This window comes from Hydra vulgaris, chromosome 09, assembly GCF_038396675.1.
Source record: "Hydra vulgaris chromosome 09, alternate assembly HydraT2T_AEP".
Taxonomy (NCBI): domain Eukaryota; kingdom Metazoa; phylum Cnidaria; class Hydrozoa; order Anthoathecata; family Hydridae; genus Hydra; species Hydra vulgaris.
Window position 1 is genome coordinate 55,564,830 of NC_088928.1, and position 72,089 is coordinate 55,636,918.

Consider the following 72,089-nt stretch of genomic DNA (forward strand, 5'->3'; position numbering starts at 1 on the left):
TTCCTTAAGTCTGGTCCGTGTCAACGTCACGGAAGTTTTTTAATAATTAAAGGAAGTATCCAGAAGTTTCCAGAAGTTTCCAGAAGAAGCATTTGGAAGCATCCAGTAGCATCCAGAAGTATCCCGAAACATTCAGAAGCATCCAGACGCATCCAGAAGCTTTCAGAAGCATCGAAAAGAAGCATCTAGAATCTTCTGAAACAGGTTCACACAGGTTCATTTTACTATATAAGAGACATGTAAATCGACATGTAATTCAGTCAGTATATGGAATTCAATCAGTCAGTATTATCAAGACAGTTTATCGAAGTGAGTTTTATCAAAGTGTTTTATCGAAGAACATCAATACAAGAAGTGAAATACAACAAGTGTTTCATTACATCAATACAGTCTACATCCAACCAAGACATTGTGTTCCACAGAGCATTATTGTATCATCACAAGGTAAATGTAACACGGTACGCCTTGAGAAGAGTAATTATTTATTTTTATTATTTTTATAACTTCAAGTGCAAAAATGGCTCCCGACAGTTTTGGATTGGAACTAAGAAAATTATTGGCGATTACGTAAGTGGAATGTCACAAAAAAGTATTTGTGATAAATATCGCGTGAAAAAATGGACCGTATCAAGACTATGTTCTAAATATCGTTCTACAGGGAAGTTGGCAGCAGATAACAAAGGTGGAAGACCGCGTTCCACCACTTCTAGAGAGGATTCTATGATCGTCAGATCCGTCAAGAAGGATCCCTGAATATCATCAATCGAGATACAAAAGCAATTAGAGCTGCCTGTATCGGACCGAACAATCAGACGACGTGCTGTTGAAGCCGGATTATTTTCTCGACGCCCTGCAAAGAAACCGCTGATTTCACTAAAAAACCAGAAGAAAAGACTCCTGTTTGCTACATCTTATATTGACTGGAATGTGCAGAAAGGGCGAACTGTCCTGTTCAGTGATGAATCGAAGTTCAACATTATTGGGAGCGATGGCATTTGCCGTGTACGTCGACCAGCCGGAAAACGCCTCGATTTACGTTACTGCCACAAGACCGTGAAGCATGGTGGAGGTAATGTAATGGTCTGGGGGTGTTTTTCTTCTAACGGTCTAGGTCCAATGCATCGAAACGATGGAATAATGGACCGTTTCATGTATAAAAATATCCTGAAAGATGTTATGTTACCTCATGCTGAATGGAATATTCCAATAAAATGGGTTTTTCAGCAAGACAACGATCCGAAACACACTGCAAAAGTAGTCAAGCAGTGGTTTCAAGACAACCACCTATCGGTGATGAATTGGCCGCTTCAACCGCAGAATTAATCGCAGAATCGCAGAATTCGTGAAGGTGTTCGTAATAAGGATCAACTGTTTGAACAAATCAAAAAGGCCTGGGCAGCGATTCCACAAAGTTTCATTGATCACCTGATCGAATCTATACCTCGAAGAGGCAAGGCTGTGATCGACAACAAAGGATTCGCCAAGAAATAGAGATATTAAAATACAGCTTGGTCAACATTTTGTCGAGTTGCACTTGTTTTGTCCAAAAGGAAATCAACTTTTTTTAATACTTTTGATTAATTTATTAATTTTCGTGTACAAATAATAAATTTTGTGATGAATAAAACTTGAAGAACTTTGTCTCTAAACAGTTACATAACTATTTCTCTAAATTGAAAATATGCAGCACTTTTATATAAAGAAACTAAATTAGCATTATTTGGTTGAACTCGTTTTGTCCGATACTGTATATATATATATATATATATATATATATATATATATATATATATATATATATATATATATATATATATATGTGCAATTTTTTATTCTTTTTTTTTGGATATATAGTATATACATTAGATTTTAATAATTTTAACGAATTTTTCTGTGAAGAAAAAATTTGTAAATATCTTGTTTATTGTTTACGAATATTACGAGAAATTATCACATTTATGTTAGCGGTTCTCGACGACAAGACCTAACGGTCTTCTACGAGTCCCCGCGTTCTTTTATTTTTTATCGATCTAATTTTGTAAATTTTTTTTATTGTCATTTACTTATTATTCTTATCTTGTAATCTTGTAAACTTTATATTTTATAACGACATTTTGTTTAAAATGTAATAAAGAACAAAAAAAAAAAAAAAAAAATAGGAAGATTGTTAATGTAAATATAAATAATTTACATTAACGATCTTCCAGATATTCTCACATCTAAGGTGGCATTGTTTGCTGATGATACTACCATTATTTTTGTCGTGATAAGAAACCAACACCCTCTGATTGCTTGGAGGGGGCATTTGAGCTTGAAAAGGATCTCACTTCTGCTACAGCATGGGGCTCACAGAGGCTTGTGAACTTCAATACAGATGAAACTCAATTTTTTTCAACCAATCGTTATTGTAATAAGTTAGATCTTCCTATGTACTTGATGAATCATCTACTCTTCATCTTCTAGGATTAACTCTTACTTCCGATCTTTCTTGGATATCAAATCAGTTTCAAAATTAGCATCTGCTAAAGTTGCATCTTTTTATCGAGCTCTACACTTTCTTACTTCGGATTCTATTTTCTATCTCTATATATCTCAAATCCGGTCTTATATGGAATACTTTTTCCATATCTGGGGCGGATATTCTAATGATGCCCTTTCTCTTTTAGACAAAGTGCAAAAACGCATTGTAAACATAGTTGGACCTGCTCTTGCAGCCAACCTCTAACCATTATCACATCGTCGTAATGTTGCTTCTCTTTCTCTTTTCTACAAATACTATAATGGGCACTTTTCTAAAGAGCTAGTGTCTCATCCTTTTTCTGTGACTGTTCCTAAGTGCTCCAAAAACGCTTATTTGTCTAGTTTTTTTCCTCGAATACCAGCATTTTGGAATTTGCTTCCTTCATCTTGTTTTTCTGATTCATATAATTTGCAATCCTTTAAGTTGTCCGTCAATCGTTATCTTGCTCTACAATCTTGATCTTTTCTCTTCCAGTAACTTCCAACTTTAATTAGTGGTTGCTTGCAGCCTTGTTAGAAGCAAAGATGTTTAAAAAAATTTAAATCTTTAGGACCGAATATTAATGATATCGGAGGGCAAGACTATGACAATGGTTCTAATACAAATTTTTGAAGTATCAGAAACCTTTGAAAACCCAAAAATTAAAAGTGAAGCTGAATCACTTGGAAACATTATAAGAGATTATATGTTTTTAGTGACTTTTTTTGTTATAACTTCCTCCTCCAAGTAAACTTTGCAAGTAAAGAACTTCAAAGTAAATCAGTAGACGTATCAACATCCCTTTGCTTATTTGAAAAACTTTTGAGTTGGTTGATCAAATACAGAAATACACTGGATTCGAGCAAGTTTCACTGGATTGCACATTTTAGTTTAAGCAAAAACACTCGCAGAAGGCTTAAAAATATATCCAGAGTTTCAAAATAACCGGTTCCGGAAACAAACAAAAAAACATTTCAATTATGAAGACAATAATGAGTCTAATATAAAAGCTTTAAATACATTCAAAGTATCTTTTTTTATGTTAACTTTAGATAAAACTAAACAATTGCTAGAAAGTCGTTTTGAACAATTAAAAAATCATGATAAATTAATTGGGTTTTCGGGAACATTTCAAAATATCGAAAAAGAAGTATTAAAAAAACATGCAGCAGAAATAAAAATTGACAGGTTCAAAGATTATAAAAACATGTCTAATAATAATGTAAAGCCGGACTTAGACGGTACTCCTGAAAACCATTGTTTTTCGTGTTTCAGCTTTTATTTGAGAATGACAGAGCTACAGTATTTCCAAACCTATTTATTGCTCTTCGCGCATATTCAACGATTTCTGTGAGCGTTGCTTCTGGAGAGAGATCATTTTCTAGATTAAAACTTATAAAAAATTATCTAAGGTTAACAATAACTCAGAATAGATTAAGCAGTTTAGCGATCATGTCGATTAAAAGTCAAAAAGCAAAACAACATTGAAGAACTTGCAAACTACTTTACAAGATATTTCCGAGAAAAAACTTATATATGTAGAACATCACTATTGTCTATGCAGATTTATATTTAATAAAATTCAGTTAAATTTATTCGTTAATATATATACGATTATCGTGATAAAAATATTTAAACATTTTTTTTTTATTTAATTGAAGAATGACATTATTGAGTATATATACTTAACAATGAACACGGTTTTACCCACGTAGATTAGTATTCTTCACCCATTCCCTTTTTATTTAGGTTTTCATTTGAGGCCCCACATACTAAATTTGTTTGGGTTATTTAAATAGTCTGTGAAAACACATTTAGGAAAAACAATCTTGCTTAAAAATATTTTTTACGTATTTATAAAGTAATTATTAAATATGTTTGATTCAACTTTCCTGTCAAAAATTGGCATTGAATTTAAGATTGGTAGTGAGATTTTATGTCAATAGTTTCTTTTCTTCCTTTTCATATATTTTATGTGTATGTGTTAAGGTATCGTTAAAAAAGCGTATGTGTAGGGGAGACCGTGGCTAGTTGCAACAGGGGTAAGTTGCAACAATGCGGTTTAAATAATGGTTTTTGTATATTTTTCCTAAATTTTTCTTAAATAATATAAATATAACTTTAAAACGTCAGCTGTAAAAAATCTACAGTTATTAAATAAAAATATCAAAAGTTATTGATATTTTTTTTTTGATATAAAATTCTAAATTTCGTTTTTGAAGTTTTTTTGGGTTTTACTTTAAACTCAGAGGTATATGACCGTAATAAAGTAATGGTAAGTTAAAAAAATCTTTTTCAAACACGATAAGTCAAAAAGAAAATTTTTTTTCAATAAAAATAGTTATATACAATGATTAGAGTGATTATGATGCTTATGGGGTAAGTTGTATCAAGTTGCTTGGGGTAAGTTGAATCATAAATTAGCTGCGGGCTTTGTTGATTTTACGCACTTTACTAGTTTTTTCTAAATGGACGCTTTTTTATGTAACAGCGTAACAATAAACGAAAACAAAAAATTTATGATGAAGATAAGTTTATATAAGTTGTATATGTATATAATATATATGAAGCATATGTATATATATGTATATATGTCTTATATATTATGTATATATACATGTATTGTATATTATGTATAATATACATATTACATACATGTATATATATATATATAGTACATAAATATATATATATATATATATATATATATATATATATATATATATATATAAATTTATACATAATATACATATAACATATATGTATATATACATAATATTTAATACATAATTATATATAAATACGCTTCATATATATTAAATACATTTACAACTTAAATAAACTTTTAATCTTTTTTTTTTCTTTTTTTAATTTTATTTTTTTAATCATCATTTTTTAAACTTATCTTTATCATAAACTTTTGTTTTAATTTATATATATATATATATATATATATATATATATATATATATATATATATATATATATATATATATATATATATATATATATATATATATATACATATATGTTGTATGTATAAATTTATATATATATATATATATATATATATATATATATATATATATATATATATATATATATATATATATATATATATATATATATATAGCCATTCCAGACGATTTTTATATAAGTCAATTAAGCATATACAATTTTTGTCATTGTATAGAGCTTGACTTGACTTAAAAAATGAGGGGTCATTTAGCCTTTGAAGTTAAGCGGATCCAAAGTTATTGAATTTTTTGTAGTGCAAAAATTGATGATTTTTTGATGAAAGGTATAGGGTTTAAGTTAAATTTGCAGTGATATGGCACCGAAAAAGAGAGTATTTTTGGATCGTATTGACTTTTGAATAACTTTTGAACCGTTATTACATTTGACTTGAAATTTTCAATATTGATTCAACAACTATAAGTTGATAATATACAAAAAAAAGATTTTAATTTTGTCGGGATTGCCCAGAAACATATGCTTTACGGACTGAGGGCTTTTACTTATTTACTTAGTTTTGGTGTCATATTGACTCTTGAATAATTCTTGAACCGTTATTACATTTGACTTGAAATTTTCCATATTGACTCACCAAGTATAAGAAAATAATATACCAAAATATTTTTATTTAGTTCTGAATGGATTGTCCAGAATCGTCTATTTTACAGACTGTGGGTTTTAACTTATTTACTTAGTTATGGTGTCATATTGACTTTAGAATAACTTATGAACCATTATTACATCTAACATATATATATATATATATATATATATATATATATATATATATATATATTATATATATATATATGTTATATATATATGTTATATGTATATTATGTACACATTTATATATATATATATATATATATATATATATATATATATATATATATATATATATATATATATATATATATATATATATATATACATGCATACATATATGCAAAGGCAAAGATACATTGATCATTCATATATAAATAAATGATGATGTAGGTTAAGTTGTATAAAATGACTTTAATGTTTTTCTATTTTATTGTTATTAGATTAAACTGTTATTTTGTGCTTAAGTAAAAATTGTAAATGAGAACTTACAAGAGAAAAACTGAAAAAGGATTTAATCCAACAGCAGTGGTAATAGAGGCAGCAGACCATGTTATTGATGTAAAAGAAATATTGATTAGAGCATCAGCAAAAATGTATAGAATCCACTACTCAACTCTTTTTCGTTACATAAATAAAGTAAATAAAGTTAATATGGGAATGCCGCTACCTATTCCTGGTTATAAAAAGTCACGCCAAGTTTTCAATTTAGAACAAGAAAAAGCTATTGCTTCATATATATCAACAGCTTCTGATATTTATTTTGGATTATTACCTTATGAAGCACGAAAATTTGCATTTGAATGTGCTATAAAGTATAACATTAATTTTCCAAAATCATGGTTAAAACTTTCAATGGCTGGTCCTGACTGGATGAGAGAGTTTTTAAATCGACATTTAAGATTGTCTATCAGAACTCCAGAAGCAACAAGTCTTGCACAAGCAACTAGTTTTAATCGTGCTAATGAAGGTGTATTTTTTCAAAAATTATCAGATGTTTTAGATAGAAATCATTTTTCTGCATCTAATATTTACAATTTTGATGAGACTGGTATCACCACTGTGCAAAAACCAAACAAGATAATTGCTCGTAAAGGTATTAAGTAAGTTGGAGCATTAACATCTCAAGAACAGGGGACACTAGTGACAATGGTGTTAGCTGTAAATGCATGTGGCAATAGTGTGCCTCCAATGTTTCTATTTCTGAGAAAGAAATTTTTTGATCACTTTATTCGTGATGGACCAAATGAATGCATTGGTGCTTCAAATGGGTCAGGCTGGATGAATGAGGAGTGCTTTGTTACTTACTTAAACCACTTTGTTCGGCATGTCAAGCCCACAAAAGAAAGCCCTGTGCAATTACTTTTAGACAACCATCAGTCTCCTTTATCTGCTCAATTAATAACATTGTGTAAAGATAATGGTATAGTTTTGCTTTCCTTCTCTCCTTATTACTTACATAGGTTGCAACCTCTAGATAAATCTGTATTCGGACCATTCAAAAAATGCGTTGCTAATGCACAAGACTCATGGATGAAACAATGGCCAGGAAAAACAATGAGTATATATGATTTGCCAGGAATTGCAAAAATAGCCTTACAGCATTCTCTTACACAACAAAACATAACATCTGGTTTTAGAGTGGCAGGAATATTCCCATATGATAAGGATATACTTTCAAATGCAGATTTTGCTCCATCATTTGTTACTGATCATCCAGCAACTCAATTTAAACAGGTATTGATATTAGTATATCAACTTCAATCTCAGATGCAATTCCATCTCCGGCATCATTAGAATTTTCCCCAGAGAATGTAAGACCTCTGCCAAAAGCACAATCTAAGAAAGAAATACTCACTAGATCAAAGAAAAAGTATGCAGAAATTCTTACAGATACTCCAGTAAAACAGCGGCTTGTGGCTGAAAAAGAAGTTAGTTCTAGAAAGAGAAAATCTAATATTTCTACATCAACAAACAAAACAAAAAAATATTAAAGGTGAATTAAAATGGAATTAATGTAATTTTTTGCACTAAAAAAATTGTTTTTAAAGAAAATTTTATTGTGTTTTTATATCCTAAAAACAGAAAAAAAGCAGAACTTAAAAATCCTAAATACTCCTCTTGACTTTTTTTAAACTTAATTGTTGTTTATTTGAGCAAGAGAACTTTTTTTTTCAAAAATGGTTTTTAGTTTTCTAAACAAGTCAGGTATATGTGAAGTCTAGCATAATAAGTGTATTGCAACTCAAGGAAAATTTTTTTATTGTAATTATAAAATTTTTGTTGCCAAATAGAAATTACAGATTAACTAGTAATTTTTCTGTGAACTCTACAAGGCTTATTCTTTTAAAGTATTGTGTTGCAACTTGCCCCGATGCGGGGTAAGTTGCAACATTTTTTTTTTCATTTTTGTTTCATTATTGCGGAATAACTAAGTTTTATATTTTATGTCACTAAGATCTATTTTACAATCCTAAAAAAAGTTTCAAAAATATTAAAGTTTAAGGAGATAAATGCATTTTTTTAATTTTGTTACAACTCCCCTACACTACATACACTTTTTTATCGATACCTTTATCAAGGTATTGTTAAAAAAGTGTTATTAATTTTGTTTCTAAATCATTTAAATTTATAGAAAAGTAAATTTAATATTTGATTTAATGTATTTTTATATGGTCTTTTTTTAACAGATATTAATATCTTAAATCACCATTAAAATTTTTGAATCAATTGATTTAAAAATTTCACTGATGGTTTAAGGTTTTGATTTAAGATTAATTTGTCAGTTTTTGAAGTTTAATTATGAAAGTTTTATATTATAAGTTTTATACAATAAGTTTTTATTTTATCAAAGTTTTGACGAAATTTATTAAAAAAGAATTCAGGGATTCATTCACGTTATTGTTATTTTTAATTAGTGTCTGCCAGACAACATTAGAATACTCATTGGCGTTAGCGCTTTGGCGGTTAGCACAAAAGCCATTTTTTTCGATTATCAGATAAAACAAACTATAAAAAATCGCACGCGATTTTCTCGATAATTGTCAGCAGGTTAATCGAAATTGCAAAAATCGTAACCAATTACCTTCGATTCCTTATCTAAAAATCACTATTATAATTACAGAATAATCGCATCGCAGTAACGCAAGTGCTTACATGAGAAACATCGTAAATAAATATTTTATTGTGAATATTTTGAAAGATTTGAATGCTTTCATTTTAGTTTTCTTAAAAACAGTACTAGGAATGCAGATATTTTGCGGCTGTGGCGCAGAGGTTAGAACGCTTGCTGTAGAAGCAGGAGATCCAGGTTCGAAACAATCTCTGGACATATATTCGAGTCACGGTAAGGAAGGTGGCGTAAACTTCATAGTTAAATGCACTTCTACGGTGCTCTGTAGCAAGACCGTTAGGTCTTTTTGGAGCACCTAATTAACAAAATAAAAAATTGTGCCGTCTTAACAAGAAGTGATATCCAACGAGTGCCTGAAATAAAATCAGGAATTGTGAAATTTGAAAAGATGATATCAATAAGTTTCTTAAATGCAGCAGTTGTCTTGGTTGAATTGTAGACAGGAAAAAAGAATAAGAATATGATAGTTAGAGATATCTTTGGATTTATTATAATAAGTCTATATTAAAATTCCCCATCAAGATAACATGTCTATTTTGAGAGCACAGCTTTTCAAGTAAAATACTAAAATGGTCATAAATGAGTTCATTAGGGTTCATTGATGGATGCCGATATATAAAACCAATGATAATGTTTTTTTTAAGGGATTTTTATTTTTCAATAAGATAGATTTAGGGTATTTAGGAATATTCACTTAGAGATCACTGCGAACATTGCAGTTAAATTTTGACCGTAAATGTAAAAAAACACCACTTTTTTCGGCGTAATTAGGACAATGCACTATAGTAAAACTGAAAATTGTAATGGAATCCATAAAAGATCCCACGGACCTAACTGAGAATTAAGAAATTTATTTGATTAACTTTTTGTTTTTACTTTAATAAGTAAAATTTATTTTTATGAAGTAAAAAAACATGGGTTTTTAGTTTTTTTAAAATATTTTTACATTAGTATAACATTCATAAGTTAATGTTATAATGCTTTATAACAGTTAATAAAAGTAAGTCAAAGAGAATAAGAACTAACAGTTCAATCTCTCTGTATCTATTATCACGTTCATTTTTATCATCAGGATTCCCCAATGATTGTACTTCTTTCAACTACCTCAAAGCTGACTTGAACTCTAACCGTAATTTTCTTAGTGATGGCTCTCGGGTAGAAATCTATTGTCTATCTGCTGACCAATGTGCTTCTTATGTAACTTCTTGGATTCAGACTGTCGTGTAATCTTTCATTTCCTCAACAATTCCAAGTCAAGCCTCACTCTTTCCCATGAATTTCGTTGTGCAGCTGAAATTTCCAATCATAACCATTACTTCCATATTTATCATTAAAAAAAATTCTCAAAAAAACAGACGTCTGTTTACTATTGCTAGAAAAAATTGTAAAGATCTTTTGTTTAACACTAAAACTCACTTTTCTCAGGTCAAAAAAACCTCGTAATTCATCTCAAATATTAGGCTTCAGAGACTTCTGGAGAATCTTTAATAATGTCTATAGCAAGGGTAAAACTGTTATTCCACCTCTCTTGCATGATTCATATTTTGTTACCTCACCTTAAGACAAAGCTGAACTGTTTGCTAAGAATTTTTCATCTATATTATCTCTTGATTTCACTAATCACATCCTACCTGATATAACCAAAAAATAGGTTGATCCATTGCTTGACATTTGTATCTCTCCAGCTTCTGTATCTAAAGTAATTTCCAGCTTAGACTCTTCTACAGTTTGTGGTCCGGACAACATACCTGTTATAGTCTATACTTTCAAAACTACTTAACAAGTGCTTATCAGAGTCTTGTTTTGCAGCCTACTGGAAAGTATTATCTGTTATCCCTATTTTCAAAAATTTTGGAGAGCAATCTGACTCGTCTAACTACCGTCCCATTAGTCTTCTTCCTATCATAAGTAAGGTTTTTGATTCTATAATTAACAAACACTTAACCTCTCATCTTGAATCTAATAACTTTCTGATTATCAATACGGATTTCAATCTTCTTGTTCTACAGCTGATTTGCTAACAGTAATAACTGAAAGATTTTGTCGTGCATTAGTTAGATGTGGAAAGGTTAACGCTATCGCTCTTGACATTTCTAAAGCTTTTGATAAAGTTTTTGATAACATCTTTAAGATTATTGAATTCTTCCTTACCAATCTTAGTATTAAAATTGTCCTCAATAGATAGCACTTTTCTTCATATCTTGTCACTTCAGGGGTTCCTCCAGATTCTGCCCTTAGCCCTCTCTAATTTAGATTAATAATCTTTCAGATATTCTTACATCTAAGTTGGCATTGTTCGCTAATAATACTTCCATTTATTCTTATTTTGATAAGAAGCCAATACTCTCTGATTGCTTAGAGGGGGCATTTGAGCTTGAAAAGGATCTCACTTCTCCTAAAGCATAGGGCTCACAGTGGCTGGTGAACTTTAATTCAGATAAAGCTCAATTTTTTCTGCGTTATCGCAATAATTTAGATCTTCCTATATTTATAAACGGTAATGTACTCGATGAGTCATCTACCCTTCATCTTCTAGGATTAACTCTTACTTCCGATCTTTCTTGGAAACCATATATCAAATCAGTTATAAAATTAGCACCTGCTAAAGTTCCATCTCTTTATCGTGCTCTTCATTTTCTTACTCTAGATTATATTCCTTATCTCTATAAATCTTAAATCCGTCCTTGCATGGAATACTGTTGCCATATCTGGAGCGGATTTTCCAAAGATATCTTTTTTTTTAGACAAGGCGCAAAAATGCATTGAAAACATAGTTTTATAATGCTCTTGCATTCAATCTTTAACCAATGTCACATTGTCGTAATGCTGCTTCATTTTATATTTTATATAAATACTATAATAGGCGCTGCTCTAAAGAGCTAGCGTCTTTTGTGCCATCCACATTCATTCTCGTGTTACTCATCATTCAATTAAGTTTCATCGTTTTACTGTAACTGTTCCTAAGTGCTTCGAATATTGTTCTTCGACTAGTTTTTTTATTCGAACACCAGTTCTTTGGAATTCCCTCTCTTCATCTTGTTTTCTTGAATCATTTAGTTTAGCGCTCTCGTTCGTAGAGAATTTATAAGCATCTTAAAATATTTAATATAGATATTATTATTGTAAATAATATTTATTGTTACTTTTTTATTAAAATACATTTTATCTCTCCACCATGGCAATCAAAAAAATAATACCGATTGCGAATTAATATTTCATTTTAAGATCTTTCTGATTACATAAAGTTTATTGACTTACTTTTTAACATTGACAATATTGAAATTAAAATTGAATGAAATTGAAATTAATAATTAATTACTTCATAATGAAATATATTATTATTGTAAATAATATTTATTGTTACTTTTTTATTAAAATACATTTTATCTCTCCACCGATTTGTAAAAACAAAAAAATTAAATTAATTTAGATCGATTTTCCTTTTTTTTTTCCCCATAGATTTTTACTTATAATAAAGAAAAAATAAAATGCAAAAAAATATACGTAGACCTAAAAGTGTTTTCATTTTGAGCTTCAATATTTTTTTATTTTTTTATGCAAGACTTTACATAGTGATACGATGACTATCAAAAAAGTAATACCGATTGGGTGTTAATTTTATTTAAAGATCTTTTCGATTACATTTTTAATTTTCATTATGAAGTAATTAATTATTAATTTCAATTTCATTCAATTTTAATTTCAATATTGTCAATGTTAAAAAGTAAGTCAATAAACTTTATGTAATCAGAAAGATCTTAAAATGAAATATTAATTCGCAATCGGTATTATTTTTTTGATTGCCATCGTATCACTATGTGAAGTCTTGCATATAATACCGATGCAAAAAATACCGATTGCGTATTAGTATTTTAATTGAAGATTTTTCCGATTACAAGAAGTTAATTGATTTACTTTTCAACAATGTTAATGTTAAAAAGTCAACTAACTTAATGTAGTCGGTGAAGTAAAATCTGCAAATAAAATATTAATACGCAATCGTATTATATGTTTGATTGACAATCTATTTACTAAACAATCCGCACAAACATTAGTGTATAATCGCAATAGTTTTCTTACGTGTAAAAATCATTATTTTTTGTATATTTTATATATACTTTTAAATATTTACTCTATTCATTCAAAATGTTAAATCGTTACAAAATAGTATTAGATATTTGATAGTTAAGAATGAAATTCTGAAAGAATCAGGCAAAATTTCAAATTTTCTATAGTGACCTCCCCTTAAATTAGTAATTTTTACAAAATATTGTTACTATTCATACTAAAAGCTTTATTCTAAAAACTTTTAATGGATATCACCATTCATTAATTTTCCAGATATTGGATTTCAAATTTTTACTTAGTTTTTAGAAATATTGATCAAATGGTGTCAAAAGCATTTTTAAATTTAATATATACTTTTCAATGGGCATTTCACCCGATTATGGTTTTTTGGCTTGATTAGAACTAAAAATGATAAAATAGGTAAAGTAAACATTTTGGTATGTCTAAATACCTTGCTTCAAAGGTACGCAAAAATTGATTTTTTGCCTTTAAAATACAAACATACTTATGATAATTTAAGAAATTAGGCTAAATACTCTTAGCGCAATTTTTGTGACCTCATAATGCTTAAAGCCATTACGAGGTCACAAAAATTTTCATCTAAAGCCTTGGTACTCTATGTATTTCTTATATTATTAAACTTCATCTGGTAAATTACTAGAAAAGGTACTGGAAAAGTTTTAATGATTTTACTCGCTTTATGATTTTACTTGTTTTAAATAGTTTTCTTTTAGTTAAAAGGCATTTTACGTTAACCCTCAAGGTATTATTCAGTTCAGCCAACAATTTTTGAAAAGCAGTTTGTTTTAAATGAAATATGTAGAAAGTCAGTCAAACTACTATAAAAATTTGAAGTTGACCCTCCGAACCCGTTTGTAATACTGATTTGAGTACTTTTTTGTTTCCTCTGTGTTGTTTTAAGACATCCCAGCGATGCGTCGAACTTGGAAAAAATGTATACGATAGTAATAAAAAATTTACTGCAAAACAAGCAGCATTGCTGTTTAGCTAAGTTCAACGAATACGTCAAACATAGTATATATATATTGCATGTTTATTGAGATTTAAAATTATTGCTTACATCCCATCTTTCATCATTGCTTCTTTCGTTCTCGAATAATCATATAAACTTTTTCTTCATCTGTTTTACAATTTAGCCATTGTAGCGTTTGATTTCGAGACCACCTTGTCAAAGCGTTCCATAAAAAAAATTGTAACAATACTAACGATAAAGCAAATAATAATTAAGAAAAAATAATAATAACAAAAACATAGAAAGGAAGTCAGTGCCGACGCGAATAGGTGGAGTAGGTGTCACGTGTAGAGTGGGGGGGGGGGTGCCGTTACAACTTTTGCCGACTAAAAATAATAAAAAAAAAGGTACTCGTTTTTTAAACTTTGCCGACTCACTAGTCGACATTTGCCGATTGACTGGTCGACATTTGTCGATTGGTTGTCTAAATTTACCAACTAACTTGTCTAAAGGGTCTACATTTGCCGACTGACTTGTTTGAAAATGTCAAATTTGCCGACTAAATGAACGAAAAAATCATTGTAGGGGAAGGGGGGAGGGAAAGAGTTTCACCCCTCCCCCCATCCCTCATCGCGCCGGCCTTAAAAGAAGTGCAGCATACTTGGAATACCGCTGGTAGTTTGGAATACTCCAATATCTCAATTAATATAAACACCATCTGTGTTGTTTTTTCGGAAGTACTGGGACAAATAGGACATGAAGTAAATAATTAACAAAAACAGTACCATCTGGTTATTTTTGCTGACAGCCACACGTTAACGTCAATTTTGAAAACTTTTTTGGTAAGAATGTAATCCTTTATAAATATTTATTAATGTATTCAAAATCCTCCTTTTAATCGATTAAATTATTGAGAAACTTTATTGATCTATGATTGTGTTTTGATTTTAGTTTACTTATGAATGTCAATGAAAAAAAAAGTGAATACAATTTGGAACATTAAATTCCAAATTACTTGCACCTCAAGCAAAATCTACTTTTAGTAGAAAAAAATCTTCAAAAGTACTTTTTAAAAAATACTTTTGAAGATTTTTGTTTCAATAGAAATTTTGATAAGGTTCCTAATTCTTGTTTTAGTTAATTTTTTATATCATTAAAATAATACAATTTTTCCATAATTTAGTTTTTTTTATTGAACTAACCAATTTACAACTGGTATTCCAAATATGCAAAAAAGTACACAAATAATTACTTTGAAATTTATTTACTTTGACGATAGCGCTCATAGACATATTTTACTCTGTGAAGCTGCAGGATTATATTGTAGAGAAATATTTCAAGTATTTTTAAATACAATACTGAAGTAGAATAATAATTAATATAAATGTTTAAATCACGTTATTTGCATTATTGACTAATTCACAATAAAATACAATATATAAACATATAAATAAGATTTTTTTTACTCTGTTGAGCTGCAGGATTATATAGTACAGAAATATTTCAAGTATTTTTAAATACAATGCTGAAGTAGAATAATAATTATTATAAATGTTTAAATCACGTTATTTGCATTATTGACTAATTCACAATAAAATACAATATATAATTTTTTTTAACTTAAAAAATAAGATTTTAAAATTGGAAAATTCTAGGGTCCCATAATTATCGGGGGCTCCAGGCTATGGCCTAGTCTGGTCTATTGGGTATAATCGAGCACTGTTTAAGGATATAAAAAATACCTTTTTATAAATCCAGCAAAAATACTACCAGTTTTTATCTAGACATTTCTTATTTCAATTTTAATTTAGAAACTCATTTTTAAAAAACAGACGCAAACTCTAAATATTGTTTACAAACTTTCATCTTTTGTTTGCAATGTTTTGAAACAATATGGGATAGTTTTTTACAAAGTGGTATGCGATCGCTTAACTTTAAATTATGATAATTACGCGAAATTTAATTGAAAACTATGTTACTGTTCCTTGAAAATTGACGACTTTTTACTTCAGCTTTATTATATTTCTTTGTTATAAACAACCTCGAATTTAGGAAATATATCGAAACGAAAATAAAATTTACGAAATATATCGAAACGGCCTCGAATTTAGGAAATATATCGAAACGACTCTTTTTAGGAAATATATTTATTGATCAAAAAGGCAAATGTTGAACGATACTCCAACTTAAGTTGTTCTAAACCCAATATATAAAAATATCATTTTTTTTTAAGTTGCTGTAGAAGTTTTAGTAAAATTTCCTTTTCTAGGAACCTATATCTTTTTTAGCCGTTCACTTATGTTTTGCTGAGGTATACGTTAGTAATTCGGTATTGGTAACAGGAAACATTTTGCTCAAGAATTAGCAAATAAGATTCAAAAAGTTTGACATCATCGCCTAGTTTTTCAACGTCAATATGAACTTGTTTGCCTTTTTAAATTCTGACAAAGAAACAATCGAGTGGCATGATAACGAAGATGCTAACATCATTGATCACTGAAAATTTTTTCTAAAAGCATTGAAATTCCAACAATTAAAGATCGAAGTCTGATTTGGAAACGAATTTAGGCTTTAAACAGAAATTCCACAAACTATTTTTTTTAAACACAAAAAACTATTTCAATTGAAATATACACTTACAAAAATTTTTATTACTTTTCTTTGATTAAAGAAATTATCACGTAATACACTGCGGGGTTCTTAAAATGCCACATTATGTCAAATGGGCGTATTTTTGAACAGCCTCTAAACGGCAATTTGCTGTAGCGTGCAACTATTTAAGTAAATATCACAAGCATCGTAAATTTTAGTAAATCTTAAAGTTCGAATTTTTCAATAAGTTATTCAAATTTTTTTTTAATGAACACGATTTTAAAAATAATTATTAAAAAATCGCCTAACAAACAAAGTTATTTAGAATCGTGCATACAAAATAAATACGTGCATACAAAATAAAATCATTTCAAATTTATTGTAGAATTATTATCAAATATTATATAGCCAAATGACAAACCGAAAAGTTATACTCAAAAATGCGGATAACTTTGAATACAGCTGTAAACAAGTAAACAAATAATTTAACAAACTGATAATAAATTCTTTCAAAGCTAAATTACAATATTTATGAAACAGAGACTGCCAGTTAAACTATTTGGCAAAATAACAACTTCGTTAAATAGTTGGCGTGTTATTAATAGGGTGTCCTGTATACAGTTTTATCCACACAAAAAAAAAAAATTCGTACAAAAACACCATTTTCAAACAAACAAAAAATAATTAATTTTTAGGTTGTATTTCTGCGATTAGACATATTTGCAGTATAAATACCAAAATTGAAGATATCCAAAACAAACCAGACTTGTCTAACGATCGCACTTATTTATGAGTGACAAAAAGAGAGTTTTTAAAACTTCTCTTAAATTAGTAAAAATGAAGGAGCGGGACGAAAGACAAAATTATTTTTTTAAATGAGCTGAATACATTACAGCTGTAGTTTTGTTTTCGTTTTATCGCCATTATTAACCTCAATTGTCAAAAATGTCGAAGAAACTGCTCCTAAAAAATTCAATTATTTTTAGTATAGGGAGAAAACGATTAGTTTTTATCGATGGAAATAATTTTTCGATAATACTTAAAAAATTTCGATTATACTTATTAAAAGTAAAAAATTATTTTCATTGATAAAATTTTCGTTTATGTATGTGTATATGTACGTAGGTATGTAAGTGATTTTCTACTAATATATATATATATATATATACATGTATATGTATATTAATGACATTTTAATAGTATAATAAGATTTATATGTAAAATTGAAAATACATCATTTACGGTGACATACTATTTATTTAAACTTTTAAACTTATTAAAACTTTATTAACTTTAATAAGTTAAATAAATAGTATGTCACCATAAATGATGTATTTTATGTGTATATATATATATATATATATATATATATATATATATATATATATATATATATATATATATATATATATATATATATAAATAAAACGTTTCAACTTTGAAAACCAGAAAAAAGTTGAGTTACATTGTAATCTGACAGTTATAAAGATTTGATTCAAATTTTTGAACTAGGAAGGGAAGCAACAAGATTTTCCATACAAAGAAATTTTGAATTTCGCAGATGATTTTGGTTTGGTTCAGCATGATATTTCACGTTTTCACAGAACACTTGCAAACTATTAGGACTAACAATAGTCGTCTTGTAGCAACCAATGCAGTAACTAACTCGCGTTAAAACTTCTAGTAATCTATTAAGAATAAGAAACGAGAAAAAAAAATTAAAAAAAAAATTATTTCAAACAAATTATATAAAAATTTAAAAACTAACAATGAACCAATTCCAATTCGCTGATAACCTTGGTCTACCTTTACGTCAATAATTCTACCTCTCTAAAAGTGTAAACTTTTAGAATTAAAAAACTTTAAAACAAAATAAAAGAAAATATTTATAAAAATTGGAAAATAATTGTAATGATCCACCTTTGATGCAGAGTGAATAAATTTTTGTTCTACTGTCAACGTAGCTGCTCCCAAAATTTTTTTTAAGCGTAAATCTTCCAATACTACGACATAATACATACCCATACATTCAGATAAAATAGAATAATAATCTAAAAACAAAAGAATCGAATCGAAAGAACTTATGCAGTACCATGGTCACATCCTAGTAATTATATAATCGAAAACCATAGAACGCATGTTAAAGTATACCTTGAAACAAGAATTTCGAATCGCATAATCTTTTTATGCTCTCCTCTCCATTTTCTGATATCAATTCCACAAAACCTTATTAATTTCATATAAAAAAGTGCTTGAATTGATAACTATGTTTTTAACTCAGCAATAATAGAAAAAACAATATTTACAAAAAAAAATAACAATAACATTGATTCGCGATATATCGTTACCACTATTGATCAATATCATAGTCGTATATTTTGGTTATGGACACAACTTTATAATGTCATTTTAACATTAAATAAACGTTTACTTTAAACTTCATAAAACAATCATAATAAGCAACATTGGTTGAATAAATTTTTTTTAAACAGGTATGCATTCGTTCAAAAAAAAAAAAAAAAAAATCTAGTTGAATCTAAATTTTGAAGCGGGTTGCTCGAAAAAATGTCTTGTAAAATTTGAACTTTAAAAATGCTTTAGAATTGATAGTAATTAATAACACAACAATTTGTAAAAATATAACAATATAAAAAGATTCAATAACCTTTGAGATAATCGTCTGAACGAAGAGGGCGCACCATTGATTTATTGGACAGAATATCGTTTTTCAATGAACTGTGTTTGGAAAGAGTAATACTATCTTTCATAGAGACTCCATCGATTAAATCTTTTGAAAATAACTCCATATTTCAAAATATGCTGAAGTAATATTATTGAAATATTTAAAAACCCAAAAAAACTTTTATTTGTAAATAATCACGTTTTAAAATCGATTAATTTAAATACCTGATAATTCTTTGATAAAGTAGCAATTAAATGCCACGCTATTCTACAACACCATACTAGAGACGTCACTTTTTTAAACAAATAACTAATTATATCTATTTCGTTAGAAAAATTAATTAAAAAAAAACACGACAGAACGAAATTTTAGCATATGATTTAATTTAACAGCTTTGTTAGAAAGAAAAAAGCTATTTTATTGCATAATTTAATTTTTTGAAAGGAAATAAATTAAATCTGACACAGGAATAAATTATGACGCTAAAACAATAATGTTAGTTGACATATACTGGAACTGAGCCGACATTAAAATTAAATCTATTTAACGTCATATTAAGATTTTTATTTTTATTATTTAAAATTTTTTATTTTTCGTGTTAAAAAACCTTAATGAATTAAATTAAAAACAAAAAACACATTTTAAGTATGAATTGTTGCTTGCATATAATAAAATACTCCAGAGATCAAGCCACAAATTCTACGTCATAAATAATTATGCAAAAAGTATAAAAAAAGATATTTCAAGCGTTTGTTAATTTTTTGTTGTTGTACAAAACAAAAAAACAAAACAAAAAAATAAAGTTTACACGAACTAGAAATGCGAAAGTTATTTAAGGGTATAAGATTAAAGTTGAAAAAATGTACTTAAAGCAATCTAATTCTAATATCTATATTTAATATCCAATCATAACAGAAAAGTTCTTATCCAAGTAAGGTGATGGCTTCTTTATAACTAATACATTTTTAATTTCGTCGTATGTAAATGTTAGGCTTTTTATATCATCTAAATGAAACGTTTATCATATTTAGATATCAGAAAATACATGTGAATTAAAGTCGAGTAAATATATATACATTTAAAAAAAAAGGAAAACAAACAAAACTTACTGTCTAACATAGAAGTGCAATATGCTGGCTTCTTTTTCATTCCTAACACAATAATACGTTCTACCCATGATTTAGTTGAATAGTTGTTTTTCTTGTCCCTAAAAGCAAAAGCTAATATAAAATACTTATTGCAACATTTTAAAGTCTTTTATAAGAAGACTTTTATAAATTTTTTCATAATTTGAATTTTTGTCGAATAAGAAAATAAAAGAACTTGTAACTTATGAGAGATTTAAGTTTTTATAATACTAAAGTTTTTATAATACTAAAATTTAAACTGGAAAGTTGTAAAGGCAACTCGGTTCGGCATGTTAAGGCGAAGACGAACTTTTTTAAAAATCTTTTACTAAACTTATATTCACCTACAGATTTTAAATTTGCATCTAATATTCTCTCAGTATTCGCAAATTATGATCATGTGAAACTTGACACAAAAAAACATGACTACATCTAAGTACGAACAAAAACATCTCTGCCTAATTTCAGATTGCATCTTTAATATAAAATTTTGTTCAGTTTCTTAATTTTCCACAGAAATTGCAATCTTTTTGTTATTATACACGAGCTTTTCATTTAATAAAATACTTCAACAAAAATAGTTTTCTGTTGCGTATACTATTAAAGTAAAAACAGTCAAATATTTGTGGGAAATTTAAATGAAGCCTCTATAGATAGCTAGTATTTTGAAAATAGTGGCTAAAAACATATAGAGCAATCACTTTTTTTTAATAGTTTCACCTCACTCCATTTATAATGGTTTATAAGCTTCTTCATTTAAACTCATTGAACAGAATTGTTGCAATAAAGATAAAAATATCTAATAAATTTTATTTTAAAAATTCAAACATATATTTTTTTTTATACCATTTCATAATGCCTCCGCTGCTCATACTAATTTCTGATAATAAATATTTTCCATCTTTATAATCTAGAGAATGGCCATCATCTAAATATATTTCTCCTTCAGCATCGCCCTGAGTAAAATACAAACTATTAGCAAAATATGTTAATTTATATAATGTAATTAATAAGAATTTCAAAACTTTTTATTCAAACCTTTTCGTTGAGCGCAATAATTAGAGTTAATGGATCATTAATCATGAGAGATGATGCTCTTCGTACACGTTCTTTCAAGGGTATAATTGACCCACCACGAATAAACACTGGTACCTAAAAGCAATTAAAAATTATTGTTTAACTATATAATCAACAAATGTTATTAGAAAAATATAAAATCAAAGTATAAAAAACCAAAACGAACTTTAGTCATGGGAGTTAAAATGTGCTCATTGTTGCCACCATTATAAGGTTCAAATGTATCAAAATCATACCAAATCTAAATAAACATTTTTTTTATCAAATTTTTTCAAATTAAATAACACAAACAAAACATTTTATGCGAAATCGTTTGTTTTTTTAAAAAAAAGTTTTTCCCGAATAGTAGTTTCCAATTTTTTACAATTTTGCACTCAAGCAAGTTAACAAAACAAAAAGGAATTCAAATAAAAAAAGCTAATTTGAAACTGATAAACATTAAAAAAAATTATCTTATTAAATATCTTAAGACTATGTTTAAGATACAAATGATTATATACAAAAAAATACAAAATTAGACTTATAAATAAAATATACAAAATTAGACTTAAAAATAAAAATGTAATTACACAGTTAGGGCAAGATAAATTTAGTCAGCCAAGCCCCTAAACTTTTATGGGATTATATATGACAACTTTTATAACAGAAGACATATTGTGTGATAATTGCTAAGTCTTATTTAATGTTTTCCATCTTAAAAAGATGATGATGCTTTTTAAGATAGAAAACATTTTGAAGATAGAAACATGTTTCCATAATTTTTACATTACAAAGTAACTTAAATTATCTGATTAAATAGATAAAAGTTAAATTAAATATGTAAAAAATAAAAGGTTTAAAATTAGAATAGTATATTTACAAAACGTAATTGTAAATCTAAAAAAAATGTTTTGAACTGAGATACATAATGTTTATAATATATATTTCCTGTTGCTTAAAATTATTTAAATTTACCTATTCATAAAACAACTGTACCTGATTTTCTCCACCTGGAAAGTAAACTATAATCTCATCTTCCCCTGAAGAAGTGACTGGTTTTACAAGGAGATCTTTGCCTATATATAAAAAGGCATATATTAATTTTTAAATCTCTAAAAAGCAATATATATATATATATATATATATATATATATATATATATATATATATATATATATATATATATATATATATATATATATATATATATATATATATATATCATGGCCTACTTAAATTACACGCCCTGATTTGTTGCATTTTCCGTGAAAAAATTAAGAGGCCAGTTTTTTTTATGGCTTATGTATAAAAGCTTGAGTTCTTATTATGGTTAACCGTTGTGTTTGTACTACAAATGTTTTATTCTTATTTTAATAAAATGGTTAAATAATAGTTACATTTTCATTGAGTACTTTCATTATTTTGTGCTGGATTTTGCACTAACTGATTGCCCGCTTCAGTTTATTCCAATAACACAGAATATTGAAATAGGCTTTCAGATAGCTATATCAACATATATCAACATGCTACTAAAAATAACCATACATGTTGCTAAAACTACCTACAACTCTCCATTGGAAATTATTTTAAAGGTTTGTAGTTTTGTATTTATTATAATTGCAATTATTAGGAATATAAATTTTTCTTAGGAACATTTACAATACAAAACAATGTTTTGCAATGTAAATACTCCATTAAGCTGCGTATTTCAAACATGCAGCAATTAAATCATAATAAATCAGGCCATTTATTTAAAGAAGGCCAAGAAATATCAGGCATACCAACTGATTTTGAGTCAATAGATGTTAATATAATTCTTAATTTTTCATTGTCTTATAAAGGCTATCATATTTCTTTACCTAAATAGTTTTGCAGTGGTAAAAATTACAAATTTAAAAACTGTAGTATGATAGAAAAATAATTGACAAAAATTGTGTGTAAAGTGATTGTGTGCCTTTTGTGGGCAAGATGTATTTGCAAAAAGCTTAATATCAAAGTGGAAAATAATTTGGTAAAGATTGAAAAAATAATCTTTAAAAAGAAATTGCTTTTGCTTTTGATTGTAGTGATTCAAAAAATTATTCTTATGTCGTGAAATCTTCACCTGAAGCTTGCATAACAGGTTGTTTGAAAAAAAATCGATGAGTGTATTACCTCAATGCACCAATCTGAATTTAAAATAAAAGCTGTTGTTACCAATAATCATTCTATTGATGTTAATGCAATTTCATAGTTTCATAAAAACTATTTATTTATTATCCAGTTTATAAAAAGAATGTTTAAAACATACTTAATATTTGATATACTCCATTTTAAAAAAAATGTAAGAAACAGATTAAGTTGAAGTTACTTCTGGTTACATTGCAGGGAATATATTTCATAAAGTTTATTCAAAAATTAATTACTAAACAGGAACTAAAAAAAATGCAAGAAAAATTAGTTATTAAGTCACTTATCTTGGAAACAACAAACAAGTTATCAACCTTACATTGGCAATATTTGACGAAACAACTGCACCTGCAGTAGAGCTATTTTCCTGAAAGAAATAATGCAGCACAATTTTTATCATTGTTATAATAAGTTATTTATCACACTTTATTCAAAGCAATTCATCCAAACAACTTAGCAATGCTGCTTTGAAAGGTGATAAGAAACCCATACTTTATAAAGAAATTGCAAACTGTATTGAAATTTCATCAAAATGCAAATGTTTTACATATACCAAACAAACCTTTATGATCTAATTAAACACTGAAAGCTATTGTATCTCTTATAAATGATTTCCTTGAAAAAGGAAATACATTTTTCTTAGTTCCAGTTTACAAAGCGATCTTTTGGAGCCAGAATTTAGTAAGTATTCGTTATATGACCAGTGGAAGACTTTTTGTGAGTCTTTTAGAAATATACAAAAGTGAAAAGATGGCAGAAGTCTGCTCTATAATAATTTCTGGGAAAAAAATATTTATCTGACATTTAATAATCTTTAAAAAATATTATGCAAGACATTGCTTAGTTGTGTTATTTTATGCAATGTAAAATCTATATACCCAAATCCACCTCTGTCTGATTTTACTTGTCATCTTTTTAGCATTCTATTGTTATTTACCCTATTCAAATCAAATATAGCAGTCATTTTTTTTCAATTAAAATTTGCAGAACAAATTTTAAAAATTTGTTATATTAATGTTGACTTTACTAGTGAAAATCACTAAAAGGGGAGAATCAAATAAAGATCTAGTATTGTAAATAATTTTATTACATATTCTTTTTATTACATATTCAGAATTTATTATTTTTTATTACATATTCAGTAAGGAAAGATCAAGTGAAAGAATTCAAAAAAAGACAAAGACCGAATAAATATTCCTAGTAAAAGGTATTTCTTTATTTAATTTCAATTATAATAAATGCAAAATTACAAACCTTTGATTTTATTTTCAAAGGAGAGTTTTAGGCAATCTTAGCAGTATCTAAGTTTATTTTTAGTTGCATGTTAATATATAGCAATCAGAAAACCTATTTCAGTATTCTTTGTTATTAGAATAAACTGAAGCAGGCAATCAGTTAGCAAAAAATCTAGCATAAATTATTGTAAGTACTCAAAGAAAATCTAAATATTGTTTAACCATTTTAATAAAATAAGAATAAAACATTTATAATGCAAACACGACTCTTGACCATAACAAGAATCCAAACTTTTATACATAAGCCGTAAAAAAACTGGCCTCTTTATTTTTTATGGAAAATGCAACAAACCAGGCAGTGTAATTTAAGTAGGCCATAATTTATAAATATATAAATATATATATATATATATATATATATATATATATATATATATATATATATATATATATATATATATATATACACACACATATATATATATATATATATATATATATATATATATATATATATATATATACATATATATATATATATATATACACATATATATATATATATATATATATATATATACATATATATATATATATATATACACATATATATATATATATATTATATATATATATATATATATATATATATATATATATATATATATATATATATACACACACAAGTAAAATAGATTAAAAGCTTTAAAATTATATATTTCATTTAAGAATTGATTTTTTAATTTATTTTTAATTAGACTATAAGTTATATTACCAAATTCTGAAAGTTAAGATTCATAAAGCTTTTAAAATAATAACTATTTAACATTTTCACACTGAATTTTTATTCTATAGCCTTTATTCAAAGCAAACAGTAAGAAAATAATATCAAAATTTGACTATTTGAATACTTATTAATATTTCAGTTTGGGACTCCACATCCTTGATCATAAAATGCTGCTAAACGTTGAAAAATGAATTTTTTCTAATAATATATTTATATTTTTAAATAACATTTATAAAGTTTTATAAATTTTAAATAACATTAATAAATTGTATATTTTACAAAACTATTAACTAATTGGAATACACCCTAAGTAATCATTTAAATGTTAATTTAGGATGTTCAAATTTTGACTCAAAATTTTGAAAAAGTTTTATTTTTGATCAAAATTTAAACTTTGAAAAAATTAAATGGTCTGTAAATTAATTATGGTTTTTAACATGACAGGTAATATGTCAAGTGTTAATGTCTATGTGTCAAATACACAGATTTTTTTAAGTGCTAATATAGGTGCATCTTTTGGGTAAAATATCACATGTATTGACACACTGTAAGTACTGTTATTAGAAGTGTGTTTCAATTAAAGATATTGTAAAAATCTAGTAGTATCTATTATGTAGATTCTATTCTAATAAAATTTAAACCTTTTAAAAAATTAATAAATTTATGTTTCTTAAAACAAGACTTTTGTCGGTTTTGTCTGTTGATTATTTTCATTTGAGTTGTTTAAGATTAACAAGTTTATACTTCATCTTGAAAAAACTTATTTTTTACACATGAGGTATTACATAATATAATATTAGGTGATACATAACCATGTTAAATTTTGAGCTACACTGAAAATATTCTAATAGACAAAATTATGATCTTTTGTCATTGTTTTTTTTTAATCTTAAAGCCAATGAAATATTCAAATAAAATTTTCTAAAAATTTTCAAAGTATTACTATAATTGTCTGGTATATGTTTAAATATATATTATTAAAACTGCCTTAGTTGTCTTGTTTATTTTAGGCAGCAAAATTTGCAAAGGTATACCAAATAATCAATTAACAATTGGGTATAGCAAATAATCAATTAACACAGGTATACCAAAAATATTTGACTAACAACTGAACACTAACATAAAAATATCAATCAACAAATAGATACATTAGGGAGAGAAAAAAAATTATACCAAATAAATACTGATCATCTAACTTGAATGTTTTTGGATCTTTTGGGAATTCCATCCACAAAGGTCTGTAAAATTAAATAAATAAAATTAACAAATATTTAAAAATAACAAACAAGATCATTTACTTTAAAACATGTTTTTTTTAGCAAAACAGTATTTATTATTTGAATATATGTCGTTAGCTTTTGTGAATAAAAAATCATTATTTTTTATTCACAAAAGCTAATGACATTTGACTAAACTTTTATAATAAAAGTCTAAATCTTTAAATAAGGAAGTACCTCATAACAGCTTTTCCAGAAACATAACTTTCATGCATGACTGTGTAAATATAAGGAAGTATTCTGTATCGTTTCCTAATTGCAGCTCGAATCAACTTAGTATTTTCTTCACCAAATAACCAAGGTTCACGCCTTCTTGTATCAATATGAGCATGGCCTCGAAAAAATGGTGTAAATGCAGCAGCCTAGCAACAAGGTATATAAATATTTATATATAAATAAAGCAAAAACAAGCATATAAAATATGTCCATATAGCTAAATTAGGTTTTTTGGTTTATTATTTTTGTTTCTGTTTTATTTATTTATTTATAAACAGCCTCATCTTTTGTAATTTTTAATATTTTAAATACAGTAGGCAGTTAAATTATTAATTTGCAAAAATTATAATATTAATCTTTTATAATTATTATAATTTATAAGCTCTTTTACATATTCTTATGTTAAACTTAGTGCTATAAATAAATATTATAAATATTACCTATAAATATTAGTGCTACTAGCTTAAATAAATATTTTTCTTTAAAAAGTAAAACTCTTATTTAAACACTATTACTACTTTTAAGCATTTATTTAAGAAAAATAATACGAAATGTTTTTTAGTATTTGGTTGGGCCGCCTTATGCATCAACTACTGCTTGCATCCTTCTTGGCATACTTTGGATGCAATTCTTTACATTTGCTTTTAATTCCTGATCATTATGCCAGGCATTATTTAGTGCCTCTATGAGATTTTTTTTGTTGGTTACAGTTTCGTGCCTAATTATCTGCTTTAAAAGTCTCAGGCGTTCTCTATTGGGTTTAAGTCGGGAGAATTGCCAGACCATGGTAAAACAGTAACATTTTTCAATTTTAAATATCTTGTCACTGATTTAACTTTATGGTATTGGGCAGAATCATGCATAAAGATGCATTTGGATGGATCAGGAAACCAATCATGTAACTGAGGAATTAATTTTGCAGCAAATACTTTTTTATATTTATCCTGGTTCATCATCCCTTCAACTATATAAAGAAGGCCACTGCCCTTACCACTTATAACTGATCACACCATCACTTTAGAGGGTGTTTTACCGTCTCCAAACCACAGTCTAGGTTATTTTTTTCTTCTTTCTTTTGTCTAACAAAAGAAGACTTATTCATTAATATTTTAAATTGGGATTCATCTGAGAAACACACCTGAAAACAAAAAAAAATAACAATATAAATACTCATATAAATGTTTTAATCAGTGATACTGTAGCAATAAACAATTAAATAAGTATTTACTTACATTTTTCCAATCTTCAGCAGACATATGTAGATGATATTTTGCCCAAGTGAAAAATTTCACCGCTGGCATAAGTTTAAGTTTCCTTGCAGGTCTGTAGCATTTAAAACCCAGTTCTGCTATTCGACATCTTGTAGATCTGTTAGAAACTACTTTTATACTTTTGCTTCGGTTTTTAACACAAAAGTTAGGATTTACCCGTTCATCTCTTGGGGTAGTGATGTGGTCTATCACATTTTCCACTTCTGGCACTTTGTACAGGTATTTTTTTATCAAGTTTAATTCTGCTTACTATCATCACAGAAACTTTAACTAAATTTGCAATTTTTCTTTGGGAGTGATTTGAATGTTTTAACAATGCAGATTTCTGAAATTTTTTTGTTTGATATATCTTAGGCTTTTCCCATTTTTAGGCACCAAAGCTCAAATATTTGTAGTTAAAATTACTAATTAATGTAAAAAAATAAAAAAGTCAGAATCATAAAAACACTAAACAGTTGAATTTTTATTTATTACGCACACGTTATTGTGCAAACAACAATTTAGCTACAAATATGTAAAAAGGCACATTTCGCCTGTTTTTGCATATTCTAGCTTATCAATTCTAAAAATTGCCCAAATTATTTATAAATATTACAACTTCATAAAAAATATAGAAAACTATTATTGATATAAAAATCTCAAAGAATGTAAGAGTAGAAGCAAATTATTTAAAGTTCATATTTAGTTGCAGCTTTTGTGAAAAAACAAGCTGTAACTATTAATTTGGTTCCCACTGTAAATAAAGCATTTTAAAATAAAAATGACTAGCAACAGTGGAAAAAACGATTTGTATTCTGAATGATTAAAATTATAAAATAGCTAAAAATAAAGGACGAAGATGCATGCTGGTCTCTGGTTAAACTATTAAATAACTTAAAACAAAAAATAATAAGCCAATTTAACATAACCTGACTCGAGCTGTTAGAAATGTTAAACGAGGTTAAATCTTAACAACTTAAAAACCTAATCTTTATTAAGAACGTATGGTATAATATTGCATTTTTTGCTATTGTTTTTCTTTTTCAAATTTATAATTTTATATATATTAGAATAGAACTTTTATTTTGAAAAATTTGCAAGTTTTTCAAAACAGTTTAAAGAAATTCATATAACACACTGTAATTATCCCAGCTTATATAACACAACCCAATTAATAATTTCAGCAAATATAACTTAACTGTGTTTAATTATAACCAAGACTAGAATTAAAAATAAACATGACCAAGTTAATATTCTCAAATAAATGGATTAATTATAAATTAAATTACTCATAAGTATTGTTTATGACAATAAATAAAAAATAATAAAAGTGTAAAAAAACTACCTGCCACCATCTCACACAGAGTTCACCATCAGGGTTTCCAAAAAACCCACCAATGTCAGCTAAAATTAAAAACTTTTAAATATATATCAAAACTATTCTTAGAACTTAAAAAACTTTTAAAAACTTTTTATTTCAATATTTTATATTAGGGTTTTAAACTTTTTCATTTTTTGAAAAATAAAAAACACATATCTATAGGTAAGTGAATTTTGAATATAATTCTTTATTGCACAAGTTAAACAACCCTAAATTTTAACAAAACTATATCAGTTCAAAATAAAAATAAAAAGTTTTGCACAAAATATACAATTCAACCTTTTGACAACTTGTTCACAACTTTAATAAATATTTGTTATATTTTCTTATTAAAAAAACTTAACAAAAACTAAACTGAAAACTTGATAGTTTAAGAAATTACCTCCGACAAAAGGTAAACCTGCTACATTCATTGATAATAGCATTGGTATAGATGCTTTAAGATGTGACCATTGAGCAGCATTATCACCTGTCCATACAGCACCTAAAAAATAAAATTTGCTGTAAAACTAACTTCATCTCTAACTACTTTATATAAAAACTTATATTACATAAATACTTATAAATTACTTTTCTTTAATTTAACTAAAGTCATTTTTGATTTTTTCAAAGCTGTCAACTTTTTCAAAGTTTTCTCATTTTGAGAAAAATGAAGTTTGCATTTGAGGAACTCTGAGATATCTTTTGAGGATTTCTCAGATAAAATCTGAGATTTAGTAAATCTGAGATTAATAGATTCTTGAATTGTCAATTTCTTGCAATAATTAAAAGATGTTTGTTAATTAAAAGATGTATTGTATTTTTCTTTTTTTTTTTGTTTATAAAAATTTGTAATCCTAATTGCAATCTTTTTTTTTGTGGAAAAAAAAATTTCTTGCAATAATTAAAAGATGTTTGTTCTCTAGAGAGTTGTTCTTGTATTTTTGTTTTTTGTATTTGTGGAAAAAAATATAAATATACAATTAGGATTAGTAGCTGCAGGAGAAGGAGAAGATAATGAAGTAAAACAAAAAACAAAAAGAAATAAAAGTTTCCATGCCTGCATGAATCCAAGAGATTATAAAGTATGTGCAAATTTCCAGCAGAAAGACAAAATACATCAGCTTAAAAGAATAAAATATGAATTCCAGTCTAAAATTAGAAGAGATAGTAGTACAAAGTTGTGGATGAATGATGAAGAACGATCTGATGTACAAGAAGTACAAGATAAAAGTTTTTATTGAGATCATAGCATGATCTGAACCTAAAGTCAGAGGTTCCCTAAAAACAGTTCCCTAAAACAGTTTAAAAGGGCAATTTACAGCTCCTTTTACTCTCACAGTCTTTTTTTTTCTCTCAAAAGTATAATAATCATTGTAACTAAAATGAAAAAAAGTCAAAAAAATTTAATTAAGTGAATAATAACACAGGCACGATTTTTGCAAAAAAAATTTTTTGCTTCTAAAAAATTTTTTATGTGTATATTATTGTAACATAAACATTAGAAATATATGCTTGTAACAAGTATAAAAAACCAAATTTTGTATTTAATAAGCAATTTTTATATAAACAGATAGCTTGTGCAAAAATCAAAAGCTCTCATAAAAAGCAGTTTAGAGGAGCAGCTTGTATAGCTTACCATATATATATATATATATACATACACACATACATATACATACAAAAACTAAAATATTAGGGTTTGATTTTATATTATTAATTTCTAACTTGAGTTCCTTTTGAATATCATTGTTAATATTTCGAAATTTTATTGTTTTAATCAAGTGTAATAAATCGTTTTCAAAGTTTTCTAGGTTAGGAATAAATGGTGGAGCATTTTTTGTTTTGAATCCGAAATTTTCTTTTTGGTTATTTTCAATTATAGGACTTTTTTTGTTTTCAGATTCTAAGAAAAAATGGGCTTTCCAACCAATTCTTTTAATAAACTTTTAATAAAACGTTACGTTACGTGCAAATCGTCTGTTATTTTTACGTAAGCGAGACGTAATATTTTACGTAACAATACGTAACACTGTAACATAACGTTACATGCAAAATGTCCGTTACTTTTACATAACCAAGATGTAACATTGTAACGTAACGCTACGTGAAAAGTGTTACATAACAACATGTAACATTTTGACCTAAGGATACGTAACATTGTGATTTATTGTATCTATCTTTATAATTTTTTTTTCACATGCACTTAAATATATGTATAGAGAGAGAGCTGTATAAAGAGAGAGGTAAAGTAAAGTCAGAGAGTGTAGACATATATTGCACAGAAAGTGCAACTACCCACATTATTGGCTAAAGCTAATTAATGTACATTATAATTAAATTGACATTATTGGCTAAAGCTAATTAATGTACATTATAATTAAATTAAAAGGTTGAAATTTTATATACATTTTTGCTTGTGGGTTTGTAAAACCTCGTGAAGTATTACCCTTGCATTATTTACCAAAATAAAAATGCAATGTAACTTAACAAAATCTAGATATGAGACGTAATTAAAATACGTTTCAAATATAGATTTTTTTTAACGTTAAGTTATGTTTCAGTCTGCACTTTTATAAGTTAAAATAATATAATTGAAACGAAACTTTGCGAATTGAAATCTTTTTTTGCATTGTTAAATACCATAACTCATGATCATGAGTATTTAACGAAATTGTTTTATTTACAGTATTATTTAAGTATTTGATTTTTGAAAACGCATTAACACGCTTGTCAAAACTATTGTAATTGAAAAAGTATTTTTTTAAATTAACCCACACTCATGGGTTTTTTTTTTTAAAAATAAATACTTTTTAAAGGTAAATACAACTTTTAAAGCTTTAAAGGTAATGTAACGAAAAACAAAAAAAGTACCTTTAAAAGTTAAAATAACTTAAGGTATGGTTAAGCAATCTAAGGTACTTATTACCTTGAAAAGTATAACCAATCGGAAGTAACATAAACCAAAACATTTATAAACTAAAACATTTTAATTCTTAAATGTATTTAATTGACGTATTTTAATTGCGTTAACGCAGTTAAATAAGTCACAATTATAAAAATTTTTACGTTACGTCACATCTTTTTTTTTTTAAAGCGTAACAAATTATGACGTAACATAACGCTAAAAAATTCCAGTTTGAGACATATCTTAGTTATGTCTCAAATCTAGATTTAGTTACGTTACGTTAAGTCTCAACTGGTTACACTTTATAAAGTTGAAAAAAAAAAACATTTGAGATGTAACGTTGAGTATTGAAACTTTATTTTTTTTTCGTGACAAAGTAACCAATTGAGACAAAGCTATTTTACAATAAAAACAAAATATAAGATAGTATTTAGCAATACAGTATCAATAAAAAAAAATTTACTGCATTATCAAGTTTATTTACTTAATATTTAATTTAAAGTCAGAGAATGTAACCTTGTTACCAATTGTAACCAATTAAGACGTAACGTAACTTTAAAATGTTATAGAGGTATACAATTTGATAATAATGATTTTTACCCCTCAATTACAGCAGAAATTTTAGATAAAATAATTTGGAAAAATCCACACTGTAATTACACATGACACTATTTGTTAAATTAAACATTGCAGAAAAACCTTACTCTATTTTAATAACGAGATGTGGGAGAAAAAAACCATGCACAAATGCTTTGAAGTAAGAATGGAAAGTTACGATGGAGCAGAAACTTGCAAATTTGTAAGCTTATATATTTTAAATTCCCTCGCTAAAATAAATTTATTTTAATCAATTAGGCTTGTACCGCGATGATGGCTTAATAATAGTGCAAAAAAAATCAGGGCCTCAACTTGACAAAAGTCAGAAAAAATATTACAGAAATTTTTAAAAACATTGGCTTCCAAATTGAATAAACATTAATTTAAAAATTGGTTATTTTCTTGATGTCACATTTAACCTCTCGGAAAATTCTTATAGGCCTTATAAAAAACCTAATGATGAATTATCGTATATTAATATAAATTCGAATCACCCTCCTCAAATCTTAAAACAAATTCTCATTTCAATTAACAATAGACGAAATCAAAACTCTTCTAATGAAAACATTTTTAACTCTTCCAAACGCGTGTATGTAGATGCTCTTAAAAAAAGCGGATTTAAAAATTTCGAGCTAAAATTTGAAACACAAACTGCAAAAAAGCGAAATAGAAATATAGTTTGGTTCAACCCTCCGTACAGCAAAAATGTTTCAACAAAAATTGGAAAAGCGCTTTTAAAATTAGTAGACAAACATTTCCCTCCCTCTAATAAATTGCACAAAATTTTTAACAGAAACACTATTAAAGTAAGCTATAGCTGTACAAAAAATATTGAAAGAATTATAAAAGGCCATAATTTTGCATTGATTAATAAAAATGAATTTCCCAAAGAAAAAATACTGAAAATTGTAACTGCAAGCAAAAACTTAACTGCCCTATAAATGGCAAATGCTTATCAAAAAATATTATTTACAAATGCATTGTTTCCTTGCAAAACAACCCTGATAAACAATATATTGGCTTAACTGAAAGCAAATGGAAAAAACGTTATGCCAACCACAAACAATCTTTTAAACATAAAAAATAATCAAAAGAGACTATGCTGTCTAAATATATTTGGCAACTAAAGGAAAAAAAAATTAATTTTAAATTAAACTGATCTATCCTAAAAACTGCACCTGCCTATAATAACATTTCCAAAAAATGTATAATATATTTACAAGAAAAATTTAAAATTATTACTCATTTAGATCAAGAAAATTTACTGAATAAAAAATCAGAATTAATTTCTAAATGCAGACATAAAAATAAGTTCCTTTTAAAAAATTATAGAAACAAATAACCAGTCCAAATTTATCCTAATTCTAAAGAATTCTTTTCGTGATTTTTTAATTATCTAATGTAGTTGATGCATCGAATATTGATAATATAATTTATGTACTTTTTTGATTTGAAAACTAATAATTTTTAATGAGCTCAAAAATTTTACATAAGAGATATTTTACATTTTCCCCAAAAATTGCTAATTTATTGATATTGTAAAAATTATAAAAAAAGCTTCATTTATAAGTGATTGAGGTCACGGAGTATAAGAAAAGTATAACACCTCCAGTAAAAAAATTAATACCAAGTTTTAATGAAGCATCAGTTCAAATGGAAATTCATTTCGTAAGACAGCCAGAGGCGTGGTGGCTCTAAAAATTTTTATTAAAAGGCCTACATATGCGGGATTTTACCATATATGCTTGATGTAAAGGCCCATACAATATAAATATATACATATATATATATATATATATATATATATATATATATATATATATATATATATATATATATATATAAAATTTATATTATTGTTTGTAATACTTCAAAATAAAAATGGTAACAACACAATGCAGCAACCACGTTTTTGTTTTGATTTTCTTAAAACACAACTTTACCGCAAGCAAATACGATTAGTATTTTATTGCTTTAAGGACATAGCCTAACACAAAATTAAAAATCAAAGATTTTAGTTTTTCTATTACTATATAATGATATATATTTTATTGAACAATAATATACATTTTTTCAAATTATGTATAATTTTTTTTCTAAAATAAATATTGAAAATCTTGAAAAATAAGAAATTCTTTTTATTTTATGAGAAAATTCATTTTAGTTTATGATTTTGTTTAATTCGGTTTTTAAACTTTTTTTTAACATTTTCGCATAAACTCATAAAAGTAAAAATGCCGCTCTTAAAATGGTGCCGTTATTGACATAGTTTAAACATAAAAGTTTTTATAATGTAGTTTCATTTAGGAGTTCATCATCCTTTTTTTAGTCTGTCTGAGGACATGATATTAGGGAGTGATTTCTTTATTTACATACAATAATATAAACTGTATGAAAATAAAAATTTTTATTTATTATTAAAGAAGTTTATATCTGTTTCGAAATGTTACAAAAATGCAAAACATGAGTTCGATCCTTATTTATATAAAACACCAAAACATTTTTCTTAAATAAATTAAAACGCAATACAATTACTATATAGTAATTACTATATAGTAATTGTATTGCGTTTTAATTTATTTAAAAAAAATGTTTTGGGGTTAAAATTTAAATTAAGTTAATTTAAGCTATTATTATTGTCGTATTATAATAGCCATTATCATTGTTGGGTCTGCGGACTTTCTTAAATTTATTTTGTCAACATTACGATCGTTAAAAACCGTTTATGGGTTCATTATTTTCTCATGAAAATAATATCATAATAAGTCTCAAAACATCTACTCTGTTTTCAGAGCAATATTATTATTATGTAAAATACTAATATAATTGCGCTCAAAGTTGAAGACTTTATATCAAGTGAATAATAAAATTTAAATTGTGCTTACATAAATATTTTAAACGATTGAGGAATTTCTTTAAAATGTAGAAACAATTAAAATTTGCCAAAAGGCCATATTTAGATGAAAAAGTGAAAAGCCCATGCGGGAATCCCGCTTAGCCTCTGGGGCCACCACGCCTCTGAAGACAGCACAACTTTATGGCGCTAATAAGTCTGCTAATAGACAAATTATGAAGAGATATAACCTTACAGGATCCACCAAGATTGGAAAGAAATCAGGAAGACCACACAAAACAACATTATCGGGATAAAATGCTTGTGATACTAATTACAAAAACATTTGATTTTTATTGAATTTTGATCAAATATCATTAAAAAATTTCTCTTTTTTAAAATATAAATGCTTTGTTTGCAAACTTTTTAACTTATTAAAAATCGTTATCATTTTAATAAATTAAAATACGCAGATTAAATAAGGAATATTTTTTCAAAGCATAATAGTAAACATAAAAACTTTTTAAATGATATATAATATATTGGCTCTAGTAAAGTATATGATGAAATATTGGTAAAATTCAAACATTTTTACCCTGTCCACAATTTTTCAGAGGGTACTATATATATATACACACACAGATATATATATATATATATATATAGTTTGTTACATTTGGGAAGCACGGAAGAAAAAAAGTGATTCTTACGCCAACACATACGTCACTTTTAATTACTTTTGACTTTCGTCCAACATTTGCGTGTTGGACGAAAGTCAAAACCATTAGTTTTTGACTTTCAAGTGTTTTTAAAACATTCTGAATGTTTTTAACAATATAAACAATGTTTTTATTTTTATTTTTTTTTAATAAAATGTTTTTATTTTTAATTTTTTTAATAAAATGTTTTTATTTTTATTTTCTTTATTGTAAATCATGCACGGAGTGTTGCTACATCGACTATCTTATAGCCTGACTCGCAAGGGAGTGCTGCTACATCGGCTGACAAGTTGCCTGACTCGCAACGGAGTGCTGCTATATCGACTGACAAAATTTTTTTTTTTTTTTAAACATCTTCGCTTCCAACAAGGCCACTAATTAAAGTTGAAACAGTTCCATTAAGCAGCCACTAATTAAAGTTGGAAGTTACTGAAAGAGAAAAGATGAAGATTGTAGAGCAAGATAACGATTGACAGACGACTTAAAAGATTGCAAATTATATGAGTCAGGAAAGCAAGATGAAGGAAGCGAATTCCAAAGAGCTGATGTTCGAGGAAAAAAACTAGACGAATAAGAGTTTTTGGAGCACTTAGGAGCAGTCACAGAAAAAGGGGGATTTCATTGAATGGAATTATTAAACAATAGTTTATCTTATATTATTTATATAATTGATTTTGATTAAAAATATTTTCTGTTTGACTTTTTATCATTTAAAAAAAATTAAAAATATGTTCTCAAATAGCTGATGCACCTTGTATGTGTGTGTTTGTGTATATATATATATATATATATATATATATATATATATATATATATATATATATATATATATATATATATATATATATATATATATATATATATATATATATATATACACACACACACACACATATATACACACACCATGCAAATGAAAAAAAAACTGAAATAATTTTTTTGATTCTTTTTACATTTTCTTTGTCAAATCAAAGATGAAATATGAATCATTTGATAGACACACTAACTTAGGTAGAGTATCTGTTCATCATCTTCATCATCTAAACAATGTTCAGATGATACTTTTATAAATAGCTACAGGGCTCGAATTAACGTATAAAATCTAATCGTGATTTTTTTGTTGCTCATAACCCCTCCTCCACTCCCGCCAGAGGGGAGGGGGCATTATTTATTTTAACTTATTTATAATAACGTATGTAATAAGTCTCATTTTTGCATAAGATGTCATAACATTTATGTTCAGCGGTTGTAAAGTAGCTTTAGTTATAATTTACATTATTACTATTACTATATTGCATTAAATCTAACGGCTGTTTTTTGTAAAATCAATGAACTTTATATAATCTTCTTTTAATTAATTATTTCATTTTCTATTTTATTTACATATTTTAAACTGTTTAAAACAACTAGAATATTTAATTTTCTATAAATTTTTAACAGTAAAAAAATTTATTTAAAACTCTAACAAAACAATCTATAAATTTGAAACAGTTATAAAAAACTATTAAAAATGAGAAAAACATTATTGTGATAAAATGTTAAAACTTAATATTTTCACGAAAACCCGCACAATCACAAACAAGAATGATAATTAAATTCTTATTAAGTAAGTTTTGTTATCTAAGTAACTTTATCAAATTTACATGATATATCTATCTATTGCTTTTTCATTCATTGTATTTTTTAATAAAAGTTAGCGTTCACTTTTTTCATTCAATAAAATAAAGCGAAAGAAAAAAATGTGTCTAAATAATAGAATCTTTTACGATCTAATACTTTTTTGATTGCTAATAGAAAAAGTATAAGATCGTAATTGTAAATATTTTGATCGTTTTGTAATCATTTCACTAGTTTAATGCTTAGAATATTAAATTTTCTTCCTCGCTTTCACTTTCTTCCAAATCCGATATTGTAACTGTCGCTAGATTAATGTCTGTTTTTCCTGACTTTCTTTTTCTTTTTTCCAGATAACGATGAAAATTTGCTGACAATCGTTATACCATTCGTCCATAGCAGTATCGGGTTCAAATTTGTCAATCTCAGGACCTTCTTCACACAAGACAACTTCTCCAGTCATTTTTTACGCAATTCATACATGAAAACGTTCGTTCTACTTTCGCATTCGTAAAAGGACAAATTAAAAATAGTTCAAAAATATCAAGAATATTTCGGCATTCTTTGACCAAATTTGATTCGGAAAAAACAATTTCCCAAATTTTCAAATAATACTCATTTTGATTGTTACTTATGATGGGAAACATGTATGCTTTTAAAATGATCCACTCATGAAGTATATTATTCAAATCACATCCTACACCAATTAAAAATTCAGAAAAATGTTCAACAACTTCACCGATAGTTTCATCGCCAAAAGTTCCATCATTCACATTTAACGGCCAGTTATAAAAGTTATTTAACGGCCAGTCTTTTCTAATGCAATCAAATAATCTGTGAATGGACGCTCTCGTTTTGCCAAGTAATACGCAATATTAAACTTTTTCCTTAATGAGTCAGCGTCTTTTACGGCCATTTTACGTAAACCACGCCCAATTAGAGTATTATGAATAACATGGTTAGATAATGAAACTGAACCTAATGTTGTTTGTTGATGAATTCTCATGGCCTCTGTTGCGCACTGCTTAAGTTGTTATGTTGCGCACTGCTTAAGTTGCTATGTTGCGCACTGCTTAAGTGCGATGCCAGTGAATCTTTTTTTATTGATATTGTTCCTGGTTTGATCCAGGTCATGGAAAACAATTTCCTTTGACTTATCCATTTTTCAAATTGTTTACATAAACTGCATCTTAATATTATAATTTCATTTCCATTTAAATCGTATTCTAACTCGCAATTAAAATGTTTTCCCCACTTTTTAACTGTAGATAATCTGCATCTTGTTCCTTATTTGCATCCATTTATTGCTATTAATTTAAAATTAGCAAGTGTACTAACAAACTTTTAAGTTTTTTTTTAATAACTATTTAGAGTCTATATTGCCTTCCGCTATTCTTCGCAAAATAAACTTATAAAAATATCATTAAATTTGTTCATAATGAATGAGCTAAATCGGAATAAAGCCCTTGAGAATTCGAGTTAAGAATATGACTTTTCAATCAATTAACTTTTATTTCTTTTTTCAATCAAAATCTTTTATTTCTTGATTCGAATAGGTATTTAATCGTTTGTTTTTTATAAATTTTTCCTTCCTTAAACAACCGGTCTTTTTCCTGCATTTGAACATTTTTGCTAATTGATTTTCTAAATCTTTTATTTTTCTTTCTTTTACCCTATGCTCCGCTTAAAAAAAAAATTATCGTTACAGTAGTCACTGTAGTTTTATACTGTAAAAGTTTTATACACTAAATATTTGTTTTATACACTAAATATTCGCGAATAGAGTACCAATCTTATAAAAAAAAGAGAAGAATAATCATGAAAAAAAGAAAGATCGCGAAAAAACAAATTAAAAAAGAAAACTAATTGCGAAGGTGCAAAAGTAATCGCAATTCGCGATACGCTTAATTCAAGCCCTGAGCTATAAAAATAGATGTTGCTTCATTATTGCTTAGTTGGCACTTAAAGAATAAAAATAAAAGAGATAAAAGTTGTATCATTTGTTTTTCAAGTTGTTGAAATATGATATTAGTTTTATTCTGTCATCTGTTGTTACTTCAAAACATTTAATATTAAGAGCTACATGATGTTCCTGTAAAGTAATTTTTATATCTTAGATCTTGAGCAAACTGTCTTTTTTGTTTGTTTGTTTTTAATAGGTTTTTTGTGACCATAGTTCGTTTAAACTATCCAACATATTTTGACTGTGATTGATGACTTATGCTTTTATTATTATTGACTTGATTATAAATACCTACAACAGCAGATTTCTTTTTGTAAAGATACCTTTTTGTAAAAGACTATAAAATCTTCTAAAATTTTCAAAATAAAATAGTTGAATACTAGAATATCATAAAAATAAAATGTTTTAAAGCAATAAAACTAAGCATAAAAAACCTGAAAAAAAAAGTATGTATGTGTATACAAGCATGCAAAAATAAATAATGTTTACCATATCTTTGGGAGCCAGCAAAGAATGCTCGAGAAAGGATAAATGGTCTTTCTTTGCCACTAGAGCGAACTAAATGTCCTTCAAATGATGACATGTGAAACAACATTCCATACAAATTGTGAACATCACGATGTTCCCAATTTCCATAATGTACTAAATCTTTGTGCATAGTAATTTCTGGACCATTAAAAACTGAGGGCTCATTCATATCATTCCAGGTAAACAAATTGAATGTGGAGCCCTAAACCAACAGGTTTAATATATCAATTAGGAACATAAATCACAAATCAAATTCAAAATTAAAAAAGTTTTTAAAAAAATCACATTACAAACCTGATAAACATCTAATTGAAAAAGGCTAGCCCACCATCTGCGAGCTTCTGGATTCAAGTAATCAATCCAAGATGATGATCCAGACCAACACCAACCATCATAATCACTTCCATCATTTTTTTTAACATAAAACTGTTTTACAGTTGCTTCATTATGCACATGATAACTTGAGTCCCGCTTCATATGTGGATCAATTATGGTGACCATTTTGCGACCTTTTGATGCAATACTATCAATCATAGCTTTTGAGTTAGGAAACTTTAAAGCATCCCAAGTCATGTACTTTTTATTATCTGTATGCTCTATATCAAGCCAAATAACATCATATGGAATATCATGCTCATCAAATTTTGCATCAACATTCTTTACATCTTCTTCATCATTATAATTCCAACGACATTGATGGTAACCAAGAGCAAACATCTATAAAAAATTCTAAATATTATACTTTTACTTATAAAAACAAATTTATCTTCCAATAGCCAAGGAGCACTACAGGTGAGGAGATATTTTTGAGTTAAGTGCTAAATTTGTTATCTTTCATTACCCTTTTAATTATAAGAAAGAAAAAAAAGAAATAAACTTGTTATCTTTTATTACCCATTTATAGGAAGAAAAAAAAAGAAATAAATTTGTTATCTTTGATTACCCTTTTATTTATAAGAAAAAAAAAGAAAAGAAACAGGTTAGGTTGAAACTGTTTTAATAAACTGAAATCCTTTCAATCCAATGAATGGAAATGTGTATAGTGTACATAATATACAAAGTTGCTGTAGCTGCATTAACATTTTAATGGTATATAAAAATGTTTAAAAAATGCGAACAAAACTACTGCCATAAGATCCAATTTTAAATAAAACCTTTTTTTCTTTAAAGTATTTATAGTTTATTTAGAAATAATTAAAAAAAAACTTTTTAAAACTAAGGTACTAAAAATTAAAGTAAAAAAGTGGGTGTTAGAACAGGTTTCACCTTCCTACTATAATCAATTATGCTTGAGAATTTTATAGTGATTAAAAATTGTATAAAAACATAAATCCAAAAAAAAAAAAAAAAAATTTTTTAATTCCAGTAAAAAAATGAGATTTTAAATTTTGAACAATCGGAACAAGACCAGTCCAGTTTCTTTGTCTTGCTCCAATTGTTCAAAATATTAAAAACTGTAAAATATTCTTGCTTTGATTTCCACCATGCCAGGCACTCAAGATGTTTCTCCACATAGCAGCCTGGTTCATCGAGGCTGTCTGGTTCATTGAGGTTCGTGTTTAAAGGGTTGAGAGATGGTTTTAACAACAATTACAAAAAATATTTTAAATGATTGTTTATTATTGACTGAATTCATGAAAATTTAGAACAAATAACTTAATTTCTTAATAACTTGTTTCTGCAATCGTTTTATTTTAAATTTTTTTAAAATTAACTTACCTCAACAAGACCTGAGCGGCCACTAAAGTAAAGGAGGAAAATCTTTTTTTTTCCCTTTTATGCCCCTTCCCTTTTCAACCAACATTCCTGAAGTATATGCACTCACCTTGTTTCAGAGAAACAAGGTGAGTGCATATACTTCAGGAATATATGTGTTTGGGGTGGGGGTTAAACTCTATATCTATTGCTTACAATTAGAGGTACAGAGTTTAAAGAAAGCTTAAATATTGTTTGATGAAAAAATTTATATCAAATGCTTTTTATAAATTTAAAAACTTACAGGTGGTAATGTTGGAGTTCCAGTTAAAGTTGAATACTGCATGGAAACATCATGTGGATTTGGACCCAACATTACAAACATATCAATAATTCCACTCTCAGCAAACCAATGAGTTTCTGTTGTAGGAATATCTCCAGAATTAAAAAGTGATATAATAGATCCTAACATAGATTTTGAAGATTTGATATCAATCCACATTTCTGCTGCATTATTAAAAAATAATCCTACAGTACGATGCGTGTTATGAGCAACCATGTAAGGAATTGACCCATATAAAGCCATAGGATTGTATAGATCATATTCAAATACATCCAAATTATATAACCGATATGGATCTCCAGGACTATTTAAAAATATTTAGATAAGACATTTAAAAACATATAACTCTAATGATCAAATCTAATAAATAAATAATTTGAATTGATTTTAAATTTTAAAAGACATCATTAAAGAGTTTAATATATAATTAAATAAAAACTTCTATTATGGATGCAACTCTTTATTTTTTGAGTTAATATTTATATATTAAAAAAAACGTTAAAAACAAAACAAAAACAAATCAAAGCAATAGTTTCTTTTAATTCAAATATCGAAACATAGGTTTCCAAAAGGAAGTTGTGACACCTCCGTCACCAACGCAATAAATGTGCACATTTAGACCAACGTCTGGAGGTGCACATTGTATTTCAAGAGCTTCCCTCACTTTTCTGTTAAAATTGTTGACATCTACTTTTAAAGTATTTTTATTGTTCCATGTAAAATAACCATGACAATTTTTTGAATGCTCTGCTATTGCTGAATAATCGCATTCGTATGTATTTTTCTGATGTTGGTAAATGCAAGATGAGATTTTAAATTTGTTTCACCGATATAACAATTTTTGTAGGAGCATTCGAGTTTGTACACAACAGAGTAAGAATTTATAGGAAGAGGAGGTTTATTTTTTGTGGTAAGTATATGTTGTAAATTTTTTGGTGATTTAAAGACTGGTGTGTAACCTGGTTTTTCGAAAGCTTTTTTTAACTTTGGGGTGAATCCTAGAATCCACAGTAAAGATACAATATTTTAGATGAAATTGACAAATGTTGAGTTTCAATATTTTGTTTTTTATAATGGAAATTTTCTTTAGTGGTTTTTATAATATTTTCCAGGCTTGTTTTTTTACAACCATTTTCTACAAAAACATCAATTAGAAATAATAACTCTTGTTCTATATTATTATAAGAGCATAAATATAATGCCCTATGAACATTATCTTTGAAAAGTCTATTTATAATTTTTGAATCGTGGCATGAGTTAGGTTTGATTTGGATGTTAGTTACGGCATCTTTACGGTAAACTTTAAAATCGTACATACCACTTTTAATGTTAATAACAGTTATGTCAAGAAAGTTTAGTGTGTTATTTTTATTTTTGATTTCCATGGTGTATTGAATATTTTTATGGTTATTAAGTAATATTAAAAAGTTTTTTGCATCTTCAGTAGAGTTAAAATGAGAACAGGAGTCATCGACATATCTTTTAAATGAGTTTAAATGAACATTATTGGAAATCGTTAGTGCAATGGCATTACTTTCTTTAAACTGTAGAAAGCACTCCGCAACTACTACCATAAGTCCTAAACCAATAGGTCCAGAATCTTCTAGTTCAATTTATTTTCTCAACAAAGACAATTATTGCATCATATTAGACTTTTTTTTAAATTAAATATTATTAGAGTTACATCTGTAATACAAGTTTTTATTTAATTTAAATTGATTTCCTCATTTTTATTTATAGTAGTATTGTTTATGCAAATTCAACAACAACAAATTGCAAAAAATAAAACTCACGATGTGTTTTTTAAAGCCAACGAATCAGCATGTTCCGGTATGCCATAGACATGTTCAAAGCCAACAAATGAAACATCCATCCCAATAGAGCTTGGTCCTATTTATTTAAATAATTAAATAATTAAATAGAACTTTTTAAAAAGTATTTTAATAAAGTTAAAATTGAATAATTAAAAAACCACTCAAGAAAAATAAAAACAAAATTGTACTTTAATAAAGTTTTGACAAAAACTGGGAACTGTTTTAGCATTTTTTTTTTTTTAATACTTTTTTTTTGGTTTCACAAATTCCATTAAAGTTTGGTAAAAATATTATTTAACATTTGGAAACAAAATTTCAAACAAAATCCAAATTTTTATTTGTTTGGATATCAAACAAATAAATAAGCAGTCAGCATTATTAAATAAGAGTTTCTTGGTTTTAATCCTCAGAATACAAAATTAAAAAACCTATATATAGAAGAAGAACTAAAAGTATTTAATGAGAAAATTTTATATTTGAAAGTCAACTTGCAAGCAAAATTGATTACCAAACTACAATCTAAATGAATTAAATCTAAATTAAATGAATTAAAACTAAACTAAATGAATTAAATCTAAATGAATTAAAATAGTATCAAAACCATTAACATCATTGTTATCAGTAAAGTTAGTTTTAAGTCTTGATTTAACAATAAACTGAGCAATAAACTGGAAAGAAATGTTAGGATAATAAATATTTTTACAGGGTGGCCACACTTTTCTTGAGCTAAAAAATTAGAAAAATTTAGGAGATTTTTAAGGAATTTTTAGGAGATTTTACCGTGAAACTTAAAAAAAAAAAAATTTTAAATTATTTAGGAGGATTTTATAATTTTTTAATGAAGTTTGAATATTATTCAAAAATTTTAGTACAAAATTTGAAAGTTTAGTTGAATGTTCAAAAGAAAACTTAAAGCTTTTAAAAAAAAGTTTTAATTGTGATTTCAGGAGTATTTTTGAAATTCAAGTAAATTTTAGGAGAATTTAGGTCTTTTAAGGAGGTTTTTCAAATATTAGGATATTTTAAGACTTATTAGGAAGTAAAATGGTTGCTGAACATAAAGTGCATCACAAAGCAAAAGTGGGTTTTGTGAAGCAAGTGAATAGTATCTGGCATTGATATTCCAAAAGGCAGATTTATGTTGTTAATAAAAAATACAGTCACTTTTTTAATACAGTTGGTATCAATGGCTGTTGTCAAAGAAAGCTGTTTTTGTATTAAAAATGTTAGTCAAAGTTAATTTTGTAAATCTAGAATTGCCAAGTCGATTCTCAATATACTAGGAAAAAATTCAAACCATTCAAAGAAAGAGCAAGAAAATAAAAAGATTTTATTGCTAAAAAATGATGAATATAAAGGAATTTGACATGGAAAGAATTTAGTAAAAATAATGAACACAACATGGCACTACTAGTATGTAAATAGACACGCAAAAAAGTTTTATATGTGCTTACTGATTATCTTGTTTAATCTTGATATCCATGAATCCAGCATAACTCAAGCATCTTTAAAAAATTCAAACAATCAAGTAAGCCTACTATTAAAGATACCATACAGCTAACAAGAATTTATAAGAAATGATTGCACAGAATCAGAATAGGAAAACTTCAACGGAGTACACAGTAGAACATTTTGAATATTTATAACTTGGCTGAAGAAATTTAATATAACAAATTGTAAGGTTATGCATATCGGTCAAGAATTACCTAAATCAAAACACAAAAACTGTATGTATGATGGAAATTGCACAATAGTAACATTAGTCATGACTCATATTGAACAAGATTTAGACACTTATCTCAAATGACTTTAAAGTTAAAGTGCAAACAGCCCATTTCAAATCAGACACATCTTAAGTTTACAACATATTTAAAAAAGAATTTCATAAATTATTTTTTAAATATTGAAAACTTGATACAAAGATAGAACTAAAGTGTTAGGACTTCCCACTCATATAGAAAGAAAGTGGTATGAGGAAACATACCAGAAAAAAAAAAAGATCAGAAGTGATAAGATAAAATAGTTTTAAGTAGTACATAAAATTTATGTCATTAAATAGCATCACCTTTCAAAATTATTTCCCTCCTTATGTTATGGACCAGTTGGTGGTATTCATAAATAAAATTTCAATTGATCCAGCATTGTGAACAGAAGCATGATTTTTCTCTAATCAATTAGTCAAGAACTGAAACTTCTTGTCAAGCTAGTTATTCATGGTCTGGAATTAGACAAGTGTAAAGCCCAATATGACCAATATATTATTATGAATAAAAATACCACAGCCTAAACTTTTATTATTATAAACGTGACAGAAAAAATATATTTTCATTTTGTAGCTTTGCTTATCTTAGTTTTTGATAATCTTATTTTTTTTCTTCTCTGAAGATAATATCTTGTTTATATTAATGCACTATGTACATGAACAACATTTTGGTACTGTACAAGGATGCTGATATCATTCACAAATCTTTCAAATAAAATGTTTTTTTTGTTAAAGTAATTTGTTCAGAATATATAAGTTACTTAACAAATAAAAACATCAAAATGATATTAATGATGTTACCATATGGTTTTGAATCGCGGTGCTCTTTAAATGACTCTTCCCACTCACCATCTTCAATCTTCACATCTTTAACATGCTCCTAGTTTTAAAAAAAAATTTAATTCAAAGAACAAAGTACAACTATTAAATGACACATTAAACTTTTGTAGCAAACACCATTTGCCTGAGAACTAGTAATGTTTAAATTGAATAATTAAAAAACCACTCAAGAAAAATAAAAACATAATTGTACTTTAAAAAGTTTTGACAAAAAACTGGGAACTGTTTTAGCATTTTTTTTTTTTAATACTTTAAAAAAAAAAAAAAAATTAATCCATAATGTTTATAGGCATTACTAGTTATGAAACTGTGTTTCATAACTAGTAATGCCTATAAACATTATGGAAAGAAAAATTGTAATCCATTAGCTTTATTTTGGAATTTGTGTCCCTAATTAAATTATGAAGCAATGTAAAACTAAAAATCCTTAAGAAGTAGCAATCACTCAAATAGACTTATGGATTGAAATGACATTTATAAAAAATTAGATTAATATTATAAATACTATTTATAAACATAACATATTTATAAAGCTTAACTTCATTAACAATTATTCTATTAAAATTAAGTTTAATTAAATTTAATTTTAATTATTAAAACAATTTATAATTCAGTTTTCAGTTCTTAGAATTTTGTTTCAATTTATATACAATTATATGTAAAAGTAAATGTAAAAGTAAGCAAATGATTTGGATGAAGATTTAGATACAAATAAACCAGATACAAATGGCCTAAACTAGAATCAATATGTAATTGGAAGCGCTTCTGAAGCAAACTTTATAGCTGGATTAAACACTTGTTTGAGGGTATTTTTAAATATTTTTTTCATGCTTATTCACCTCTCCAAGGTCAAGAAGGTCATTACAGACAAGGAGGCTACTTAATTGTGGTTACAACCCTTTCTCAACTTTATAACTCCGAAACATAAACCTTGACAAACAAGGTCACTATGCAGAGAAACAAGTTGAGCGCAGTACTACCAGGGACATGGTGGGGATCGAACTTGGAACTTCTTGCTTATGATGTAAGCATTCAACCACTACACTACTACCACATTTAATATTGACCAAAAAGAGTATTTCTTGCAAAAGATTTCTTGCAGCAGGTGATAATAAAATATTTAAACCAACTTTTTTAATTTTATACATAGTATAACTTTTAAAAATTTTATATTGAGTACAAAATTTCTAAAAGTTATACTTTTGAAAATTTTATATGGAATATAACTTTTGTAATAAAGCCTGCTGTGCTGCAGAGCTGCAGAATAGTATGCTTTGATTACCAAACTTTTAAACACAATCTTTTAAAAATATAAAGCTATTGCAAGCCACATAAATGATTTTTTCATTGCACTTGAACTAAAAGCTGCTGCTCCAAACTTTAGTTCAGCTAGCAAAATATTGTGATAAAACACATTAAAAAAAGATGCATATTGGATGAAATTGAAAAACTTGTTTTTTCCCATCACTAGCACAAAGTAACAAGGATAATCTATATTTGTCTTATATTATAGAGTATTTGTCTTAACAAAAGAAAAGAAAGAAGTTTTTTTAAAATCTGAACAAAGTGAGCAGAATATAAAAATTAATGCAAAATTAAACTCTTGAATAAAAAGATTTTTATTTATAAAATACTTTTGAATAAAAAGTTTTATTTGATTGACACAATATAAAACCTGACAGTCTCTTAGGCCCACAGTGCAGTCAAGCCTAACAAGAAAACAATTTAACAAAATAATTCAAGAAGTATGAAAATAATTCTACAACCATCTCCACTCTATAACTCTGAAACACAAACCTTGACAAACAAGGCTGCTACGCGAAGAAACAAGTTGAGCATGGTACTATCAGGGACATGGTGGGGATCAAACTCAGAACTTCTTGCTTATGAGGTGAGCACTCTACCACTACCGCATTAAGATAATATATTAGTTTTAACTTATTGTTATAATAATAACTATTCAAAATGTATATACAATATAGCTATATAAATGTATATAACTATATAATATAAAATAACATTAAAAATAATTATTATTTTAAGAATAATATAATTTAATTGAGAATTTTATCATGGATATTTACCAAGTCCAACTTAACAAAAGTCCAACTAATCTAGGGTACAAGTTAGTAAAATTCTACTGTATAATCATACAAGATTATCAATTGTCTCTTGACAAGAGACAAAAATTGAAAAATTAAAACACTCCAGTTTTAGGTGGTTATCTGTTTGTCAATGGAAAATGCCAAAAAAATAATAAACACATTAGCATTATATAATTATACTCTAATTTAGTTTTTAACATTGTATTTCACTTCACTTTTAATTTCTTAAAGATCCTCAGGTGCTGTGACAAGTTGTGGTCATTTCGTCAGGTGCTGTGACAAGTTGTGGTCATATTTAAAAAAATACTAAAAAAAAAACAAAAAACACTTGGGTTAAATTTCTTTTTATAAAATTCAATAAAAAACTAAATAAATAAGTGTATCAATAAAAACTGTTGAACTAGTCAAAGCTTGACTTTGAACTCCATTTTATTTTGGTTCTCGGAGTCTTGATAATATATGCTGGGATCTACAGACTTGATCATTTATTGATTATTATTTATGCTCTTTTAAGTAATAAGAGTTTCACTATATGATGCCATTGTAAAAAAAATTTTTAAGATATTGAACTATTTTTTCATCCAGTAATTAGCAAATTATACTTATTTTCCTTATTTTTTACTAAATCCCTAAAACTATTTGTAATACAAATTTCAATTTTAGTAGCGTAACTTGTTTTTAAAAATTGTCAGGATTTTTTTTAGATAAATGTATCTTTTATACGTTTATTTTAAAAATAAATGTATAAAAGATACATTTATTAATAATACAGCATGAAACAAATTATCAAGTCTGAAAATTGCAGTGTTTATTATAAAGACTCTTTAATGATAATTTTAGGCTTTATTGATATACATTTTTTATTTAGTTTTAATACAAAAAGTTTAGACCAAATGCTTTTTTAAACAATTTTAAAAATATGAACACAACTTGTCTCGGCACTTGGGGATCCCTTTAAATAATTATAAATTCGACTTGATATTTCTCTGAACAAAAAAACATACAATGTTAAAAGTTTTTAACATTGTATTTTATTACTATTTCAGTACCTTAAATAGTTTTAATTTTAATTCAAAATTCTACTAAAAAAAATTTTTTTTACTACTATTTTTACAAAAATGTTTCAAGAAAAAATACTACTACTTTAAATAACTCAACCTCGTGTCATTTAGCATAGTTTAAAAACAAAATTGTTTTTTTGTTTCAACCCATTTATTTTTGTTTTTTAAAAAAGAGTTTTTTTTAAATATTTTAAAATAAAAAAACCAAGTACCGGTTCTGATTCTTCCTTTTCAACTCCTTCTTCTTGATCATTGAGATCATTTGATTCATTTGATTTTGAAGCTTCTGATACAGTTCCTCTAAATAAAAAATATTTGATTATTAAATATTTATTATTTAACAAATAATCAATATTTAATAATCAAATATTTAAAAAATATTGATTATTTAACAGATATAGATATTTTATAGATGAAAAACTAAATAAAATAACATTTTTAACCCCTTAAGGACCGATATTTTTTCAAATAAATGCACCAAAAAAATCATTTTTTTTTTAATGCTTAAAACTTAGATATTGACATATAATATAATACCTCTAGATATTATTAAAATCTAAATATTATTAATTTGATTGATTCTTAGTTGATTTAATATAATAATATTGTTATAAGATCATTTTCACAAATTATTTCAGGCTAATACATAATGAAACGTAAAATATGTGACCGCCCGAGTTATCTCGGGTTCGGTCTTTTTGGACCATATAGCATGACCCGAGATATCTCGGGCCTGGTCCTTAATGAATTAATGTCACTAAGACAACTTCAATTCCTCAATGTTTTGTTTATAAATAGATCTAAATCACGAGTCTAACAGTTTTTAATTATTCAATTATTGCATCAGGATAAACTAATATTAAATTTAGTTTGTCTTAAAAAAATTACAAATTTTTTTATTTAACGTGTTACATTGAAAACATTTTTTTGAGTTAAGTATATATATATATTTTTACTGTTAATCTTTTATTTTTTCACAAAGGTTTCAAAAGACACTGATATATTTGAAAATACTTTGAAAAAAAAACTTTTTTTATTTTCAAAACAATTTTCCAAAAAAAAAAAAAATTCCAAAAAACATTATTTCTATAAAGTTTAATCAAGTATTATAACTGTTTAAAAAACAAAAAGGTTAGAAATAACTTGTTCTAGATATATGAATAAAATGATTTTTTATTTTGGCATTAAAAGATACTTTTTGCTTATTTTAGCAAAAAACAAACTTTGATTTGCAATTTATTGCAAATAACAAAAATTGGCTGTTAAGAGCATTATAGTTATTGCGAATAAAAAAAACTATTCAAAAAATTATTTAGATAAATAAGTTTTGCAAAAAGGATTAAAATCTTATTCTAAAAACAGTAAACTTATAACTGACAACAAGCAAAAGTTAACTTTACTCTTAAAATAGATATAATGATTTTAAAATATTCATTAGAAATATTCTAATGAATATTTTAAAATCATTATATCTTCCAATAAAACAAACTTTTCATACTTTTCATTGTATTTAAATGGAGTTTTGTAATAAATTTTTATTTCTTTATTTATATCTAATGTTACAGCACGTAATTACTTGTCATACAATAATTTTAAATCCATTTTATTGTCCTGAAGAAAAAATGAACTCAATAAAATAAAAAGTAAATTAGTTATTTACTACTGCATTTGAAACCTTTTTTTCTCTATTTTTTATAAAACAAGCAAAATAAAAATAAAAAATAATAAATATTTATTAAGAGCTTTTTTTTGATGCCCATACTATTTAAGCGGTACCAAAACAGGTCTAGATTTGCCCCTGCTTAGTACCTGGAAAACAAAAACATTAAAAACAAAAAGTGTAAAATTTTCTTAAAAACAAGTATAAGATTTCCTTGGAAGTGCAGAAGATTTCTGTTAACTAGTTAAGCACTCCTTTTTTATCTGATGCAGATGTAAAGGTCAATTTCTCTATTCTACTTATGGGATTTTGATTGTGCCTTTAAGATATTTTTATTTTAGGTGCTTCATACACGCCTGCTCCCATGTATAAAGCACTTAAGAGTATCATCTTTTTTTTCCTTCGATTTTTCATAATTCCTGTTTTAAAAGTAATAAAATTAAATAAATTTGACCATGTTTTTTTTTCTGTTTGAGAAAAGACCACTATCCAATTTTTTGTAACAACTCTAGCTAATCTATTCAGGACTACATCTACAAACATTTAATAAAACATCTTTAAAGAAAATCAAGCTACATTTGCATTTTTGTAGTTAAACTCGCCTGGGGTGAGTCTAACTACAAAAAATACGATAAATGAAATTGAAAACTTTCAATTAAAATGTAAAAATATGATAAATGTTTGAATTTCAGGTGTTATGTTTATTTTTAAATGTTTAAGGTTTATTAAAAAAAGTTTATTAAAAAATGTTTTATCAAACTTTATTGCCCTTTAAATATGTAGGTGTACATATTTTTAGCTATCCATCATGCACAGAACAGAAACAAGAGCTAAAACTATTTTTTTAAATGACAGATTTTTGTTGGTTAAAGGGCAAAGTTAAATAGTTATATTTTTAAATTTGGTCGGGTTAAGAAAAAGAATAAAATTTGAGTGTTATAAAAAACTAAAAAAACCCTAAGATTTAGAGTTGCATGTCCTGGATGTTTCCACACTGAATTGTTTAACTCTTTCTGTTAGCTCCTAATGAGGGTACAGCTTTTAAATTAATTTAATAGGTCAGCTGGAAGTAAGATTTCTCAAACTGTGATAACTCCCAAAGCGGTTGATTTCAGTTGTAAAATATCAGTGTATTAAAAATGCCATGGATTGCGTGTCCCTGTTAGTGTTTTTGATATATATAGAGATTGTTAGAAATAGGAGTTGATTACCAGGACCAAGGCAACAGCACAGCTTATTTTGTAGGGTACCATGTATTTTCTATGATAGGACCATACTCTCTAAGAATTTAAAACATGACTACAGTACCTGAATCAAACTACTAAATTGTTTCAACCTATTATTTACTAATTTTTGTGGTCTTAAAATTAACTTATTATCTGTTAAACTTTACCCCTACCAAGATTCAACAGACCTACTTGCTCTTATCTTCGCAAGACAAATTTAAATTCTGCTATTTCTTTCTTTAAACTAATTTATTATGATTTTCTCTGACTATTCTTTTATGTGCTCTTGTTTAGCACCTCTCCACTCAACGATTTTTCTTTTTGATTTTTATCGTTCTCCTTCTTTCTAAGACTTTTAATGTTATTACTGATCAAATTGACCATGTCCTTTCTTCATCCATCACCAAATATTGTTATTATTGGTAATTTAAAATATTGTTGCTGCTGTCATTAAAGGTCAAAACTTTTCTCTTTCTTAATCTCTTAATCATTAAGTTAACTTCAAGACTAGTTTTTCAAACAACCCTAATCACTCTTTGATTTTTTCCTTGTCTATGACCATTAGCTTGTGCTAAGTTTCTCTCTGTTCTCCATTGGCGTTCTCCTTCTTGAATTTTCTCAAGGTAGTAGAAAAAATATGGTAATATCTTCTGGATTTAGCACTGAAACTTTTATTCCCTTAAACCGGTTTCAAGTCAAATCTCATCTTGGTTTTCTCCTTCGTATGCTGCTGTTGTTATCAAGAATAAGCATCTTTTATATCATTGTAAGAAAGAATGCTAAAAAGTATTGTCTGATGCTAAGGTCTATTATTCTTAAAGTATTATATGATGTAATTTATCTCGTAAATTTTTAAAATCACAGAGAGCTAAGTATGTCAAATCCACCCCTTGATACAAAACTTTTTCCATTTTTTAAATCTGGGCGTATATATTTATAGCAAAAATAAAAATATCAAAAAAGACATTTAATTGTTAAAATAAAGTTTTGAATTTTTTGTAAGCAACACACTTTTTTTTTCACAGCAGCACTTTCTTGAGTAGCAGGACGAGCTTATTAATTTTTTTTCTTTAATAAGTTTCAGACAATTTTTTCAGACCATCCCGCGGTTGATTAGGACTAATTACTTAAGCACATTAATAACATAACTACCTTGGCATATGCGCAACAAACTTCTCCCAGTGTTTTGATATTTTTAGAAATTTTAGGCTTTTTTAAAAATACTCTCCCTTTCATTTGTTACAGTGTATAATATCTTTACATATGTTATGTATATAATATCTATAAAACTTCAAAAGTGTTTTATTTTATATCTTAAAAAAATCAAAAAAAATTTAAAAAAGGTTCTTGTGGTAGGATTCGAACTACAGCACTTTGCTTCATGCATGGCAATGGCTGCCAAGAGTTCTGAGTCAAACATGCTCGAAAGGGCACTAATACTACTATAAAGTTCAATGTAGATATCTTTTTATTATTCCTCAATGATTATCACCATTATTCCTATTTGCAATGTTTTCCTTTATGTAAATCAGAACTTTTTCAACTTGTTTATTAATTTGCCTCTCAGACAAAACTATTTCACTTACAATCATTTTACTTACAATCATTTTTTCATTAACAGAACTTGTTTTTAACAAATATCACTATAACTTTAAAATTTAATCTTATATTTATAGCACTACTTATTTTTATTCTGCTTTTATACTATATATATATACTATGTATATATGTACTTATAGTACTTTTTTAAAAAGCATTTTAAAAAGTGCAAATAAATACTTTTTTTTCTTGTATGATTCAATAAATTTAAATAAAATGCTTAGATAAATTATATTAAAAATTTAATGAAAAACAAAATTTAATAAAAAATTATTAGTATTAAAAAATATATGTAACAGCAGTAATAATACTGTTTATACTAAATACATACGGCTTCACTCTGTAGTGCTCAAAGTTCATCAACCCTCTGTTATTGAAGGAAACTAATAAGACATCAGCATCATCGTAAAAGTCTATTTTCATTGGTTTATAAGTAACAACTATAACATTCTTCTCGAACTTCAATTTAAATCCGTCATTATTTTTATTTAACAAACTGTATCTAAAAAATTTATAACTCTTATAACTTTTATCCAAAAGATACAAAAAATTCAATATAACAAAACGCAAGATTAAAAAAAAAAAAAGTAGTAATTACTTAAAACGTGAAGGCTCTTTAATCAAAGTTTCAAAAACTATATGTCTAAATCTAATTGGATCAATTTCATTTACACGAACTCTAGCAGTACTTTCGTATAAAGTATCAATAGTTAGTAAGAATGTGATGTTAGTGTTTGAGTTTAATACTCTTGCTATAATACTGCCATCATTAAACTGTACAGTGTCTGAAAGAATAGCAAATGGAGAAACCCCTGGTTGAATTCGACGATTACGTCTAAAACAAAAAAAAAAATTAACATAAAATTGTATTATAAAAATTAATTAGCTATAACAAATTATTTTTGAATGTGTTATAATGTAAAAATATTAATGAACTATTATCAATGCAAAAAATAAATTAATTATGACTACATAGTGGGCAAGAATGAGTTAAAAATGAGTAATAATACAACAAAACTATTTAAAGGGATCCGAAACCTTTGAGACATGTTGTGTTCATATTATAGAGAATGATAAATAAAAAAAATGTTTTGGCTATATATTTTTGATTAAAACAAAAGAATAAATGCACACCAAGAAAAACTAACTTTTTTGTTTTAGTTGAAGCTTGTCTTCTCCATTTTGTTGTAGGCTAAATAGTCTTAATAATAAATGCTGCAATCTATAGACTTGATAATTTATTTAAGCGCATTTTACTCCTATGAGTTTTAGTACATGACATCATTGATTTTGTTGTTTATGTACATAATCAATCTTTCAAACAAACAAAAAAAATCAATGATGTCATGTACTAAAACTCTTAGGAATAAAATGTGCTTGAATAAGTTATCAAGACTGTAGATCGCAGCATATATTAAGAAGACTATTTGCCCTACAACAAAATGGAGAAGACAAGCTTTAACTAAAACAAAAAAGTTGGGTTTTTTTTGTGTGCATTTATTCTTTTGTTTTAATCAAAAAAAGTTTGCCTGAATATTTTTTTTTTAATCATTCCCTATAATATGAACACAACATGCCTCGGAGGTTTGGGATCCCTTTAAATACTCAATTCTCGAAATAAGATAATAATAAATTGTTGACTTTAAACTATTTAGGGTCTGCAACAGGTTGGCTAATAGTTTAATTACAAAGTAATTTAAAATTAATAGTTTAAATACAAAGATTTCTACATAACAACATAAGAGGTTGACACAAAATAATGAGGTTGACACAGAATCTCTAACCTTAGACCTATTTAGGTTAGCAATTAATTCCAATGGCTGAATGATATATATTTTTAAGGTCAGCAAACTAATTCGAAGGGCTGAATACTAGATATCTAAGTACACATTTTTGGGAGAAAAAAATCATTTCTGAAGTTAAAAAGTATTTTGACCCTACTCCTTGGTGGTTAGCAACTCTACCTTCCATTTTTTACTAAACCCATATTTGACTCCAAAATTCTATAAACATACCAACCATTATTTCATAATTAATCTATTAAAAATAGTGGAACTATTCCTGGTCACCAGGACTACTACCACTGTAATCATAGTATTGATCAAAGTATAGGCTCTTTTAGACCAAAATTGTATGTAGACCAAAAAAAATATGATATAAATTATGTTAGACATATTAACTGACTAGCAATTATTGAGACAACTTTATTCTTTAATATTATAATAATTTTTTTCTTAAAGTAAAAAAAGTAGCAAACAGTAAGTAGTTATTTTTTGGAATCATTAAAATATACACAGAAGATTACATGGAACTTGATTACAAGCAAGCATATACATCCAAAATGTAACACTAGCAGCATAACTTAATAAAACTATTTACACTTCATTTCTATTTTTGCATCTATCCAGTTGATCAGATAAACAATGTATAAATGTATGAAAATGCAAAATATATAAACCTAATACTTTACATTTTTTACTATTAGTTTTTATTACTATTATTTTTTTATATACTTAAAATATAAAAACAAAAAATTACTACTACATTGTAAATCAAGTTAAAAACTGAAAGTGAAATTTGTAAGACAAAAAAAAAAACTATAATAAAATTAAGAGAAATATGTAACTCAAATCAATTTTAGGATTTTGCAAACTTTTACTAATTGTTTTCAGACATTGCAACCCATTATCAACTATATAGAGTAAACAGCATTTTTTTTATTACCAGATTAAATTTATACACAATAATAACAATCTTAATTATACTATCATTAGCTTGGTGGCACTCTTTTAATAAAATCTCTATTTGAGAAATGCTATCTTTATTATAATTTGTTTTTTGTAATTGTTCACTTATCATAATTGGTCAGAACTTATATAACTATGCATGTCTAATTATGTATAATTACAAATCAAATATTTATTGAAAAACATCTACAATCCTCTCTTTTTTTAATTTAACACAAGCAGTTTTAGGCTGACACATGTGGTATTAAAACTTAATGTTAATTTGCTATACAAATTTAATTAAAAACAACATTATTTTAATTATTATATTTAAATTCTAACTAAAATAATTAAAATAAAAACAGAAAAACAAACGTTTTATATAAACTTTAAATAAAATGATAAAAAAACAACAGTAAATGACCAATTTATGTAAACTCTAAATAAAACAATTATAAGATGGCAAAACAAACATTTTATCTAAATTCTAAATAAAATAATAAAATAAAAACAGCATACCAAACTTTGAATTCTTATTCTTAATAAATATTAAAACAAAAACAGCAAAATGAAAGTTGTATTATGTAATGTAGTAGAAATATTACCCAAAAAAAAAAATTTTATTTAAAACTTTTTCTTCAATAATCATTTTCAAAACATATTTAATTTAAATTAGAAAGAAAATGCATTTGTTGCAACCAAGAAAAAATGCACATACTATTGTTGCAAGCCCTCAAATAAGGTCATATAACTAAAACGGGAAAAACTGACTTTTAATCAAGTTAAAAAAAATTAATCAAAAAAAATAGTAACACATGTTTTTGAAGACTGTTTAATGAAAAGTTTTAGTTTGGTTTCTTTACATATCTTAAAAACATAAAATGTTCCTAAGTAGTTAGTGGTAGTGGTGTAGTGGTAGAGCATTCGCCTCATAAGCAAGAAATTCCAAGTTCAATCTCCACCACGTTCCTGGTAGTACCACGCTCAACTTGTTTCTCTGCGCAGCGGCCTTGTTTGTTAAGTATTTTGTTTCAGAGTTATAGAGATGAGAGAGGGTTTTAACCATAATTAAAAAGTAGCCTCCTCAACTGTAGTGGCCTTCATGGCCTTGAGGAGGTGAAATAAGAAAAAAAGTGTAAAATAAAAATTCAATAACAAACTTCAAAACAAAAATGATAAAATGCCATGTTTGTTTTTCCATTATTAAAGCAAAGATCGGCATTTGAATAAAGTAAAGTTGGCAAACTTAAGGTTCATTTTTTTGTCAATTTTATGCTAAACTTTAGCTTATTTGCCAATTCATCGAGCCCTAGTCACTATTTTTCCAAATAGTGCTACTAAATTGTTTATTATTGCTATTGTTACTTATAAACTCCTTTCACTAGATAATTATATGAGTGACTTCATCCTTTACAACTCCTTGTTATTTTAATTATTTTATGTAATATTTATTTTAGATTATTTTGATATTGATTATCACTTTTATTCTATATTTTATTATAATATTATGACTTTAAAAAAAAAAAATTATCAATGTTAAAACAACAATAAAATTAATTAATATAAAGATTTTTTTTGTGACTAAAACAATAAATTACTTACTTGCAAAAACTGCTTTGCTCACAAGTTTTAAAATTTCCTTTATCAACTGAAAAAATCTGTACAATTTGCATAAATAGTATTATAAAAAAATTCATGATTGATTCTATAACAAAAGTTAACATCAGTGACTCTTTGAAATGAATGCATAATCATCATATAAAAATTTTAAAACTTTTTTTAGTAAAAATTTCAAGGTATTTGAAATTTTTACTAAAAAAGGTATATATCTACTTATTATTATCATTATTATATATATATATATACGTATATATATATATATATTATATATATATATATATATATATATATATATATATATATATATATATATATATATATATATATATATATATATATATATATATATATATATATATATATATATATATATATATATATATATATATATATATATATATATATATATATATATATATATATATATATATATATATATATATGTAAATTATGTTAGTGTATTTTACAAATATAGTGCTCAATGTTCTTAAAGAACAGAGCAATAATAAATTAGTAAAAAACACTTATCGAACTTTTGTTCTGCTTGAAGTTTCATCATTGCTGCAACTCTTCCTGATGATCCAGCAATAGTAAAACTTCAAGTAGAAGAAAAAAGGTAGATAAGTGTTTTTTACTAACTTATATATATATATACAGTGCTGGCAAAAAGTCTTGCAACAAGGCACAATTTTACACAAATCAATGTTTGCAATGTGTATACAAATGCAAAAAGTCTTGCAACATAATTACTTTTCATAATTACTTCCAAAAACAATAATACTTCCAAAAATATTACATTTTCACCAAAAACAAGTTCAATTATTTTTATTACATTGTATAATCATTTTAAACAGATGTACTATTAATATTTGGTAGTATATCCTTTGTTTTTTAACACAGCACTAATTCGTTTGGCCATGGATTTGGCAAGATTTTCACATAGTCCTGATGTAATTTCTGTACACCATACATGAGGAATAGCATTTTTAAAACCATCTAATGAACTGCAGTTTTTAGCAGATACACGCTTCTTGATTAACATCCAAAGATTTTCAATTGGGCATTAAAACATCATACTATTATTAAAAAAGCATTAAAACATCATACTATTATTAAAAATATCATACAAAATATCATTAAAATATCATACTATGTATTTCTTTTATTTATGCTATAATACCAGAAATAAATAGTATAATACCATATATGATGTTTTAATGCTTATATTATTACACATACTATTTAAGATGTCACATAAATTTTAAAAATACAATTATAAATTTTAGGGTATAAAACATCTCAAAATAGAAAATTTTGATAATTACTTGTATACTTTGAGTACTAAGCGGGGCAAATATAAACATTTTTAAAATTCCAGTAGTGTTTTTTTTTATTTTTAATTAAAAACTTAATATGAAAAAATAATGAAATTAAAGCTGGATCTTGCTTGAATAGGCAAATGTTTAACACAAATGTTTTAATTAAAATGTTGACCTCTGGAATCATTGAAAAGTAAAAGAAATAAATGAACTAATGACAAATTCTTCCCACTATAAAAACTTCACCTATATTTTTCTTGATGTAAATAATAATTTGAATTTTAGAAAAGCAACAAAACAAGACTTTAAGAATTAAACTGAAATGTAATGATTTACTCAAAAAACAGATTTGTTAAAGTTACCTAATTAGATAATCATAAAAATGTTTAAATCATCGTTTCATTCACATTGTAACATCTTCTAGAAATGAACTGTTTAAGTAACTTTATGTAAAGAATCAAGATTTACATGTATACAACACTAAGCTAGAGATTTCGAAAGATGTTATCAACACAGAATTGACCAAGAAGGGATTCATTATTCGTTAATGGTTTAAAACTATAAAATAGCACAATAATTTGTGCTATTTTATTTTTTATGGGAGTTTTTCAAAATTAGTGAACCAATTTTGAAAAACTCCCATAAAAAACTTTCTTAAAACACAAATAGAAAATTTATTATTAAAATAAATAGAATTTAACTTTATGCAAATATTTTCTTAATTTGCATTAAGTTGCTTAATATTTATTACTTTGGAGTAACTATTTTAAAATTCAACAGGAAGAAAGTTCAAACAATGAATTGACTGATATTTGATTGACTTAACACAATGTTATACTATACATACATTTAATAAAATGTTATTAATAAAATTGTTATCCGTAAGCAGATAAATTGATTGTAGAATTGTCGTAAGCCTATGGATAAAAAGACGTGGATTGACGAGCAGCCATTTACAATAATTCCAAACATACTGGGCAGTTGAGCAAAACTCAGACAATTTTTTTTTTAAATCTTTCCGACAAAAAGCATTTTCATATTTTGGAAAGAAAAATTTTTTTTTTGTATTTTTTATTTACTATTATTTTTTTTCTTATGATTATTTTAGCCGCAAGATAACATAATTAATTATTGAATAAATAGCGCAAACACCTCTGAAAGCAGTTCTACAATTTTAAAAAATCGTTTTGACTTTCTCAAGCTACTATTATATCTTGAACCAAGTTTGCAGCATCTTTACCAATCTTGCTTTCCGTAACACTAAAAATTTAGAACTCTGTAAACAATATCTTTCCCTAAAATACAAAGGCCTTAATAGGTTGCCCCATCTGAACCTTTTCATAATTTTTTTTAATTCTATGTTTACCGATGGTTTTTTTTTTATTTCAATATCTTCATTTCTATAAATGCTAAAAGCAATCCCTGTTAGAGTTGGAAGTTACTGGAGGAGAAAAAGTTTATAAAGCAAGATAACGATTGACAGACAACTTAAAAGATTGCAAAATATATGAATCAGGAAAATAAGATAAAGGAAGCGAATTCCAAAGGACTGATATTCGAGGGAAAAAACTAGACAAATAAGAACTTTGGAGCACTTAGGAACAGCCACAGTAAAAAGATGAGACTTAATAGAATGATGAGTAACAGGAGAATTAATTTTAGTAGATGGCACAAGAGAAGCTAATTCTTTAGAGCAGTGCCCATTACAGTATTCTGAGAAAAGAGAAAGAGACACAACATTTCGACGATGTGATAATGGTTGGAGGTTGGCTGGTCCAACTAGGTTTACAATGCATTTTTGCACCTTATCTAAAAGAGAAAGGGCATCATTGGAAGATCCGCCCCAGATAAGGCAACAATATTCCATACAAGAATCGATTTGAGATTTATAGAGATAAAGAATAGAATCCAGAGTAAGAAAGTGTTGAGCAACATAAAAAGGTGCAACCTTAGCAGATACTAGTTTTTACAATGAATTTGATATATGGTTTCCAAGAAAAATTGGAAGTAAGAGTTAATCCTAGAAGATGAAGGGTAGATGACTCATCGAGTACATTATCGTTTATAAATATAGGAACATCTAGACTGTTGCAATAATGATTAGCTGAAAAAAATTGAGTTTTATCTGAGTTGAAGTTCATCCGCCACTGTGAGCTCAATGCTGTAGCAGAAGTGTAATCTTCAAGCTAAAATCCTCCCTCCAAGCAATCAGAGAGTGTTGGCTTTTTATCAAGACAAGAATAAATGGTAGTATCATTGGTGAACAATGCCACTTTTGATATGAGAATATCTAGAAGATCATTAAAGTAAATTAAGAAGAGAGGTTAAGGCTATTGCCTTAACCTCTCCACCTCAATCTAGTGCACGATAAAACCGGTTCTTACCGTTATTACCGTTATTACCGTTATTACCGGTTATTACCGTTAACAAACCAGCTTAGAAAATCAAAATCAGTTGGAACGAGAAGATCGAAATCTATATTGATAATCAATAGTAAGTTATTAGATTCAAAATGAGAGATTAAGTGTTTGCTAACTAAAGACTCAAAAACTTTGCTCATGATCGTAAGAAGACTAATGGGACTGTAGTTAGACAGATCGCTCTCTAGAATTTTTGAAAATCGGGATAACAGATGCCGCTTTCCAGCAGTCTGGAAAACAAGACTCTGATAAGCACTTGTTAAATAGTTTTAAAAGTGTAGACGACAGTTCCGGAGAACACTTCTGCAAGACTTTAACAGGTATGTTGTCCGGACCACAAGCAGGAAATCACTTTAGATACAGAAGCTGGAGTGATACGAATGTCGAGTAATAGATCAATCTGTTTGTTGGCTATGTCAGGTAGAACGCAACTAGTGAAATCAAAAGATGAAATTGATGAAAAGTACTTAGCAAACAATTCAGCTTTGTCTTTAGGAAAGGTGACAAAATCTGAACCATACAAGAGAGGTAGAACAACAGGTTTTTCCTTACTAAAGATACTGCTAAAGATTCTCCAGAAGTCACGAGAACCTAGTTTTGAGATAAAAGACAAAACTTTTTTACACTGGTTTTTAGCAATAGTAAACAGACGTCTGTTTTCTGGAGAATTGTTTTGCTGATATATTTGGAAGTAATGGTTTCGATTGGAAGTTGCAGCAGCACAATGCGAGGAAAACTATAGAGAAGAGTGAAATGGTGCTAAACGAAAGCGCATAAAAGAATAGCCTGTGGATTCAAACCTAGTTTCCCGACAAATATTTGAATTCTTACGAATGTAAATGGCCAGGCCTAGCATGTGACTATTTGAGTCATTACAAACTAAAGGAATATCACCATCAACACAAAGATCACAAGATGAGACACAAAACTTAGTAAGAAAATATGTTGACGTAACCTTTTAAAATAAAAAAGATAATTAAAGAAAAGAAAAAAAAAGACTAATCAAAAAAATATCAAAAAGAAAAAAAAAGTTAAATGGTAAAGTCTGATGTTCTTCAGTTTTTAAAACTTCTTTTTTAGTGTATTTTCAATTTTTCTTTAAACTTAGTCTTTTTCATAACGTTTTTTTCTGTAATCAAAATTATAATTTTTCGGTATTTCTACTAGTTTATTAAAAGAAACTTTTATGACAAATTTTTGTTATTGTCAGCATAAATTTTAAATGTGTTTATGATTTGCAGAAACAAAATAAGACCCCAAACTGAACCCTGTGGAACGACACTGGTAAAAAATATCCTTATTAGTATTTCTTTGTTTCTTATTTCTTAGGAAACTTTCAATTCAGTCATATAACTTACAGGTTATGCAGTATCTTTTAATCTTTTTCATTTATCTTTTGTGTTCTACTTTAAAGAACTAATAAACTAATAAATTGTGTTCTACATTAAAGAACTATGAATCACAAAGTATATAACTATTTATCTTACAATATAAAAAAAATTTTTACGGTATGAACTACTGAAGAAGTTTATTAAAGAAGTTTTTAAAAAGGTACAGCCAATTTAAGAGATGTAGTTGTGAATTACCGTTTTGCAATATTGGGGGTTGAATGCAGCCTATTAATTGTGAGTTACCTGACAACCAACTTTTGGATTATAAGAGTAATCTACTTACGATTTGTAAAAATGGGTAAGCCATTTTTACAAATCGGTAATTCACAACTACATGGGTAAAATGGGTAAGCCATTTGGACACTGTATAAATTAAGAGAACTATGACCGATTATAGTCTTTTTTGTTTTCAACCGATTTATGACTTTTTCGTTTTCGACCGACTTATTTTTCGACCTATTTTATAGATTTTTAATTTCAAGCGATTTTGAGATAAATTAATTTGCAACCGATTATCTGGTCTGTGTTTTTAACGTTGTTTTTTTTAAACTACGAATTTTTTTTTTTTAAATTAGCAATCAATAAGTTTTCCAACCATTCATTGAACCTTATACGTCCCGAATATAAAGACAGCGCCAAGGCTGATCAAATTTGGTTTGTATTCAAATCAACAACAATATATACAAAATACATAACCGGAAAGGCGTAGTTATAAAATTGAAAATAGAGCAGGTTGAATATTCTGCAGGTTCAAAATTCAGTAGGTCAAAAATACAGTAGGTCAACGGTTTAGTAAGTTGGAAAACTAGTAGTACATGTTTTAATTAGGTGTAAATATAAAAATCAAAAATTGTCGGATGAAAATCAAAAACGTCATAATCTACAATTTACGAAATTTCAAAATTAGGTTGAGTTATAGACCACCGTAATATTTACAGGAATTGGAAAACCTAACCAATTACTGAAAAATCTGCATCTACCAAAAGCACAAAGAAAAGTCCGAACAAATTACCACAAAACATCAAAAAACCAAATCGGTTTAGATTAATTTAAAATTCTACTAAAATTATGGCTTTTAGTTCGGATCATGCTACATTTTAAGTTAAAAATGAAGAAATAAGTTAAAATTACGAATTTTGATTATAATTATTCTTAACATTATATATTTGTTGTGGGGTTTTAGCTAACCTGACCAATATAAGTTTTAATAAAATGAAAAAGACTGTTTTATGATGTCTGTATTAAAGATAATATTAATCTTAAAGATAATGTTAATCTGCATATATTTCAGAAGAGAACTTAAAGAGCTTGTTTTAAAATGATATCTATTATAAAAATCACGTTAATATTTAGCAGTTCTTGGTAGCAAAAACCTAATGGTCTTCTTCGAGTGTCCGAGTTCTTTGTTTTGTTTATTAAATATTGTTAGAGTTTAACACTTTTTAACAAATTTTCTACCTGTAATTTTATTTCTTGTCTATATTTGAATAAATTTTGTAATTAACAAAAAAAAAAAAAAAAAAAAAGCTTTTGCAAAGATATGATATGCATTACGGCTTGCCTTTTGCAGTTTGTATAAAACCGATTACAGATATTAAGAAAACTATGTGGTCGATAGTTTTTTGGTTCAAGTTTTGATGCTCTTTTAAATATTTTATATATTTTCAGAAAAAGAACTTATTTTATCACTTTTGACCCATCCGCACCTTTTAACATTTTCAGCATTTTCTCATAATTTCATATAATTTATGTATAATTTACTATATAGCACAATATAATTTACTGCAGCCGCACTATTTTCCCCATTTTTACAAGAATTCGGATATTGCGTAATTATCGTTAACAAGGACTGACTTAAATGCCTATTTTATATATTTGCAATGTCTGATATTTCAGTTATAATTATTTTTTTATTCTTGAATGCTATAATTTGGTGTTTATAGTTTTATTTTCTGTTTGCGTGTGAGAATAAAAGTTTAGGTGCGAACTTCGCTCTCTTTTGTAAGTTCATTTCATATTCTCAAGTTGATCCTTTAATTTGTTTTTAACATTAGCGCACATTTTGTTGAATGTCTTTTTTGACTCTTGACTTAGCTGATGCAAATTAAAATAAAATAGAGAGTGTTTAATCTTTAATGTTTTTGGCCTTGAAAGCTTAGATAATTCATCAGAGTCAAAAGTTTTATTATCTTGTTTTAAATAAATAGCCAGTTGTAAATTACTTTACTTTTGATGCAATTTATAAGACTAGTTCTTCCCTCTTCGGGCCTGCTTGGCAACGCGTTCTTTGACAAATGGGTGAAGTTTAAAAAAGTTGTTTCAATTAAGCATCAAACGTGTTATACCCATGGAGTACATATGGAAGTTCAAGACGTGCTGAACAAAAAACCCTTCTAAAAATCAACACCGTGGATGAAAAGAATCCCATTCCAAAAGTGAAAGTACACTAACAATCTGTCATCAATGAAGTTAGATGAATTTTCAAGTTATTTCAAAAATCTTCAGTCAAAAATAACGTCCATCAAGAACTAGCAAAAACCAAAAAAATCAAGAAACAGCGCGGTAAAGAGGTTTTCTTTATCCTTGACTGCAGAAAAAGATGGAACAGTCTACTGTCAATGGTTTAAAAGTTTCTCAAAGATAAGGGTTCAATCAGAAAATTATTGAAAGATGTTTCTCCACATTTGATTTGCAGTGGTAATGAGGTAAACACTTTATACGACATTGTTACTACTCTTGAACCAGTTAAACTGACAGCAAGTCCGTAACCGACAGGAGGCAACTCTTCTTACAGCTGAAGGAATTTTCGCTTTTTTTAAGTTTCTTGTGAACAGACTGAAACAACAAGATTCAACTCTTTGCATTGCAATAAAAAAAGCAGTTCTGAGACGATGTATGTGTATATATATATATATATATATATATATATATATATATATATATATATATATATATCCCTTTTATATATATATATATATATATATATATATATATATATATATATATATATATATATATATATATATATATCCCAGATAGCATGCATTGGCCCAATGTTGGGCCAATGCACGGTGATACATTAGCCCAAAATTGATACATTGGCCCAATATTGAAATCGATGTTGGCCCAATGCAGGTTAAATCATTGTTTAGGCATTAGCCCAACGTTGTATATAACATTGGCTCAATATCGTATCTAACATTAGGCCAATGTTGTATACAAAGATAGGCAAATGTTATTATAAATTAGCTCTATACTGAATTCAACAACAAATGTTGTATATCGGCCTAACGTTTTAAGCAACATTAGAACGTTGTTACAAATAGATGATTTGCATCGCTACATTGAAATTTATAGAGGAATAAAAACAAAAATGTATGATACAAGTATAAAAATTAATTTATTTAAATTACATAATTTCTCCGTTAAATATAGGTATTGGAAACACCAAACATAAACCAAAAGCATTAAAAAAAAAAAACACATTAAGTTTAAAAAAAAAATTCCCTATAAAATTTAAAGAGTTTCGATATTGGTTGAGCTACTTGTTATTGAATTGTGTTTAGCTAATGATATTTGGTGCCCACGACTATCATCTTTTCTTCCACCATCTCTATCACATGTCTGCTTAAGCTATGCTTATTTGACTTCACAGCTTCTGCAAAAAAATTAGTTGTTTGTTTAATTATGCACCAAAGAAACCTAACAAATCGAAAGTAATTGTGTAATGCAAAACTGAAACTGAAAATAACTTTTCTAAACCACTTGCCAATAGCAACATATACAATCAACATTTTTAATTTTACAGCTAGGTCATTTTTAAAAACTATTCTTAGTAAATAACATACAATCTTCTTCATCTTAAACTCCAATTTGTCCTGAATAATTAACCTGCAAATATATACAACCTGGCAGTAATTAAAGATACTTTTGGTTAGACTTAAATTAATATAAAATCTCATTTACAAAAAACCTTCAAAGAGTATTTAGTTTAAAGTACATAACTTGTATAAAGATATCATACAAAATGCATAAACGGATCATAAAAAAATATTTACCATTTGCTTAAGTATTTTCTTGTCTTTTAATTTTCCTTCTAGAGTACTTAAATTCTCTACTGCTTTTAGTGGCAATGACACTCTTTCAGGCAAATCATTAATGAGCACATCTTTGTTACTCTCTATAATTATGCTTAAAACTATTTTTACTTTGAATATTAATGATACAATTTTTAAAAATAATATCATCTATAAAAATATTTGTTTACCTTAGTCTATTAGATAAATCTAAATAAACATTTATATAATGAATAATAATGAACCATTAAAACAACTGTTTTATATGAGTTTAAAGTTTGTTTCATTAAACAAACTTTAAACTCATATAAATTTTATGCTTTCTTTCCTAAGAGTTGATTCCAAATAAATTTCAAAGTTGGTGTAAGCTTTGCTATTTTGATTATGGCACAATAAAATGTTCATTAACATTCTGACTTTTTGACCGTAATATATGAAAATGTCTTTAAAAAATTGTAAAAGTTAAAGCTATGAATAAAGATTTCTAACCATCAGACAAAAAGACTTTTGAATTAAAACTTACCATTTAATAATTTTTATTCATTCAACTTCTCAGAGCAAACATTGAACTTCTGCAAAGAGTTTGGAGTTACAGGTAAATCCCAAAATTTGTTAATACTTTTTGTATTATTATATGAAATTTAGGATAAATCATTACTAAAATAATCTGAAGAATCATCTACACCAAGATATACACAAATTTTTGTCTCTTCAATCTTTATTTTGGCTGATCATTTTTGCTGTCTTTTTTTCTTTCCTTTTTGTCTCTAGAGCAGAAGTTTAGCCTTCTACTAAGTTCAATCTTGCATTGATATAAAAATCTATAAACCAAAACATTATTAATTAAGTTATAACTAAAGTTAATGTATAAGCCTAAAGTTGTTAACTGTTGTACGAAAACTAAATATAAACAATATCCAATAAAATCAATTAAAAACTAATAAATCCAAGAATAATGTTCCTCTGCCTCAGAAATATGGAATATATACAGGTTTTTTTGATTTAAATCAATTGATTTAAATCATGATTTAAATTGAGTTTTTTGATTTTAATTGTTTATAATAACTATTTATTGATTTAATCTCATAATTCAATCAATTATTATAGACTAGTCATTAGTCTTATAATAAATTTCCTGGCAATATCAGAAAGCTCTACATAAGTAGAATTTAGATTCTAGTAACATCACTTTTTGTACACAGTGTTAATATGTTAGTAGATAGGGTGTCACAATCAAACACAGAAAAAAATCAAACAAAAGAAACATATTTAAAATGTAAACTATCAGCTTTTAACAACTGCATTGCCACTGTAGTAGTTATATATAAAATTTTATATCTAATCACACTAGTGATGAACAATTTGCAGGTATTATTAATACCTTTATGAACTAAAAATTAAACTAATATGAATAAATTAGGAAAAAAAAGTTTTTTTAATACTTATTACTGTATGACATTTCAAATGTTTGATTTTTTTTAATAAAGAAGAAATTTTAAATGTCTTCTTTATTAAATAAATCAAACATTTAAAATGCCAATACAGTAATAAGTATTGAAAAAAATAATAATAATAAAATAACTGTAACATCTTACACAAAAATAACTTGATTATTGCCTATATTATTATATTGATACTTTAGATTGTAGTAAAATGTTATAAGTACATTATTTAAATGTTAATTGATACTTCATTATTCAAAAAAAATAAAACATTAAGTCAAAACTCTAACCCTAACCTCATGAAGTTGACTTCTTAAGAGGTAAACTTCTAAGATTCTTAGAAGATTAACAAATATAGCCTATTTTGTTTATTTTCATAATTAAAAAAAAAATGGAAAGATAATATCAAAACCTTTCTTTATATTATAAAACGATACAATTTTTTAAAAATGTTATGCAACAAGTTTTAAAAATATACCAAAAAATGATCCGCAACTACATTGGCCGAATATTGACTCTAGAGAGCGACGGCATCGATTTTTTGTAGCAAAATAGCGAGCCGATACACAGTGGGGGTGGACAAAACCTAAAAAATAAATATTTATTATATTCAAAACCATATAATAAAACATATTTGTAATACTCTCATTTAAAGTTTTGAAAATTGTTTTGAGTATAATAATATCTTTTAAAACCACTAAAATTAGTTGCGGCTTCATGTATAATGAAAATTCTTTTTTTAAAAAAAAGCTTTTTTTTTTATACATAGCTATAGTAAACTGTAACTTTTAAAATTTTTTAAGCTTACAGGATTAGTTTATATATTTAAAATATTTAACAGTAGAGCTTTTCGAAAAAAAATATACAGTAAAGATCAGTCTTTATAATACACTTATAGTCTGGCTTTAAAATAATGTAATAAATTTTTAACATTTATTACATTTATTTTGTACAATAAGTGTCCATAATTTAGGGAACCTACGAGAACCTATATTAAATAGTTGAACTAGTAAAGGTAATATGTATACAACCTATTTAAACTATATACATTGCCCCTAACTTCCCCTTTTGAGTTTCTTTAAAATTTTAAAATAATGACATGTAACTAATGTTATTTGCTTGAAACCAACTTTTATTTTTTGTAAACAAAAATACATGTTATTTTGTTTGTTATTTAATTCAATACAAACTGCACTGTTTACCTAATAATTTTTTTGTTTTTTTGTTTAGTAATAAAATAAAAATTGGTGACATTTACGGACTTATACAACAAAATAAACTAGTTCTTAATGATATACCATTCTTTTCATTGAAATTAACTGTTCTAGTTCCTGCAGATATTAAACAGAGGATTCTGAGTGAAAAACTTTATAAAATCATAATGTAAAAAGTTAATAGCTGCAAACAGTGGTAATACTCATTTTGAGAGAAGTATTGAAAACTGGCTAGCTCAAGATTTTCAATACACCTACGGTACATTAAATGCTACATCATCAGTTAATGAAGTTGGAAAACGTGTTGCTTTTTTGAAAAAGCTTGTAACAGAACAAAATAAATAAGCCTAAGAATGTTAGTAATATTCTATTTAGCCATAAATTACTTCATGCAATAAAATTGAAACTAAGAAGTGAGTTTAAATAGAAAACTGGTACAAAAATTTCTGAAATTTGAAATAAAAACCCCATTAAACCTGCTTAGATATATTCAACTGATGAAACTTTATCATTAACTATTAATGGTGATATATCAAAATCTACATACCAGCTACTAAGAGATAGTGC

The 72,089-nt window shown here is 26.6% G+C and overlaps 3 protein-coding genes across 3 annotated transcripts; 1 reads left to right on the top strand and 2 right to left on the bottom strand.

The window, feature by feature from the left end:
• The first annotated feature begins 7,270 nt into the window (after positions 1-7,270).
• LOC136085594 (uncharacterized) lies at positions 7,271-7,918 on the top strand. The gene has a single exon (XM_065806916.1). The coding sequence runs from the start codon at positions 7,271-7,273 to the stop codon at positions 7,916-7,918; it is 648 nt and encodes a 215-aa protein (XP_065662988.1).
• Positions 7,919-17,240: 9,322 nt separating this feature from the next.
• LOC101235059 (glucosamine 6-phosphate N-acetyltransferase) lies at positions 17,241-19,969 on the bottom strand. Its single transcript, XM_065806095.1, has 7 exons — positions 19,795-19,969; positions 19,553-19,707; positions 19,039-19,113; positions 18,808-18,938; positions 18,656-18,717; positions 18,353-18,575; positions 17,241-17,850 (listed from the first exon to the last, which is right to left on the bottom strand). Exons 2-6 carry the CDS (start codon positions 19,692-19,694, stop codon positions 18,383-18,385), a joined length of 603 nt encoding a protein of 200 aa, XP_065662167.1. The 5' UTR covers positions 19,695-19,707; positions 19,795-19,969; the 3' UTR covers positions 17,241-17,850; positions 18,353-18,382.
• Positions 19,970-20,209: 240 nt separating this feature from the next.
• On the bottom strand, positions 20,210-59,769 carry LOC100215131 (neutral alpha-glucosidase AB). Its single transcript, XM_065806094.1, has 19 exons — positions 59,643-59,769; positions 55,913-56,149; positions 55,646-55,816; positions 51,042-51,129; positions 47,625-47,703; positions 45,041-45,137; positions 43,209-43,551; positions 41,504-41,926; positions 41,171-41,411; positions 30,451-30,552; positions 30,033-30,091; positions 27,399-27,583; positions 27,118-27,182; positions 22,750-22,829; positions 21,941-22,015; positions 21,736-21,849; positions 21,544-21,653; positions 20,680-20,777; positions 20,210-20,575 (listed from the first exon to the last, which is right to left on the bottom strand). Exons 1-19 carry the CDS (start codon positions 59,762-59,764, stop codon positions 20,466-20,468), a joined length of 2,799 nt encoding a protein of 932 aa, XP_065662166.1. The 5' UTR covers positions 59,765-59,769; the 3' UTR covers positions 20,210-20,465.
• Between the last annotated feature and the right edge of the window lie 12,320 nt (positions 59,770-72,089).

Bases quoted from the DNA above. Each gene is read 5' to 3' on its own strand.
- LOC136085594 (XM_065806916.1), top strand. From the start codon at position 7,271: ATGGTGTTAGCTGTAAATGCATGTGGCAATAGTGTGCCTCCAATGTTT.
- LOC101235059 (XM_065806095.1), bottom strand. From the start codon at position 19,694: ATGGAGTTATTTTCAAAAGATTTAATCGATGGAGTCTCTATGAAAGAT. The intron at 19,114-19,552 runs GTTATTGAATCT...GAAATTAATAAG, and splicing joins TTCAGACGATTATCTCAAAG to GTTTTGTGGAATTGATATCA. The intron at 18,718-18,807 runs GTGGATCATTAC...TTACACTTTTAG, and splicing joins TTATTCACTCTGCATCAAAG to AGAGGTAGAATTATTGACGT.
- LOC100215131 (XM_065806094.1), bottom strand. From the start codon at position 59,764: ATGTTAACTTTTGTTATAGAATCAATCATGAATTTTTTTATAATACTA. The intron at 27,183-27,398 runs GTACTTCCTTAT...TTAATTTTACAG, and splicing joins TCTGGAAAAGCTGTTATGAG to ACCTTTGTGGATGGAATTCC. The intron at 20,576-20,679 runs GTAAGTTTTGTT...CGTTTCATTTAG, and splicing joins TTGCACTTCTATGTTAGACA to ATGATATAAAAAGCCTAACA.